Here is a 67,705-nt window from a genome sequence, read left to right as displayed (position 1 = left end):
AGAACTAATTCTGTGGTCGCATTATGAAAAAAACAAACTGTCTTTGATCTGAACCGGTGTTTGAATACTTTGAATAGCTGCGCTCCCAATTCCCAACATTAAAATAATTAAATTAAAGCCATCCACGGTCACCGCCCATCGCCAAGGAATAATAATACATGGTGTCAGAAGAAAAAAGAAAAACGAAGAAAAAATATGGAGAACAAGGTATAATCGCAGGAAATATCAAACCGCCCAAGATGGCGCAGGTACAGCTTGTTCCAACACCGAAAAATGGAGAAAGTGGCGACAGAAATTCGAAATTTTCTCAAGAGGCTAACGACTTCGACAAATTGACCGACAAAAAGAAAATTGCAGTATTTTTAAATGCTATAGGCGACGATGGACTAGAAATATTTGACTCATTCCACGTGGACCGCACTAAAGAAACGTTATACTCAATTTTACTTAAATTTGACCAGAAATTTAACAAATGTAAAAACACCACCGTCAAGCGATATATTTTTTTTACAAAATTTCAAAAGGAAGAATCGTTAGATGAATACGTCACATGTCTCAACAATTTAGCTGCATCATGCAAGTTTGAATGCATGCAGTAACCTAACAGGGTCTCATGTTGTGCCTTTATTTTAACTTTGCACAACTGACATAAAGCTTCTATTAAACTCATATGAAATGAGTTATTACTGTTATTAGTTTATCTAAATTTGTGTATGCCTTGCTTAGAAGCTATACATATATTTGAAGCGGATAAAAATTGTTAGGGAATGCAAAATCTAATAAAAATACATATTTACAAAAATACAATAAAGTACTTTATATTATGCTGTGTACTTTTTATTTTGGAACAGACAGACGAAAAATACCTACTTTACATGTGGCGTGAAAAGGTGGCAACCCTAGCCCCTCCGTACCCCTCACTTCAGATGGCGATCCTGGCCACTGGCTAATAGGCCTAACACATGATTGCCGCGAGATAGATGACACGTCTTTTTCTAACTGTATTAATGACATAAGGACGGGTAGGCCAATCATGTGCTAACCGTGCTGCGCGTTGTTGCACGTTTTGCTAAGGACTTTTTTCAATTCGACTCATTTACATGGGAACGGAATAGTAAAATCATGAGGCAATCACGATCCGTCTTCGAAAATATATACCTAATCTAAAATGGGCAAGGATTGCTCGAAATGTGTCTGCGACAATGAAGAAGTAATAGTGAACCAACACGGCGCAAACAACGACTCTGGAGCCGTAATAAGGGTTCACACGAATATAAACAACATATTGTTGTTTGCCCTATTGGCCCTTTGCGCGGCATGAGTGGTATTTTTAATATTACAAGCAATACAACAAATTCCACAGAAAGTTAGTGAGACACGAAATACGAGAGAACGCTTTTGAAGAATTCGTTCAAGGCTGTCTGTCTGGACGCATTGTTCCAGCGGAGGACAAAGTGAGGACCAGGACAGAGAGGTACCGGCTAGATAACATGACGTCTACAATCAACATAAGAACTAATAAGATTTCAGAAAAATCGAGAAATAATCAGTATTGTATGAAAAAGAACGGAAAAAATCTATTTATACTCTGGTGTTATTTAAGCCCCTATATCTAAAAGAATATTTTCAGTTTTAGTTATGGTCTCATCAAATAAAAACACGAAACTTATTTAGTGTTAATAGAAACTGCTGGCCTACATTTTCGGGTGTGACGGAGTTTAGTTTTGCCCTTATAAACGTGGTTTGTTTAGCATTTAATAACTTCGCTGACAAATTATTTAAAAATGGTTTAAATGTTTAGTTGAATGTCACGAAGCAGAATAACATACACACATATTTTTATTTTGCTCATCTTGTGAAATATTTGTGTAAAGATATGTTTTAAAAGACATTTTTGTCAGTGTCATTAAAATGGGAGGCATGAAAACCATGGACGACTTTCGTTAAAAGTTTAAAAAAAACGTACAATACGCTAATAAGTATTTTTTTAAACTTATAGAAAAATGGAAAGTCGGCGTGGATAGAAAAGAATAATTAAAGCGTATTTACCACCTCCGGTTGACTACAATCCTATAAGTAGTAAAAACGAAGGCGATTATGCAGGCCTAATTGAACAATCGGTGGATTATTTTCCCAGGAACCAAGGCAGGGAGCCAAAATGTTTCCTCTGGATTCCGAGACAAGTTTGGAGTCCCGAATGCACTGAGGGCAGTGGATTGCACGCATGTGGCCATATTTCCATCACCGCGGCCACATGGTGTGCAATACATAAATAGAAAAGGAATACACACCCTCAATGTGCAGTTGGTAAGTCATACTTAAGCATAATTAATTATCAAATAAAAGTTGATAGGCTTTCAAAGTATTTAATAAAATATTTAAATTTGTACTTCCCTCCAGGTAACAGCAGACGCGAACTGCAGAATTTTAAATGTTAATGCTAAATTCTCTGGTCGAGTGCATGACACATACATATTTCGTCAATCGGTGGTGAGAGGTGAAATGCGTCGCCTACACGAGCAGCGCATATTATAGCGATTCTTTCTTTAGGATATAACTTATAAATATAATATCATTACCTAGTAACAAACTTTAGTCTTAACTAGAACATCCCGTGTTGCATAATTGCATTTTAATATAAATTTGATACCTATCTCTAATTACAGGAGATTCCGGCTATCCACTGGAGCCCGGGCTTAGTTATAACTCACGCAATAGAGCACATCAGAAAAAATGACTTAGACGTGTTTTTTGTATTTACAAATGCACCGGGACGAAGTGCGTTCAATCGCGTCCAAAGACAAATGGCTCCCCTAAGTAGGGAATTGAGTTGATACTGCTCCACAAATACTACGGTAGCCACTTAAGACACACAGGGCAGATGAACTGATAGCGATCTCGAACTAAAAAACTTCAAAAATGCTGGTGATGTCCTCTCCAATATCTGGAATGACGTGGTTATAGATGGCTCTAGAGGAATCACCTCCAAAAGGAAGGAACAGATTATTAACCGTCTTGGAAAAGTAGACTAAAGTTTTGACAAGACCTACCAATCAACGAGAAAGCTAAATTCAAGATTACGACAGTTAATTCAGTGAGACTTAGTATGAAGCTTTATTTTCGATTGATTCCAAGAAATTAGCGGCAAGTTTGATAATTAAATACTTACTATCTTACTATAAAGAAATAGGTCGGAGTTATGTTGTTAATAACATAAGCCATACCAACTATAAAAGTCTCTTGATTTTGTAACTTTGGACCCAAAACATACCTATTCGACAGTCTATTGGACCTGCCTGGTATGTATATATTTTAGAAAGCGAGAAATTCATTGTTTCCATCGTGCAGTTGTGTATAATCCAAACGTTTAAAATTGCGATTATGGACGCTGTAATGGTTTACTAAAAAGCAGATTCTCTTGCCTGAGAAAAGGAAGGGGTCTACATTAAGTTACGACTCAGAGAAGGCCACAAAGATCATAAATGTCTGCATCGTGCTGCATAACATATGCGTCATGACTAATGATGTCTGCTGTGAAAGAGGAAAACGAAGAGGTATCTTTTGCAATGTAAGTACTCTACCTTAGTAAGTATACTCATTGTATAAGTATCAATTTTTCTAAACGTTTTCAAATGTTACAAAACCTTTTACTATGCATCGAAAGTGTTTTCAGCATGCTGGCACACAAAAACCATACCAAATATTGAAGGAAAGTCACACTTTTCTCAAGCACATTTCAAAATATATGCAGAGACATTGACCAAAGCCAGGTGCGAGACGGAAAAATATTTTAAGATATTATGCCTGACAATGGCATCTAATTCAGAAGGGGTTGAATAAACAAATATCTTCGTTCTTCTGCACAGTCGATATGTGACACCAGATACCACTAACGCGCAGAAGAATAGTATTCTTCTCTGTGAGTCTCCAAAACCGCACTTAAAATCGTTTTTGAATATGGGCACAACTGTATCTTCTTTTGTTTTTAAGCAGAAGACCACGTCCATCTACGGAACTAGCCCACTTTATAAACGAGCTATTGGAATCGTTAGCAGGACGGAATTCACTGACAATATTGGAAATACCATGAACCCATATTATGACCCTGCGTTGTTCTGACCAATACAATACTCAAGAGGTATATACCTTTTCTCCCAATGTGGACGAACATAATGAAAGAAGAAAGAACGAGCAACGCTCCGATTGAATCTTATTTTGAACACATACGTAAAAAAAATCTAAATGGCCAAAAAAAAATTGAAATGTACCCAATTTACATGTTTCAAAATCGAAGTGTGTCGATTATTACACATTTTGTTTTGAAAAAAGTCAATCAATTACCTGTCACCCGCACAGACTCAGTTGAGCCCGTGACACTGGTTTGAGATGATGGACTGTGGCCATGGAACTGGAAGGCAATTTTCCCCAGCGCTCTGAGGTTGGACGATTCAACGGAGGAATGTCCTCTTCTCCGACGAGGGTGTGGACAGGAGGCAAGGAGAAGTTCACGCCAGCCTACACCGAGGAAACAGTCGGCTATGGGGGCGGCACTTATGATTGTGCGGGTCTACCAGCATGAGGCTGGGATCATCGTAATGGAGGAGTCGTAAAGGAGCCCCGACCTCAACCTTATCCAGATCTCTGGGATCAGTTAAAATTACGTGTTCAGTGTCAGGATTCTCCTCCAGCCACCCTCGACGAGCTAGAATTAAGGAGCGTAACGACATTCCTCAAGAAGTGATCTGAAATTGGGATATCAGACTGGGACGATTATGTGTTTCTGGATGAGACCTGGATAAATTCGAATTTTTGCATGCTGGCAATGGCAAACTTCTCTTCCCTTTTTGAAACTGAACGAGTAAGCCACCATTTTTGTCTTCGTCCAATAATTAAATTAATATTAAATTACCGACGTGATCCAGTGTCTAATAGTAATTGACTAAAGTGTTCTTTATTCTGTGCTATTAAATATACAGTAGTAGTACTAAGAGTAATTTCTTGTTTTACAAGTTCTACTGTACACCAATATATAGATAACCCACTGCCAAGCCCTAGACAGGCATCTCTTTTAATAGGGCCATAGGCCTCTCGCTGGGAGTCTCGCCTGGAGGCGAGGCCGACCCCAATTCTTCTGAGGACCTCACCGAAGAAAGACTTTTGCCCGCATCGCTGTCACCATTGGCCCAACATTGGAAGAACAGAATATGGAGATCTCCAGCCCTGGGGCCCCACCTGCAGGCGGGGCCGCCCCCAATACGTCGGAGGGCTCCACCGAGAGAAGCCCACAACCTGCAATGCACCAGTGGCAGAGGAACAGACGATGGAGCGGCCGAAAAACCCAGACAACAGTGCACGTTATGTGGATACTACACCCGCACTAGAAACATCCGGAGACACAAGCGGAACATACACGTTAAAAATATGGGTACCCGGGAGAGTGCCCAAATATTTAAAATATTTACGCACTATGGTTTCTAAAGTACTGCCGCCCCTAACAAGTTCTGCCCCCCCCCCCCCAATTTAGTCAGGAGGGTCGAAAGAGTCAATCTGGAGTGGCTAGGTGAGGAGACATTCGACCAATATATCCTTATAAAGAAAAGGAACTGATACAGCCGTATGAAGTCTTAATCTTATAAAAAATTCTTTGTTGATTATTTTCAATTGACAAATTAACTGGATTGCAAGATTACAATTGGAAGCTTTCCATGAAAATGGTCTTAACCCTTGAAGGCTTGTGTGGTATTAGCAGATATTGACAAGAAGATAGAAGACAAAAACTTGGTTTAACTTCTTCTTAGTGGACTACCGGGTGAGTATGACGCTCTGGTTAGCAACCTCAAGACCGCAAATATCGCAATACACATGCAGCAAACTCCTTGACAGCAAACGGGGGAAGGTGCTATTGGCTGGAGGGTACCGCTACCATAAGCACGGAAGCAACAAAAATGGCTCGAGTTTGTGGCGGTACGACCTGTACAAAAATAAATAAACTTAGCTGCCCAGGAACTATAACTATAAACCCGGTAAGACTTGCGGAGATTTGTAAGCGAGGCGAGCGCGCCACCCTAATATTGACATAAGGCATAATTATGCTTTAAGTATTAAAAAAATAATCTCATTTTATTGTGCTTTATGTCACTTCATTCAAGTGTCCTAGGCGCGGGGCAGATCTCATTGTAGACAGCCAAAAAGAAATATAATTAGTACTAAACATAAAGACGACAAGGGCAGCGGCGAATTAATGCAGCCGAGCAAATGATTAAACAAAACAAAGGCGCAGTTGAATTTAATACCCAAACCAGCTGTTTTAAGAGAGGCGAAAGAACAACAATTACTTAAATTGCACGGCCTCGAATTCGCCAGCAGTTCGATCAATTTGCTGAACGAAGCAACCAATGGTAAGTGCGTGGGATCCATACACAGTACAGCACTTCTTAAATTCCATTGCATATACTGGACTCTTGAACAACACCAATTATAATAATACAACTGCACGTAAACAAGGGAAAGTTCAATGTCTTCAAATTCTGGAGTTTTTACAAAAGAAAAACTAAAATCTTATGGTGTTTCTGAAGATCTTGGAATCAAATTGAATACTCAAACTGCCATTGACTAGCAGCAAAATTGAAATGCTGGTTGAAGTAGTTATGTTTACGAGTGAGTAGTAAAAAAATGTGGCAGAGGAACAGACGATGGAGCCGGCGGTGGAGGAAAACCCCAATTCTGAGACCCCGCACAGAGGCGACGCCGTGCCAAATTCCACGGGAACCTCGTCTTCATCTTCGTCTTCGTCGACTTAGACGCCATCGAGCCCGCGATGCGGCATATGCGGCATGCCGCGGCAGAAAGAACTGCTCTCCCGGTGCCCCACCGGCCAGACGAGTGGCCGAAAAACCCATATAACAGTGCACGTTCTGTGGATACTACACCCACCACTAGAAATATCCGGAGACACCTGCGGAACATCACAGTAAAAATCTAAAAAAGCCCAAATATTTAAAATATTTACGCACTATGGTTTCTACAGAACTGCCGCCCCTAACAAGTTCTTTAGCGGCTATTCATAAATGGGTGATGAAGAACGGCATCCATCCATAAATGGGTGATGAAGAGCGTGGGGTGCTGGTTGACAGCAAACGGGGGAAGGTGCTATTGGCTGGAGGGTACCGCTACCATAAGCACGTAAGCAACAAAAATGGCACGAGTTTGTGGCGGTGCGACCAGTACAAAAATAAATAAACTTAGCTGCCCAGGAACCATAACTATGAACCCGGTAAGTCTTGCGGAGATTTGTAAGCGAGGCAAGCGCGCCACCCTAATATTGACATAAGGCATAATTATGCTTTAAGTATTAAAAAAAACAATCTCATTTTATTGTGCTTTATGTCACTTCATTCAAGTGTCCTAGGCGCGGGGCAGATCTCATTGTAGACAGCCAAAAAGAAAATATAATTAGTACTAATCATATAGACGACAAGGGCAGCGGCGAATTAATGCAGCCGAGCAAATGATTAAACAAAACAAAGGCGCAGTTGAATTTAATACCCAAACCAGCTGTTTTAAGATAGGCGAAAGAACAACAATTACTTAAATTGCACGACCTCGAATTCACCAGCAGTTCGATCAATTTGCTGAACGAAGCAACCAATGGTAAGTGCGTGGGATCCATACACAGTACAGCACTTCTTAACCCCAATTCTGAGACCCCGCACAGAGGCGACGCCGTGCCAAATTCCACGGGAACCTCTACTTCGTCTTCCTCGACTTAGGCGCCATCCAGCCCGCGATGCGGCATATGCGGCATGCCGCGGCAGAAAGAACTGCTCTCCCGGTGCCCCACCGGCCAGACGAGCGGCCGAAAAACCCATATAACAGTGCACGTTCTGTGGATACTACACCCACCACTAGAAATATCCGGAGACACCTGCGGAACATCACGGTAAAAATCTAAAAAAGCCCAAATAATTAAAATATTTACGCACTATGGTTTCTACAGAACTGCCGCCCCTAACAAGTTCTTTAGCGGCTATTTGCTCCCAGGCTTCTTTTTTATCTGAAGCATCTCCATTTTTAAGGTACGGTATCATTTCAATTTATTTATTTATTCACAAAATTCCTTTTCTCAAACATGGTATGAAATATTGATATTATATTGACAATTTTTCGCTGCAATTCTGTTTTAGGAGATAGAATTTTGAAGTTTGTAATTTTGTTTTGTTTTAATTCAATATGAGTTCGAACGAAAATACGACAGACGAAGAGATGATTATTGATTGCACCCCACCTGAATTAAGAGCCGAAGCCGAATTGGCTATACAGACTTGCTGCCGCCAAAATCAAAGGCGAAATATATAGTTACTTACGAAAATTTTATAAATTGGAAAACCAAGAAAAATGCCCACAGTTTCTCAGAACACGTGTTTTTGGCATATTTTAAAGAACTGGCAGAAACTAAAAAGTCCTCAACATTGTGGGCAATGTACTCCAAGCTTAAGGCAACAATGCTGGTGAAGCATAATATAAACATCAAAAGCTATGTAAACTTATCCATGTGGCTAAAACGACAGTCAGATGGATACAAAGCAAAGAAATCAAAGATATTTCGTTCAGAAGATGTTCAATCATTCCTATCTCAGGCACCCGATGAGATATATCTGGCCACAAAGGTAATTATTAAGCCTACTTATCGAAATTACCATAAGAATACAGTATAATAGAAATAAAAGAACAAATTTATTTCATTTGTTAATTTTATTGTGCTTTGTGTATTTCATTTCTGATTTTATTTCATTTGTTAATTTTATTGTGCTTTGTGTATTTCTCTTTGTAAATGACGATCCTTATTGGGAGAAACTATTCATTTTATTATTTTCAATTCATAATGTAATTTTTGACGATCATGATGAGAAGATAAACATAACTTTGGCATGTAACAAATTTATAGTGTAATTTTTATCATGAAATAAAGAAATCTAATCTAATCTAATTGTTTCTCACTGAAGTGGGAACAATGAATAAGAACATTAAGAACTGTCAGCCCGTCTCACAACGAGTGGTTAGATCAGTTACCCAAACGCGTTAGTTCCGCGTAGCACCATTTCCAGTCGCATTGTTCCCCAAACGCGTTAGTTCCGCATCGCGCCGTTTCCAGTCGCATTTTTCCCCACTAGAGTTTGTTGTCGTTCATGTATGTTTCTATTGGCATGTATTGACAGGCGATCCTTTATCTAACAGTTTTTTTTTCTTAATCGTTTATTTTACCAAGAGCATTTACCACTTGTCGACCTTCGTCCCATAGCATTTTTTTCTATTCGATTGATGTTTCAGACGCAAATATTAACAGTCGCTCTTTTAAATAGGTTGATCAACAAAAAATAGTTACGGAAAATTTATATTTGTCATTGTTTACACAGAAATCAAATCCGAGATTAGATATCCATTAAGAAACTTAAGATTTAATATGTTAAATTTAATGTTATTGTTTCCTCGACGATGTCAAAACTAGGTAATCGAATAAATTTGTCTCGATAAATGTTACGAACAAATACACCGTGTTTTTATTGAACTCCGTTAACTTTAAGGGCGGCTCCGGATGAAAACCTAACTGCGTGTCGAATTTGATGGAAAACAAAACAAACACGGTGTATCAAAACATTACATGATCTTTTTGTTTTTAGAGGTTTTAGGTAGGTAATGCTGATTTTAAAAATAATGACCAATTTGAAACCATGATTGCAGAGCTGCAGAGTTAGCTTTGCCTGAATTTACGCACAAATTGACTACCTGTCAACTTTCAATCGAGAATTAATCGTAAAATCAATCGATTAAGATACGCATTAAATGAATTTCAATCGTATGTTAGGTCGATTAATTTAATCGCGATTAAATCCATCGTTGACTAATTTTGACGATTTTTTTTAATCAATTAATTAGTCGAATAAAAAGTTAATCGATTAATGCCCATCTCTGGCTGTACTATTTCTAATTTCAATTATTCTATGTCATATTTTTTCCTGTCAATATTCGTTCGATATTCATTGTAAATATACCATAATACATCGTTTTTATTAAATCTGGAGTTTCTACGACATAAACCCGTTGTTCCCCGGCAACAGCCAGGTTAGGTTTTCATCAGGAGCCGCTCTTAAAGTTAACGGAGTTCAATAAAAACACGGTGTATTTGTTCGTAACATTTATCGAGACAAATTTATTCGTTTACCTAGTTTTGACATCGTCGAGGAAACAATAACATTAAATTTAACATATTAAATTTTAAGTTTCCTTAATGGATATCTAATCTCGGATTTGATTTCTGTGTAAACAATGACAAATATAAATTTTCCGTAACTATTTTTTGTTGATCAACCTATTTAAAAGAGCGACTGTTAATATTTGCGTCTGAAACATCAATCGAATAGAAAAAAATGCTATGGGACGAAGGTCGACAAGTGGTAAATGCTCTTGGTAAAATAAACGATTAGGAAAAAAAAACTGTTAGATAAAGGATCGCCTGTCAATACATGCCAATAGAAACATACATGAACGACAACAAACTCTAGTGGGGAAAAATGCGACTGGAAATGGTGCTACGCGGAACTAACGCGTTTGGGTAACTGATCTAAACAACTAGGCAGGCTAATTTGAGGAGAATGGAAAGGGGCCAACAGATTGTTCGTCATTCTGGGGATATCACCCTTACTGCTGAAGGATGTCAAGTTAGCGACGGTGATATCAACATTCCACAATGACAAACAAGTAATGAGATAAGACCATGGGCGGAGTAGATTTAAAACACTGCTCAGCATGCAGCACAGTAGGTACATTAACACAACATAGTAACACAATGTGAATTGTATACGAGACCTATACTTATATCTATGTTGTACAAATAAATGCTTTTACTCGTACTTTACTTTAAAGACATGAAGCTCAGCGGGTACCCCATGGAGAGAAAAAGAGGGCGCAATTGGTACATAAAGGTTTTTTCAGTACAGATGGTGTTTTTTTACGCACTAGTGTGAGCAGTGGTTCATTATATGTCAGGTAGAAATTTCGGAGGGCCATCTGTACTGTAAAACGTCGTACGATACAGGTGCGAAAAGGAAATTCGTAACTCGTGTCGATTTAAAACACTTCCTTCTTCGGTCTTGTTTTAATTCATAGCCACTATTTCCCACATGGTAAACACGGACATCCTGAACAGCTTTATATTGTTCTCTAAGAATCCGTCGTTGCGCACGGTATCACAATGAAAATTCAGGCACGAGCTAGGAGACGCGCTTGTTAGGGCTGACTGGCCGAACCAAGTAAGCCGCCCTCCACCAAATTCAAGAGTGCGCCTCGACGGCCAACCAGATCATTTTCCAGCGTATAAATTTAAAAAAAAAAAATTTAAATTTAATCTGTTTATTTCTAAGAAACGTGCATGCATTTATAATATACTTAACTGCTAATCTTAAATTGAAAAGATTATTTGAGTTAAGGAGTCTAGTTACATATGAATTGTTCTTTATTTTATTTATACATAATTAAGTTTTTTCGTTTTTAATAAGTGTTTTTTCAGTATATAACGAGCTTGGCTACAGGTTCGACTTTCTAATGAGTCTATCAATTCATTTGGGAATCTATTCAGTATCCGCGGTAATGTGCATTTCCATACTCTTCGCCCGTACTCATTGTTAGTTTTTTCGATCTCGTATGTTGGAATGTTATCTAAGTTACGAAGCCGCAGAGGTCGTGTTTTTTTCCGTAAGTATTTTATGTTCTTGTAGTATTGAGTTATAATAGCTAAATCTATCTTTTCAAAAACAGTTAACACCCCGCAGTAACTGAATAGATTCTCATAGTTACATTTATGTTTATATTTAATTTTTGTAGGTACAATAGTCTTAAGGATACGTAATTGTAGGTTATATATATCGTTTAGGTAGGTTTTGTATGACCTACCATAGCTAGCCAGGCCATAACTTATGACAGAATCCGCCATAGACATGTATAGTAGTCTTAATGTATTAAAAGGGACTTTGTTTTTTAGAATACATAGCTTAGATAATATAGCCCTAAGTTTATTACATACTCGGTGGATGTGTGGGCCCCAATTAAAATTATGGTCTATAACTAGCCCAAGGTAAGTATGTTCTTTTACAATATCTAGGTGATTACATTTACAATTAGTGCTAGGCATGTGTAGACATTTGTGCTCGTGGGCCACGATCTTTGGTGTGAAGTAGTTTTTTTTGTATGGAGAGTGAATGTGCATCATTTTGGTTTTGGCGTAGTTGAGTGTCAGACCTAGGTCGTGAGCCCATTTGCACAATATATCAAAATCATGCTGCATCATGTTTTGTGCAGTTTCCAAGTTCTCATGAGCTGTAATTAAACATGTGTCATCTGCAAACTGGTATACCGAACCATGCCGGAAGATTTTACACATATCATTTACATATAGCAAGTATTCCGTTGGAGATAAAATCGAGCCTTGGGCGGTGCCGCATAAGGTCGGAATTAGGTCACTCTGTTCGCCCGCTATGGTTACGGCGTTGTGTCTATTAGCATGATAGTCTTTGATAAGTTCCAGCATGGGTCCCTGTATCCCATTTTGTTCTAGTTTTTTGTATAGTTTAGTGTGAGCCAAAGTGTCAAAAGCTTTGCTAAAGTCAATCATTACCACAAGTATATGATGTTTCTTTTCCAAGCAGGGTTCGAAAGGATAATTATCAACGATAATTATCACGATAATTATCACGATAATTATCGTGATAATAACAGGTGGATAATTATCAATTGATAATAACAAAAAATTGCGTCTGTGAAATAAACTATATTCTAAGTATCCAAACGTGTATTTCTGCGCTTGTTGCGTCTATCCGAACGCACGTCTAGCCGCGACACGGGGATTCCCCCAATTCACAAAAAATGTCAGTTGGTGTTATGTAAAGTCAAGTGAACTCGAATGTCATTGGTTTATTAAGTTAAATATTGTTTAGTGTGTTGAATTTGAACAATGCCGCGCGAGAAAGATCCAGTGTGGTCATTCTTTAGTTGCACGAAGACAAAAAATACTGGGTTATGGGCTCGGTGCAAAAAATGTGACAAAGAGATGCAAGGAATACTAAATAGAATGAAATCTCACGTAAAAGTATGTCAGCCGCAAGTACACATAGCAGAACCAGATCCACAGCCATCATTGCCATCAACCAGTTCCAGTTCAGTTAGTCTCAGTCACATCTGACTGGGCAAAACACAGGTTTGGCATTTCATGTTTCTTTATGAACAGTTATATTTACAATCATAAATTATAATAATTAATCTCAAATTGTTGATACACGAGAACGAGAACAAAGATCAGTTTATTAAGTCAGTTCAAAGCTCACACGCAGACGCAATAAGAGGCCAGTAGTTTCAAGCAGCAGCAGCGCGACTCCGCGCGGCAATTTCAAATTCTAGTACCTAAATAAATTTGTATTTTGTATCGCTAATAAGAGTGATAAGAGTAATAAGACTTGTACGCGCGACGGGTCGCGTGATTATGTGAAATAACTGTCTCTAAGTAACCTCAACCTCAGTTTTTTTTTAAGAATACCTAAATAAATTAGTTTTTTTTTTGTTTAGGCAAAACAATAGAAGCTAGTGAAGAAACTGGAAGTAGCCGAAAGCAGTTATCTACACAATCGAAAATACTATGTCTTAAAAATTCCGAAGTCATAACAACAACCAAGGAATATAAGCAAAAAATTGATATGCAGGTCGGAAAATACTTTTACGCGACTAACACTCCATTCAATCATGTTGAACACGAAGAGTTTAAAAAATTATGCGCCCTTTTACGTCCTGGGTATAGACCTCCATCAGCATATGAAATAGGCAATCCCATATTAGAAAAAATTATGCTGAGACAATGACTATATGTAAAGAAAAACTTACGAATCAAACAGTTTGCATGTCTCAGGATGGCTGGAGCAATGTTCATACTGAACCTCTGGTTTGCAGCAACATTGTTACTGCTCAAGGCGACTCAATTTTTGTTGATTGTGCGGATACAAAAGAAAATCCACACACAGCTCTTAATTTGAAGGACATCGCACTAAAATCAATCGCTAAAGCTAAGCAGGAATTAGGCGTTACTGTTAGAAGTTTTGTCACAGACAGTGCTGCTAATGAGCGATTAATGCGGAGTCATCTTGAGAAAACTGAAGACGTGGACATAATACAATATGGATGTTCAGCTCACATCTTAAATCTACTGGCTAAAGATTTGGAGATCCCTGCCGTTACCGCATCGATAATGAAAGTAATAAAATACTTTCGCAACCATCACATTCCAGCAGCTCTATACAAACAAGCAGGTGGTAAAAAGTTAGTCCTCCCTCTAGAAGTACGTTGGAACACGATGAACGACGCTATTCGCTCGTATCTGGATAACAGAGGAATTTTAGTTCAAGTTAGCCAAGACCATAAAGACAAAATCGATAGGGAGGTTATAAAAATTGTGAATGACTGTCAGATTACAATGAATGCTGTAGATTTCCTTAAAACATTGTCACCCATTGCAACAGCTCTCGACAGGATGCAACGTAATACTACCACAATAGCTATAGCTGTTGAAATATGGAATAAACTCGAGTTTGACCTGTTGGGTAACAGTGCATACCAAAATGCAAAAACAAAGAAAATCTTTTTGAGTCGTAGAGCAATGGCACTGCAAGGCTTACATTACGCTGCAAATATGGTAGATCATAGGTTCCTTGGTCGAAACCTAAACAATGAACAGAAAAAACAAGCGTATAACTTCATAACTGCTGGAGAAGTTGATGAAAACTTTGCTCCTTTCATAATGGCACTAACAGCAAAAGCTTACCCTTTTCCCAAATTCATGTTTGGCGAAACGTTCAAGAACACCTGCCCTATTTTGTGGTGGACTTCCGTGACTCTAGAAGATGAAGAGAGATGGCCACAAAAGAAAAGTTCGTAAAGTTTTGTGAACAGTTATTAACCGCAATAGCTTCAACTGCACCATTAGAGAGATGTTTTTCATCATTTGGGCTAGTGCAGTCAAAGCTAAGAAACAGACTGGGCAATGAAAAGGCTGCAAAGCTGGTATTCTTGTTTAAATATTATAACCAAGAGGATAAAACCAAGAAGCAAGATCTTAGTTGGATTTTAGAGGAACAAATAAGTTCTACTGAAGCTGTAGCAACGACAATGCCAATGGAAATAGAATCACCATCGGATGAAGATATTCCTTTGGCTTCTTTGGTCAAGTAATTTATGTTCAAATCTGACGAACACAGATTTTCATTAAATCTACTGTTAATTATTAGTGTTGATTTGTGTAGTATGTTATGTAAGAAAAATTAACAATTTTTTGTTTTTAAACAATAAACCACTGATATTTCTTCTGAAACAATTTTACAAATGATCTTTTAATACTGGTGATAATAATCGATAATTATCCGATAATTATCGGATAATTATCGGATAATTATCCGATAATTATCACGGGTCGTTATTATCTTGATAATTTCGAACCCTGTTTCCAAGTGTTCGTTAATTTCATCAGTAAACAATGATAACAATTGGGATGTACTTTTATTTTTTTGGAAACCAAACTGTCTTTCGTGAATTATGCCATTAATTGATAAGAAGGAGTTTAGGGAGCTACCTATATATTTTTCTATGATTTTGTCTATACATGATAAGATTGTTATCGGTCTATAATTGTTAGTGTCAGCGTGACTACCTTTTTTATGAATGGGTCTTACCAACCCTACTTTAAGTTTGTCAGGAAAAACGGAGTGCGTTATACATAAGTTTATAAGGTGTGTTAATACTGGGGTCATATGTTCCGAAATGTATTTTAAGTCTTTTGCCCTTATTTTATCGTATCCCGGACTTTTTTTATCGTCTATCTGGGCTATTATTTTTTGTGTTGTTTTTTCGTTAATTTTCCCCAGGCGAAATGTTAGGTTAGGGGTGTTTATGTACGATTTCTCGTCAAGTAATGGCATGTTACATTTAGTTATCACATTTTCGACATTTTCTTTAAACTCCGTTGCAAATTTATTGACTAAGTGTTTCGCTTTTAACCTGAATGACTTTAGTATTACATCATCAATTGCTTTAACAATTCTCCCTGTAAGTTTATTTATAATTTCCCACATTTTTTTGGGATTTCGGTAATTTTGACTTATTTCTTTCTTTGTAAAATTATTTCGAGCTTGACATATTTTCCTATTGGTTCTATTCCTATATTTTTTGTATATTAACTCATTTTCCTTGTTACTTGGGTCTGCTAAATATATTTTTAAGAGTTTTTTCTTGTTGTTACACATATTTATTAAATTATCGGTTATCCAGGGGTTATCCTGCCTTTTGTTAACACATATTTTAGATTTGTACGTACATTTATTATATATTGATTGGTATTTGTTAATTATGAGATCTACTAATTCGTTCGGGTCGTCGCATTGAAGCGCCGCGCTCCAGTCAATTTGACTTAATTCTAGTTTGACTTGTTCGTTATTCAGCTTGTTTACTATTTTGTAGGTACATTCGCTCGCTTCGCTGATAAGAGCTAGTCCGGTTATGAAGTGGTCGGCCGGTGCATCTCGCACAACAGCTGATCGTAGGGAGCGCGCATACGCCCCGTACTTGCCAACGTCACGAACGAATAAGTGATCTATGCAGGATTTGGATATTCTATTTTTGTTAGATTCTATTCTCGTAAATTGTGATATACAACTTTCAAATCCTAATTCGTTTAGGCTGTTTAGGTATGATTTTACAACACTATTCGTGCACGAAATGTCAATATTCATATCACCTACTACTATACAGTCAGAGTTAATGGGATATTTTGAAATTAATTGCGAAAGTTCACTAATAAAGTTTGACTTACTTAAGTTAGGTGGCCTATAGATTGAACATAGATTCACTTTACCACCTTTAGCGATTTCCACTTCACCGCACATACACTCGAAATTCACTGTATTCACTGGAGTTTTGGTGAATTGAACACTTTTATGCGCGTATATGATAATGCCGCCTCCTTTTCTTCGCGTTCGTAGTTCTGTGTACATAACATAGTCTGGTATGTCGAATAAACTCGCTATTAATTCCGTAATGTTTACTTCTGTGATAATTATTAAGTGTATTGTTCGTGGGGTGTTAGTGACGATGTATTCCAGTTGGGCGTGATTTTTTATTAATGACCGTATGTTGACATGTAGCAAGACTAAACTATTTTGTGCGTCTGGTAAACTAAACATGAAATCTATCCAGGAGTCGTAAAAGTTCTCTATAGCTGTTGTTTTAGGTATATCCATTATGTTTTATTTATATCCTTCTTAGTTTATATTTATATAGGTATATATATAATTTTTTTGGCATGTTGGCATATTCGATCACACGATATAGGTACTTATATCTTGTAGGTACATATCTATGTTTTTTGAAGTTCCTTGGCAATTCGCTCGATATCTTTTTCGGCCTTAACGTAGTAGATTTTTTTGTCACCATGTTTTTTTCTTACCATGATTTGGCCGTTTTTATACCAGACGTATTGGCACAGCTCTTTGTCCCTAAGGTTCGTTTTGGCATTCCACAGTAGGTAGGATGTTGTAGGTGTCAGCGACTCGCGCACGTACACTTTCTTATTGCCTTGTCCTCCGATGTCCTGGGCAGTTATTTCTGTTGTTTTTGCTGTCTCGCACCAGTCATTTCGCTTGCCCTCTTTTAAGGTCACCGAGATAGGCGCGTCCCGTTTGGCGCGCTCGGCTTGGGCGGAGTCGGAGCGTAAGGGTTTTTTTTTCCTGTAGGCCCTAAGGACGTCTCCAGGATCTTGGTGCAGCATCTGTCCTACTGATTTTGCTATTTTGTAGATATCCTCGTTCTCTTGTTCTACGACTCCGCATATTTCAATATCGTTGCACGTCATCGCCTGTTCGCTTTTGTATAGTTTTTGCTCCAGTACTTCGTTTTTTAGAGTAAGGTTCTTACATGTATTGTTTAGTTCTTTGTACTGATTTTCTATTAATTTAAACCTAGTATCGTGGTCCGTTAGCCTGCTTTCATATTCATCGATTTTGTCGGAATAAAAGTCGAGGGTAGATCTAAGTTCCTGTTCTATTATGTCCTTAACGGTTTTTCGTAACTGCCGGATTTCTTCTCTATTAAAACACCACGTGAGTACATTTTTTCGTATTTAGTCTTTTTGGTCTAGTTTCATTTGTTATTGACTGATTTGTGTGTATCTTTCCTATTTAAGAGTGGCATTAGTTAGGTATCATATTATTTGAGTGTTTTTTCAATTGATTTCGTTAATTTGCTAGTATGACAATATTTATACAATAACGTAATATGGGGCTACAAGTTCCCTCCTAAAGGGGCCGGTTGTTCCTCGGAACAACTTACACCATTCATTTTGTACTGGATACATTTTTTTGATGAATCTTTTTTTTTAGGATGGTACGTACCTACAGGCGCAAAACTGAACGCGGTAAAACTCCCAAAACTTTACTGCTCCAAGCTGCCAATGCCGTCATACAAGATGGAAGGAAAATAAAAACGGTCGCCAAAGAACTGGAAATTTGCCACATGACGCTATATCGATTTGTTAAAAAAACCAGAGCTGGTAAAGATCCTACCGTAGGCTATAAAAGTAGAGCAGTGTTTGTCCCGGAACAGGAGAAAGAACTAGTAAGCTACATTTTAAAGTGTTCCTCAATATACTTCGGTTTGTTGCCAGAAGAGGTGCGAAAACTCGCGTATGAGTGTGCAGTTAATTTTTCTTTGGACAACATTCCCCCTTCGTGGCACGAGAATGGAGAAGCTGGGGACGATTGGTTCACTGGGTTCATGAAAAGAAATCCAGAATTGTCAATTCGAACACCTGAAGCGACCAGTGCAGGACGTGCATCTGCATTTAACAAACATAATGTCACAGTATAAGGATATATCAGTAGTTAATCTCCGGCAGCGGCGGCGCGGTCGTTACTACTGCGCAAGGTCACGCAGGGTTGTACATGTACAACGTTACTATAATCGACTTCGTACAATGTAAGTTGTTGTAAATCTAATAGGTACTATTAACTGTAAGTAGGTTTTAGTATAACAATACCACGTCATGACACCACATTAGTCAGTATTGAAGACACAAAAAATCATTATAAATATATTACTCTCATACGCGCAATAGTAGATTGTGTAACAATAATTGCAAAAGCGTTAATTTAAGTGTTCATTTTATATGTTTTCTCTAGAATACACCCAATCCATCACAATAAAAAAAAGATTCGTTTGAACTAGAAACGTAGGTACCTACTGTCCTACTCGTATTAGTAACTGTGTATGGCGCTATGCTAGTACCAACGCTCTTTCTACCTTTTTATCTAATAAAGATTCAAGTACGTATTTGTTTCTTAAATACTGACGAAATCATATTTACATAAAATGTTTGAATAGATGTTTGCACAATATTTAAGTAGGTACCAAACTTTCGAGCTAGATAGATCGCAGCATCTACCTAAATGTCGTTACAGATAAATCCTTATTGATTTTAATGTGTCATTCTAGCTTTAAATCTCACTTTTACGCCATTTACGTAAGCAATAATGTACCTAACACTGCAAATATATAACAACCACTTACTTTTCTGGGTGTCTAGGAATTCTAAAGAATGACATTTCCGCATTTTGAGAACTTTCCATACACCCATAAACACTACAGTAACGAAAATATGTCTTCGGTGCTGACGTCATTTTCTCCCGAACTCAACACGTCAACACAGCGCGCAAACGCGGCCCCGACTGTCCAGCCCAATAATCACCAGTTTCGCATGTTTTCGCCGCATGCGAGGGGAGGGAGGGGGACACACCGCGCGGCGTGAAGTTTGTAAGAAGAGTTATTACTGGTTTTATACTGTGATAATGTACATGAATTTTTCACTAAGCTCGGCGATATTCTACTCAAATATAAGCTACCACCTTCTAGAATATGGAACCTTGACGAGACTGGTGTCACAACTGTTTTAAAGCCCAAGAAGATAGTAGCTCAAAAAGGTACAAAACAGGTCGGTGCTATAGTGTCCGCTGAGCGTGGGACTTTGGTGACTGTCGAGTTAGCAGCAAGTGCCGCAGGAAACACGATCCCGCCAATGTTTGTGTTTCCCCGCTTGAAATTTAAAGACTTGTTTTTAAGAGATGGGCCCTCTGAGTCTATTGGAGCTGGGAATAAGTCAGGGTGGATGACTGCCACTGAGTTCCTTATATATATGGACCACTTTATCAAGTTCACAAAACCCACTCCGGAAGAACCTGTGTTATTATTGCTAGACAACCACTCTTCACACATAGACATCGACGTAGTAGAGAAAGCTAAAGCAAACTCAATAATAATGCTGTCATTCCCACCACACTGCACACATAGGCTACAGCCTCTGGATGTGGGCATCAATGGGCCTTTTAAATCGTATTGTAGTAAAGCTCAAGACAACTGGCTACGAAATAACCCTGGAAAAACAATGTCTATTTATGAAATTCCCGGAATCGTTAAATCAGCGTGGCCTTTAGCAGCAGCCCCTGTAACTATTATGAACGCTTTTAAAAAGACTGGAATATGTCCCTTTGATCCTGACGTATTTACAGAGGAGGACTATGCACCATCTTTCGTGACAGATCGGCCATTGTCACAAGCTGCTTCGTCTCAAGCGATGTCAAATGAGGAACCCCTCCAGCCTTCAAGCAGTTCAGTTGCGTCCAGAATAGATGACCAGCCTGGACCATCCAATATTCAATTATTACCTCAAAGTAATGTGCAGCCCGAACCTGTAACCATGAACACTTCAACATTGGGTCGGAATGGTGAACAACCTCAGCAACCGGCAAAAGATCAGGGTGATGCGTCTCAGGCTGCCGATTTGACCATCAATAGTGGACAAGAACTTCAATTAACACCAGCAAAGACAAATGGTCCAGCTGTGTTTAACCCTGCAATCGTAAAACCTTTACCAAAGGCACCACCAAGACTGCAGACTGCTACAAAGCGCCGTATAAGAAAGTCTGCTGTTTTGACCGACACGCCAGAAAAAAACGCATTAGCAGAAGAACAGGCAAAGAAGAAAGCAAAAAAGAACCAAGACATTACTAAGAAGGGAAAAGAAAACAAAAAAAATAAAGGAAAAGGTAAAGGAAAAGGAAAGGAAAAAGCTAAACGAAGAGTATTACAAGAAAGTGATAGTGATAGTAACGAGGATCTGGAATGGTACTGCATAGTTTGTTGTGATTCATATTCAAATTCTCGTCCAAGAAAACAGTGGATAGAATGTACAATGTGTAAAAACTGGGCCCATGTTAAATGTATAAATGAAGCTGGTATAACTTATGTCTGTCCCAACTGTGAGTCAGATGAAGAATTTAATGATGAACAAGAATAAAAGATGCCAAAGTTAAGTATGACTCCTTAAAACAAGACTAATTGTTTGTCATTCCACCTGAAAATAAATAATCATATACGTCAAGATATAGTGCTTAAATGAAAAAAGTAGGGACGTTACAAGTTTTTGTTTTGTTATTTGATTAGAACTGAAGTTGTGATCTCATTTGTCATTAGACTTATTAAGTAATGAAACGTTTCTTTAGTCTGAAGGTTACCGGTTGCTTTATTTAGTTAAAATAATTGCAGTTATGTATTTTATAAGATTTTTAACTTGATTAATAACTATTATAATTTAAAAGAAACATTTATGTGAAAGTTACCAGTTATGTTTGTTTTTTCAAGTTCTGTCATGGAAGTGCCATATATTTAAGTTATAAAAAAGTGTTTACCTGGATAATTATTGTATCCCTAATTAATATTAAGTATGCAGGTAGTTACATTTATAAGCTAAAGGATCTCAATTTTAGTTAAACAGTACATAATGTTCGTATAATTGTGTAATTTGTGTAACTAGTAGTTTTGTTGTTATTTTCTTAATATTTTATAACGGTGCCTTAACATAAATAAATGTAACGATTAAAATTATTGTTTTACTGGAAAGAAACCTAACTTACTATTATATTTTATTTATATTATGTAAGCGGAACAATTTGCCCCAGACACGGAACAACTCGCCCCAACGTGGGGTTGAATGTTCCTTTCCGAAATTTTGCAAATATATGCTTGTAAAAAAAAACTATTGAGAAAGTGGGCAAAAGAACTATACTATTAGAGAAATCGCTTATTACTCTATGTTAGGTTTAAATATGGAATATAAAACTTATCGTTTTCATCATATAACTTCATGCAGACCTAGTAACCAAGATCAGATATTGTGGGATGCATCTATACGCTGACGACACACAGATGTACCATTCGTTCATGCCACAAGACATGACCTTGGCTATAGAGGAAATAAACGACGATCTTCAAGCAGTAGCAGAATGGTCGTCTAAAAATAATCTGGTACTCAACCCATCAAAGTCGCAGTTCATGGTAATGGGAAATAAATGGCAAATACAAAAGATAATAAACCAAAAACCTGAAGTTTATGTAGGAACGGACGCTGTGCCACATGTGCCGTGTGCAAAGAACCTTGGTCTTGTCATGGATGGGGAACTGAGATTTGAAAGTCACGCTAACACTAAAATACGGAATGCTTTCTATCGCCTTAAAGTTCTGTATAGTTTCAGGAAATACTTGTCAGAGAAAGTAAGGGAGACACTAGTAGAAGCACTGGTATTATCATCCAAAAGTGCAACGAGGCCCTGTGTTTGGGGCAATGCTGGATTGATTATGACACCAGTGAATTACTCGCAGTCGCCAGAAACCTGGTGTCTGTGACCTGGTGTGTGTTGGAAAGTGATTTGGGAAAACCAAAATTTTGTAGTGTATATGCTAAATGCTAATTCTAAAACCTTTTCGAGGAATAGGGTTTTTAATTTAAAACTTTTCTGGCGTCGGTTGCATCGTGCAAATTGAACATGGTGTTTTTTTACGCACTAGTGCGAGCAGTGGTTCATTATTATGTCAGGTCGAAATTTCGGAGGGCCATCTGTACTGTAAAACGTCGTACGATACAGGTGCGAAAAGGAAATTCGTAAATCGTGTGGTTTAAAACATTTCTTCAAAATGTACAAGTTTCTAATGGGTCGGCAACGCGCATTACATAAAAAAGTCGAGTGTACAAGTTTCTAATGGGTTGGCAACGCGCATGTGACACCCTTGGAGTTGCAGGCGTCCATAGATTACGGTGACCGCTTCACATCAGGCGGACCGTATACCTGTTTCCCACCGACGTGGGAAAAGAAGTGCGAAAAAAAGGAAGTTCGAAACGAGTGGCGACAAATTCAAACACGACCGAAGGGAGTGTTTTAAATCGACGCGAGTTACGGATTTGAACCTAGGACCGCGGCTTAGCAGGCAGGGTCACTACGCGCTAGGCCAGGCCGGACTGTCAGCCATGTGATGTAGATGGAAGTTGTTATAAAACAAACAAATATAATAATATAACGAAATAATCGTGTAATCGAATTAAAAACTTAATTTTGTGTCTAAAATATAATAAACATAGGATAGATTTTTATCATGTAGACGCCCAGACGTCAGAACTTGCCATAATGAATCCAATATACATAATATATAATAATTAGTATTCAATGTGCGGTTAGCCCTTTCATTTATAAATTTGCAGACTGTTGTATACATATCCTAATTTATAACCCATGGGGGTTTTTAAAGAAGGCAGTCGCAGGCAGGACTTTGGCGGCCGCTCTGATGTTGTGGATGAGAACAGCGTACGCCTGCTCGACGATTTTGCTGGCATTCTTTTTCCACAAATCTTTCCTGTCGACTGGACAAAATTTAGCTGAAAACGAAATAATAGAAAATGAACACTCGACATTATATGTCATTATTTGCGTATTACTGGATTTACATATTTTCTCAAGTAGTTTCCTCATTTTTACTGGAAATAATAGTAATACTGGCCGTTCAATTTGTCAATTGCAAGGACCCAGTACACATATATTCAAATTGCAAATTTATAAGGCGGTCTAGCACAACTGACACTCTCGCGCACAGCGCAAGTCCGTACTTGTCGTGTTTGATGTATGGACTCGCGCGCAAGTTGTGCTAAACCGCCAGGCAACGATGATGAAGTTTCTCTCTTACAAAATAAATAAACGGAAGAAATAACCAATTAATAAATAGGTGTTGATGTGTCAGATGGTTTTGTTTGTCTTTGTGGCCAAAATTCGTGTTTAAAGGGAAGTTTATGGTGTTTCCTTGTAAAAACTTCAAGAACTGCCTGCTAACGCCCCCAGGAACTTTAGGTCTTGCGGCACCGAGTGGGTGGATGAACTCAATCTTACTAATAGAAGTTCAGAACATCTTCTTGATCTTGGACAATTGGCGAAATCGTGGGGAAGGCTTTCCTTCAAGTATTGGCCCCGGTGAATATTATAAACGCGTTTAAAAGTGTGGATGTTTTTCCCTTTGATAGGAATTTGTTTACTGAAGAAGACTTTATGCCCAATACGGTTACAGTGGTTGAAAAGCGAGTGATAAAAGGCCAATCAAAGCCACTCAAAGTGGTCAATTCTATGGCCACTTACATTAAGGTTTGGGCGCTCCCAAGCGCTCGAAATATTTGTCTATTGTAAGTTATAAAATTATGTGTTTGCGTTTCCGAATGCCTGAAACCAAGCGAAGGACTCTACCTTCGATAACGTTGCTAACATATTTAAAGAATTGATTCCATAGGCCCTTAAACCTTTCTAAGGTTAGACGACTTAGACGTTAGTAGCAAGCACTACATAAACGCCGCATGAAGATTTTACTCGAGACTCCTGGGCAAACTAATCATTGCAGAGTCTGTTACGGACCTTTGACGGTCGCAAAGTCGCTAGTAAGGAGGATAGAGCTGGAAACTGCTATTCCGTCGTGGAATGCCTGTCTCGCCTTGTAAAGGTGATGCGAAGTCGCGTAGCGCGACCACAAATATCAATACGAAGAGACCGAGGCTGAAAAATAAGGTGTGCGTCTGCTAGATGGTGGGAGCGATGATGGGCTGGCCCCGAGCGTTGGTAAATGGATAAGACACCAAAAAGGAAGTGGCATCATACGATAACCCAGAGGTCGAGCTCAACCCTTACCACTTGCCAGACGTATGCCAGTATTTCAATAGAATTGCGGCAGAATGCGTATTGTGGTCCAATATTTTATTTGATTACGCGAAAACTAACCAGGAAATAAAAAAAAACTGACGCAACAAGTGAAAAATAGAACCTCGATGAGGCCGAAAACTGGAGAGGTTTGAAGACTCCCAAGCGCTCAAAGTATTTGCCCATCTTCCTCGAAGCGGATATTGATCTTGCGCCCAGAAACTCATATCGTGACTAAATGGCAGAGAGCGATAAAGGGTTTATACCAACCGCTATATTACTCGGAGATAAAGTACCAAACGATGGGACACAAAAACAGGCCAAAACGTTGACTTAGGTGTTAGAGTTCAAGGCACAATTCCGAATTCCCTTGGCAGTTACTAAGATGCGTCAAGGAAACCTTCAAAGAGGAGCACGACATAACTTTAGAAGATCACGAAGTAAACAAAATACATCGCATTAAGAAAACACCAAAAGGCGAAATACCAAGACCCATACTATTAAGCTTAGTGAGTGAAAGTAAATAGGAGAAATCACGAGAAATAAAAAGAAGTCAAAGATCATATGATTATAACTCAAGAACAGAGGGATAATCAATTATGGATACATTCTTTAAAATAAGATAAGACTCAAATGGACATGGATTTCCCCAAATAGGAAAACAGAGAATGAAGTGCAAGTGTATTATGTGCTCTCAAATCAACCACAAAAAATAAGGAAGATAAAAATTTGGATAGGAACCCTCCTATGAACACTGGTTTACGTTACCATAATAAATGGCCACCCGGCCATTTATTATGGTGACGTAAACCAGTGTACAGTGGAGGTGCGTTTACATGGAAAAGTTCTGCCAAAATAAATCAGACCGTCCCTTCTCTGCAAACCATCTAAACTGCTGACTGCTGTAATTGCATTTCGTACAAATAAGCGCCGCGATTTACCCCCGGGGATACCATGATAATGGCCGTCCCCCATCCTGAAAATTTGGAGGTTATTAAAGAAAATACTTGGCGGCAAGTGGAATCCCGCGAAGCACTATTGAGGCTAAATTGCGTGCAATTGAGTCCATACAAAATCAAGAAAATACATGAATGCGGCAGCAATTTTGTCAGTGGCTGTTAGAAAATAGAGAGCGCCGAATCTTGTGCATGTGCACAGACGAGGCGACTTTTCAAAGAAACGGGGCCTTTAATCATCACAATGAACAATGGAACTACTTCGGTATGTACGTAGCCGGTTCGTATTGTGTGGACTTTTGGCTGCTGTTGGTTCAGTTGACTACCGTTAGGTGGCGCTTATATCAAAATAATGTTATTAACTGTTAATTTTTGTACATCAATGCTGGCTGGTAGGAATTTAATATGACTGGCTGGTTAGTATTTACGATGATTTTGAATTTAAATTTTTTGCAAGGATTCTAGATTCGGAGGAACTTTGTTTTTTGGGGCAGATCGATTGGGGCTCGGAGAGCGTGAGCGTGTATTTCCAAATTCATTTTTTTTCTTGAATTCCAAGCTTTTCTCAGTTGAGCTGAATTCTGTTGCATATTTTGGCACAAATATCTGTATAGTCAAGCCTTTAAGTTTCTCCCGTGCTGTGTTTTACTTGGCGTGCGTGAAGTGGGGCAACTGGGACCAAATTTTAAATTTGCCAATAAGGCTCTTTTTGTGGACGGCTCCTAAATTTAGTTGATTTTCACCCATATCCATTTTTTCATCCACAACCATTAACGCTAAAAACTAAATTGAAAGCCATCTTTGTCATCGTAAATACTAACCAGCCAGTCATATTAAATTTCTACCGAAATTTAATAGATGGCGTATTTACTTGACAAAGATATCAATTTAAGCGTTAATGTTATGAAAAAATGGAATGGGTGAGTAAACCCTTCTTCATTTTTTAATACCTATCCAACAATATATCACACGTTGGGGTTGGAATAAAAAAAAAATATCCGCCCCCACTTTACATGTAGGGGGGGTACCCTAATAAAACATTTTTTTCCATTTTTTATTTTTGCACTTTGTTGGCGTGATTGATATACATATTGGTACCAAATTTCAGCTTTCTAGTGCTTACGGTTACTGAGATTATCCGCGGACGGACGGACGGACGGACGGACGGACGGACGGACGGACGGACGGACGGACGGACGGACGGACGGACGGACGGACGGACGGACGGACGGACGGACGGACGGACGGACGGACGGACAGACAGACATGGCGAAACTATAAGGGTTCCTAGTTGACTACGGAACCCTAAAAAAGGTTCAGGCGGCTAGACAGAACAGGAACGGTTAGAATAGGACGGAACGGAATAAAAAGGTTGGCACGGATATATGTGGAACCGGCGTATGGCAGCAGCTTATAAAACGGGAACGTTACTCCGCGTGAATCCGGTGGTAACGTTCCCAACTGAGCACGCAACTGAGAAACCGCACAAAACAAAGGTAACTTACTTCCAGCACCATTTTAGCAGGAATGTGTGGTCTGGTATTCTGCAGGACAAAATATTGGGTTCTTTTTTCTTAGATCGGCTAAATGGACAAACCTATCTGGACTTCCTTAAGGGCGATTTTGAGACCGAGCTCATCAGGTGTATGCCAAGAATTATACAGAATACCGGCAGTTTCTTTTATGGGCCAAATTTTAACTAGTTCGAGACGTTCAAGACTGGCACATCAAGTCCTGTAGAAAGCGCTTACTCCGACTTGAAGTGCAACATATTGAAAGGGAACTGAAAACCGCTCAAAATTGTCAATTTTATGGCCACACACATCAAGGTAATCGAGGGAGCGTGACGAATTTATAACAAAACATGGTCACACCAGGCAATAAAAGAAAACAAACCGATGCAACAAGTGAAGAACAGGATCTTCACGAGGTCGAAAACTGGACTAGGTTTTCGCGTAAAGGGTGGTAGCAAGACTATTATGTAGGTACGTATTTCTTAATCGTCCAGAATTTATGAAGTGTTCGTAAAAATACATGTAAGAAATGGGTTCACTTCAGTCGACCGCCGGTACTGTTAGCACAAGTCAAAAGGTAGTAGATGGGTGAATGTGTGTCGTGATTGTTTGAGATACTGTGAGACGATGGATGAATGAAAATAAAATACTGTGACTGTTCATCGCATTTTTGACATGTATTGTATAAAGCCTTTTTTTTGACATATATCTTCCGTTTGTTATTATTTCCTTTTTTTCCAATTGTATACTGTGTATTTGCATGAATTAATCATAATTAATACTGTAATTATTGTCACTGAGCATGTTTAAGTTTGCCAGCGCTTTGGTGCAAACTGTAATGCTGTGTAAATTTATTTATTTATTTAAACTTTATTGCACAAATTATCAATAAAAAGTACAAATTAAATTGTATGTTATATTAATAAATAATAATAAAAGGAAACTGCCAGAAATTTACAAATACCTTTGGCAATGCTACGGAGCACCATCAAAATTATTATTCGGAAATAAAACTATTTTATCAAGTATGGGCTGCCAACAAGGAAACCCACTTGGGCCAGCGATGGATGCGATTTTTAGTTTAGATTCATCCCATTATCTCTAGTCTAAACTGTAAATTCAACTGGTACTTGGATGATGCCAACAAGGAAACCCATTAGCGATGGATGCGATTTGCCAGTTTAGATTTACAGTCTATCATTGGATGATGCCTTTTAGAAATCGGTTTCATCAATAAAGAAATGTCTCAAATTTTTATTCCAGATCACGTTCGTTTGGACACGAAAATAAACACCAATTTTAACGCACTTTTATCTTTAATATTTCAGTTCATTCCAAAACATCCGTCACTCTTTCAGGCTTTGAGTCATGTCTAACGCCGTGGCAGCCTTATCGATATGGAAAGTAGACGATGCGATGAGACGCGACCGTCGCCCACGCAAGACACGGCGTACGTGCGGACCCTGACTGCGGACATCCTGGTCGCCCGTCACAGCCAACAGACTTGAGATTCCCCCGCCTAAAAGCAGCCGATGACACACTTCTCGAAGACAGTCCAGACGACTTTTTTTTGGACTGGACTGTTTTGGATATCTATAGTAACGTATTCTAAAACATCAACAACCCACGGTACATTGTACCGCTTCACGTATATTATCATTACTGACCATTGCATGAAGAGATGAACGAAAGTACGGGACTACTGATAAGATCGCAAGAGTTAGTTTCGGGGCCGACTACATAATGTTCCACTCCCATGCCGTCCCGATTAAACGAATAACTGTAAGAAGCTGTGCACAATACACCTGTAAATAAAACAGTAACAGTTAAATCGTATAATACCCAAATCCTGTAAAATGAGGAAACAGTGAGATTGTATTAATATTTACATTTATACACGGTGTAACATAAAGAAACCGAATAATTTTAAAAGCGTAATTCCTCATCATATTAGAAAAGTAAAATGTCATATAAACTTTTCTGGATTCGGCGATACTTTCAGAGTTGTAAGCATTAAATTTTTTTTTTAGTCTACGTCGGTGACAAACAAGCATACGGTCCGCCTGATGGAAAGCGGTCACCGTAACCTATGAACGCCTGCAACCAACTGGAGTGTCACATGCGCGTTGCCAACCCATTAGAAGCTTGTACAATCCCTTTAGTTGTGTTAAGTTCACAGCAAAAAAGAATGTACAAGTTCCAAGGAGGGTTCGGGTTGCCGACGACTCAACGGACAATAGACGGAACAAATTAGTTCCGTGGATCCTTCCGTCACCAGCACACCACACCCTCGTTGAGCTCTGGCAGCCTTACTCACCGGCAGGAACACAACACTATGATTAGGGTCTAGTGCTATTTGGCTGCGGTCTTCTGTAAAGCGGTACATATTATTTCTCAGAACAAAACGTGCCTGATGATGCCGTTATCGGACAATCTAACTATCCTCTTATTGCAAAAAAGTATTTTGTCAGAAAAAAATGTATTTTTTTATTTAAAGTGCCAGTTTTTCAAATAACATTAAATTTTTTTCTTCACGTCATATAACATTTTATCTTTATTTTGCTCTCAGAAATGCGTAGTTAAAATCTTTATATAGTTTTACTTACCTACTTTATGTTATTTATTTACCTATTTTAAACTCCATTTCAATAAAATATTATAACAAAAGTCTTACACATCTGAGGATTGGAGACCTGGTGACCTGACACACAGGTTCAACCTATTGGGCACCAGTCTCCACCGCACAAGTTTTGCAATTATTGTAACCATCCATTAATTATAAGAAAATTATTGTACATGTATACTTTGTGGTGGAGTTAATAAATACTTTTTTCATTTTTTCATTTTTCATCTTTCGGATCCCTCATATTACACAGTGTATAATGGTTTGTAAACTTATTAAATTCTTATAAACATAGCATACACCTAATATGATATTTTCGAAAATAGTTGCTCTGGTAGAAAAGCTCACTCTCCTGCCTTGTAATAAACATGAAACTACCCCTAAACCCTAAATCTAACATGACCGATTTAGAAAAACCATTGTAAATTCAATGTTCCGCAAATATTTTTATATCTCGGATAAAATATTTCCTTATTATCACCGGTCACGCCTATTTAGTGACAAACAACGTCTAATGCATTTTTTAGATATGCAACTGGAATGTTAAATACAATACTTGTTTTTTTCACTCGATGAATGGCAACATGAGCGTGCCAAATTGTGATAAATATACATGTATGACTCATAGCATAACTCATACATTCGTCCAGGCTAACCCTAGACAGACTTGGCACTGTCTGACGGTGATATTAAATTTGACCAAGACTTCATCACAATATTGAATAAGTGGAATACCACACTTACAAAGTGTAGCAACGGCTATAGAAATTTAAAAAAAAGGGCACTTTAGGCATGAATCATAACAAATAATTATGCCCCAATGTCTCCGGAGCGGCTTGCGAATCTGTAACTTTCATTAGTGGCAGCCCGTAGCTTACACAAGAGTAGCCACCATTTTTTCCCTAAATAGCCCGTTTGAAGAACTCTTAAGACTATTCTCCAACTCCATCAATACAACTTAGTAGTCAGAGCGGACCCCAGGCTCTCATGCATGAGCCGTGGCAAAAAGATACGTCAACTTACGTCCATATGCCCTGAAACGCCCTGCCACGCTTTTGCCGACGATGCGGAAGACCTGCACCATATCCCCGTCTATGGACACATCGCCTGATGTCGTCAGCACCACCGAACCAGTTCCAAGGTTCATTCTAGAAACGAAGTTTTCAATGAGTATGTATACTGTATCATTGTCTGAGTACCCACAACACAAGCCTTCTTGAGCTTACCGCGGGACTCAATCATATTTGTGTAAGAATGTTTTATATTATATTTTATTTATTAATTGTAAAAAAGTTCAGAGGTCTACGAAACAATTTACTAATTTATTATTTTTGCAGGTTGTGTGTTTTTTATTTGCATGAGATAATGACGTAGGGAAAGCGAAAAGAAAACTCAAACTGGTGGAGAATACCTCAGATTTACAGACTGAGAGTGAACGACAAGAACAATGCCTCACGAGGAAAATAACAAAAATATATACTTCAAGTTGTGATGAAGATACTGAAAATGAAAATCACACAAGACCACCGTCATTAAAATAAAATGCTTTAAACTACAAGAATTTCAAGCTGCGGCCAATGTACGACAATTAAAATTTTAATAGTCGTATTAAATATAACTTACTGAAGATCTTCCAGCCTCTGATTGGCCATCCCCGACACAGTAACATTTTTGTTCAAGTACACCAAATCGTCAACCTCAAATGGCGCGTCCACTGCTGATATGTGTATAGGGTCATTAGGTAGGATGTTTGCGGCCGGTATTCCTCCACGTGTGTGCTTTAGAAAAGTCTCCGTGGATTTTTTCATGCATTCGATATCCCCGACATAACATGAAATGAGTAGGGACTCTGAAATAAAGTTATCTTCTAAATATCTTTACAGGTCGTATTATTCGCGAGGACTCGCGCCTCGACTCTTAATGTAATTTTTGTAAAGGTTTGACAAAACTGCTTATTCAAGCCGCAACAGTTCATACGCTCTCCGGTGGCCAAAATTGTGCTGAGAGTTGTTATTAAGAACCAATAGTATCACCAACACTGAGTAATTTAACTGAGAACCTTTTATTAAACTATCAACTGTACATCGTAATTTTATTAGTTGTAAGATTGCTGCGCCGTTTCAGCAGGGGCATAACTATTACCTCTACATTACCCATGTAATATATTTTCTACATATGCTTTGTCTTTATCATATACCTGAGCTTGAAGTTGCAGGAAAAACAGCGTTGAAGAGGGCCTGAAATGTCCAATATTTTTTAGAAGAGTTGGAATTATTGAAACAAAATATGCCCCCGTGTGGTGACAGGATTTCACCACCTCCTATCCTCCCGTGAGTGTCGTAGAAATCGACTGTAGGATATGGGTTCAACTGAGGTGTGGGTAATGGGCTAGCGCAACCACTTAATTACTAGATAAGTGTCACTGAGACTTGACCTATTTCTATGTGCTCTGCTCTGCTTAACCCGATGATGTAAATACTTCTTTATAGATTCATGTAAATAAGTATTACAAATATTTATAACCTAATTTCATAGGCATCTCATTGTATGACTAATTAGCTTACAAATGGCGCTATATATGATAACTGCTTAGACATTTCATTTGAAAATAATAAATCTTAAAATTCTGTCGTACATATGGATGATAATTTATTAGTAACGCTATGTAAACAATTTACGAATGAAGACCGTTTTAATCGATTACAACTGTTTCTCTTACCAACGTGAATATGTAGTAAATTTTATAGTTCATTGTTCCAACTTCTAATAATCTCTGTTTAATACTAATATCGATGCAAATCGTAGCGGCCTTTTATACTCACAATGCGTAGATTATAAAGAAAACAATATAGATTAGTTAGATAAAAAAAATAGAAACCATTTGCTATTTGGTTTCGCATCCGAGGGATCAGTATATTTTATTAATTATTTACGCGATAAACACTTTCATTACCAAACGGACATTAAAAATACCCTCAGAGTTTTTTGATTCAAAACCAAAGGATTTTTGGATGGCTGGAGACCAAAGTTTACCGGAGTGTTGGGCAAGAGTTGTAGATGAAGAAGGAGAATAATATTTATTAAAGAGAGTGTTGTTTGGTCGCAAGAGTTTCCTACCAACTCAATACAAGAAGAGCTGCTTGAGCTTAGCACTAATGAGGATCTGAAGGTGAAATTTAAAAAAGGTCAATAATCAAACACCCGAAAATATCCTAGATTGTGGAGAATCGCAAGAAAGCTTTTACAAGTACAGTGTAAACAGTTTCCACGGTTTGACTGAGGAATATTTTTAGCAAACGGTGCACCAAACTAACCCACATTATAATATTTTTGTTACAGAACCAGAGTGAAATCAAAACTAAACTGGAGCAATTCCAGAAAATGCATCTAGCCAGAGGAACCCCTTTCCAACCGCTGGTGATTGCTGTCGGACCAACGAACAAGGACTTGCAACTTTTCTACGTAGCAGTTGAGTCAGTTATCTTCAAGGTAGACCAACTACGTACTAAAATCTGTCGATGTGTGCTTTAAAACAATATCTACAACACTTTTTATACGACCTTAGAGGAACAGATTGAACATCACATAACGGGGTGATTTGCGATTATTCGAAAATTGAAGCCCATTGATAATTTGCTGTCAATCCATCAAGTACATCAAAAGTACAAAATCGGGGATCATGTCTGATCAAATTTTCTGTGCGTTATAAATATTATAAATATAACGAATTTTCATAATTTTAGAATGGCATAGGTACATATTTGTGATCGTCCATAAGAAAAGGATCCTTCAAAATTATCATTTGTTTTGTTTTATGCAAAATAGTAAAATATACAAAAAGAGGTGTATTGTTATACCTCTTTTTGTATATTTTACTTTCACGATGCCATCACTGAACTGTCTTTTAATCGATTTAAACATTATGTAAAGCGTATACTGATCTCTAAAGCCTACTATAGCACACAAGACTACATGAATGATGAAACACCGTGGGATACAAGTATTGCTGAAAACCATTAATTGTATATTGTAGCTTATTAATGATGATATTGATAACTCGATGTATTTTTATACAATTTTTTTGACATTTAGAATTTATTCTAGAAGTTTTTAGACTAGTATTTTTTTTATACAATTTATATTGATATCATTTTATTATATCAACGTAGTTTTAAAACAATATTGTTTATTGCACCAATAAATTGCTCTGATATTTAGAATAAGATGAATATTGTACACTGTTGACAATTTAAAAGTGCTTATTGTAAGCCTATTTGAATAAAGAATATTTTGATTGATTGATTGATTGATATACGTTAATTTAATTCTTTCTTTATTAAAATTGAGTTCAAAGTTTAGTAGAAAAGGGCCCTTATGGGAAATCGCAAACAAAAATGACAAAGCTTAACAGATAAGTAAAAGTATTTTTTTGCAATTTTTGCTTTTTTTTTGTATACTATGGCGGTGGCAAACAAGGATACGGGTAAGCAGCCTATAAATGCGTGCAACTCCATGGGGCTCTTACCTGATATTATAAGCAAGCTTAAGCTACTTATAAACATAGGTATAATCACAAAAGGTGCCTTAGGTACCTTACCTACGGCCATTTTAAATTCTACTTTACGTGAAGCCAGTCAAAAAATGTAGTACCTAAGTACCTACACACTACATTTTTTGGCTGACGTCAAACATCTCTCGGCGGCGTGGAATATGCTATGATCATTATACATACACAACAAAGATACTAATAATTCATAATTTATTCATAACAATACAAACAAATACCTAGTTGAAAAAATAAAATATATACCCCTATAAGGCTTACACACACACTGTATACCACGGCTAGGTCGTTTATACCTTTGGGTTCAATTGGCGTAAAGGACAAAATGCAGGTTTTCAGGAGAAGCAAAAAACAACTTTTTTTTTAGAAAAATGTTTATATCTTTTTTGTTTTTTGACCTATATTTGTGACGTATATAGAAAAATATGTAGATTTTTAGTATCCTTCACCTAGTGTAGCAACCGTAGTGATAAACTAAACGGTTTAGAAGTTAGATGGTTGTAAAGGACACGTCAAAATGCTATGGACGTCCTTTACACCCACGATTTTTTTGAACAATTAGAGTTGATAGGGTCGTAAATGACGGTCTTAGATGATTTTTATACAAATTCGGGGCGTAAATGTAACCGGAATGGTACAAATGGCAACTGTTTTTAGCTTAGTTTACAATTGAGAAACTTGAAAAATGTATCAAAACGTAGTTAATATGGCATAGAATAGCCACATTAGTGTTACAGTGTATATTTATCTAAATATTTAGCAGAGACAAAGAACAAGACTATTTTATATCCAGTTTTGCAATAAAGAAACAACATTTGCTTAAAAACTATCTAGTATTTTGGAAAGTTATTATTTTAGTACTCGCCGCTGTCTCAACTCTCAATAAGTTACGCATTCAGTATTTAATTCTAGCAGGGAAACGCTTTCGTAGTTTAAGTAAATATAAAAACACTGATGGTAATCACGTAAACTTTAATCAGCAACTGTGAACAGTAGACTATATTAATACGACAGTAATTTTAAGTATAAAGTAGAAAGAAGTTCTAAGAATAACTAAGAGTTAAGTACCAATTTATAAACGCAAGTTAAGACGCGTATACAAACTGTGACCAACTAATAAATAATAGTAACTGTAGTCAAGACTACCTACTATGTCGATGCATATTTTTGATAATTTTAAAACAGAAGATTGTTATTTAGTCTTTAACCTGTTAAGTAAGAATAATCTTAATTATGAGTTCAATCCTATAAATATTATAGTCAATGCTTTAAGTACCTGTAGGTACATAGCCAAGTCACCAAACGCTAACGCTCATTCGCTAGCGAAACGCACCTGTTATTGTCGCACTAAATGTTAGTATAGTCTACTGTTAAAGTTTACTGGCGGCGTAGCTGAATGGCAATCGTCGACGCCAGACGCCGACAAAAATGCAGTCTGGTGCAATACGCAAGAGCGATAAAGCTATAGCTATAGCTACGAAAAAAACATATAGCTACGAAATAGATATTATCGTGAGCGTTTGTGCATACGTTGTGGGTACGTACCCTGATTACCATAGTGTTTTTTTTAAATTACCTACATCTCGTCGCAGTATAATAATACTACGAAAGCGTTTCCCCGCTAGAATTAAAGGCTGAATGCGTAACCTACTGACTATTCAACAGCGGCGAATACTAAAAAAATAACTTTGAGCTTGTTGCCAAAGTATTAGTAGATCGTTTTTAAGCAAATATTGTTTCTTTATTACAAAACTGGATATAAAATAGTCTTGTTCTTTTTTGTTTCTAAAATAGCTTAGATAAATAATACACTGCATTAAACTAATGTCTATTCTATGCCATATTAAGTACGTTTTGACACATTTTTCCAGTTTCTAATTGTAAACTTAGCACAACATTTGTACCATTTCGGTTACAATTACGCCCCGGTTTTGTATAAAAATCATCTAAGACCGTCATTTACGACCCTATCAAATCATGGGTGTAAAGGACGTTAATAGCTTTTGACGTGTCCTTTACAACCATCTATCTTCTAAATCGTTTAGTTTATCACTACGGTTGTTACACTAGGTTAAAGATACTCGTAATCTGCATATTTTTCTTATACACGTCACAAATATAGGCCAAAAAAACAAAAAAGTGGGTTTATCTTTCTCTTGGAAACCTGCATTATATGTCCTTTACGACAATTGAACCCAATGATATCGATTACAGTTGCGGATAAAATACTTTTAGTGCTGGTCGTAAAGGACGAACAACAAAAAAACTTGTCCTTTACGCCCAACTTTACCACACTACTATAGAAAGTGATCCTTAAAAAGTAAGGGCTTAAAGGGCAATAATATATATTTAGGTGACTTACGACTATATTTTTATTTGTAGATTTCCTTTACGACACAAATAATAATTTATAATTAATGACTTGATATTTACGCCCCTTCAGAAAAGCTATTTTTGCAAGTCCATAGTAGAAAATCTTGGTCGTAAAGGCAACTTTTTAAGAGATATCGAAATTTTAACTACACAGATCGATAGCGCTTGAAATTCTGAACAAAACTGTATATATAACTCATTTTCGCCAAAATGTCCTTTACGCCAATTGAACCCAGAGGTATCGATATATATATCCGTTTAGATTGTTTTTACATTCCAAATATCAAAAAAACATAATCCTACAGCTACTTATAATAATTGGAATGTGAAATAATTAATAAAAAAGTGTGACTTATAAAATGATAATAAGACTTTTATGATACTCCTGTAGACTGATTAAATATAACTTAGAACTTACTATACCAAATTTGTTATTATTTTAGGGAAGATATAACTGATAATAATTATCTCATTTTAATTAAAATAAAGAGATTTCGTTAACTATGTGATTATATCTCTATCCTAAAATGTAAGTTCAAATATACATATACAATGGCTCAGATCACAACATATTAAAGAAAAAGTCGAAAAAAATATTTTTATTAATTTCGTTCATATGAGCGTGTTGCTCTTTCCAAAGGCAGCCGGGAACGCGGGTACCACCCAAAAACCCGATAGATACCATATTATTATATTGATATTATGGGATCCTTCAAAGGAGTACAAAGATGATAAAATTAAGAAAAGCGATGCATGGGACGAGATTTCCGATAACCAAATGATGCCAAAAAAGGACGTAGAAATACCAGTTTACTAGGGAAAAGAATAAGATACCTTTTTGTTTTTCTGTTATACCTACGATAGATACCTCCATAAGAGAGTTCAACACGACTTCTTCAGACAACATTTTCGTTTCCAGCAACTTTGTGCCCGCTGATCAACTGATGCTCAACAAATCTTTACCATGAATACGGGGCTTTAGGTTGCAATTTTACCAGATATGCGCGAGGGTGCAAGGAATGTGCTTGTTGAAAACCAAGTGTCCTATTTTTCTCCTTTATCTATCGCAATGGAATATCGGAAGGAAAGTAAATTATTAAAATGCCAATGATTAACGGAGACTTAAGCGACATCATTACATAACGTACCTACATTTCAACCGATTAGTTAAACGTTTTATAAAACGCACGTGCTGCTTACACGTGCATTTTACTTTTCATCAAACATGCATTAAAAATACTGACTGCTTGACTTGTACCCCTATCATGAGACATTATAACATTTTCACACCTCATGCTCGACAAAGTCGGATTATATGTCATTAGAACTTCACGGAAAGCATGACATTATATCCCTTGTCAACAACCGTGATATAATGTTGTATGAAAATTCATTATTACACACGGCGCAATAATGTAATTGCCAAATAATTGCACCTTATTGCTATGACGATAAAGTCTAATTTCGTTAAGCCGTAATGCCCGCGGCGGGCATGGCCAACTCGATTTTCAAAAACCGAAGCCGCGACCGACTCGATTTTCATTTGACGCACGATCTTCATTTGTTGAAATCAAGCCCCCCTAATAAAAATTCGTGTAAAATGCATATACTCATCCTTGACTTCCTTATGACTTAGATAATGTATTGAAAAAGGATGGATATATGCTAGTTATTGCTCTTTTTGGTAGGTGGTCCCTGGTTTTGTGTTAGCTAGGGATGTTACTTTGTCGATTCAATTATCGATAAAATATGCACTTACTTACGTTCTCACCTTAAAAATAATATAAACGTTATATATATAAAAGTAACGAAAACATACAATATTGATATAAACATTTCATTTGGATTATTATGTGGCTTTTTGGCTATGAAAGTCATATATTCATACATTCTTGCCTTCTTGGCTAACCGTACCTACTGATTGCAAATAAATGGTTTGTTTATGTACTTACCTACATAAACGGTCACTTCTCTTCTCTTACCAAGTCCTAATATTACATTATCATACCTATATCTCTGATCATAGGTCTGTATGCCTCCCTTTTTCTGTAACGTGAACAAAAAGGACGGCATGTTGTCTATGACTATATTTCTATGATAGTGTAATATCGGCCTAAATAGTTTGTAAAAAATAGAAGATGGGAGATACGAGTATAAAACAAATAAATACATTCTTCTCTTCTCCTTACGCAAAGACCTAAGTAATTTAATTCGTGTAGCATCCCTCTATTAATTTCTAGTCCACCACTCAAGAATCTACTTATACTTACCTCAATAATATTTTCTCTATAAAATAAAACAAAACGGCAGTGTAGGTACCAAAATTTATTATTTCAATAGTTTCACCTATTTTTAGTTTCTTTTTAATAATGTTTGAGAATTTCTGGAAAACTAAGAAATACTATACGTTTAATTCACTAGAAATGTTACATTACCATTTACCCAGTCTGTGATACCTGATCATCATTAATCATTTTTATGTCCTTTTCAATGCAAGAATGTCATTAATGTCGGGACGTCGATAAAAATGACACATCACTAGTACAAAAACATAACCTAAAAACAGTTTGGAAAACTTCAGAACAGAATTTAACATGGTAGTAGTTATTATATAAACTATGAAAAGATCGTATTTTATGCTTTGTTTAGATCCTACAAATAATAGTATCAATAACTGACCGAAATTCACTAATGAAATACAGCAGGTTCTTGGGAGTTTTCTTTTCTCCATGTACGTGAATTACAGTCCTTAATCACACAAGCCATAATCACACAAGGAACTTGAACACATCACAAATAAGAATTTAGCAGGATCATCAACTATCTATCAGGAATAAACACAATTAAATTAAAAATCGGCCAGACGACCGCCGAGATATTTGATCTAATATAATATGATTATGTACAATTGTCAAAGGTAGACACCTCGGGAGACATCTGGGGGCCTGCTCCATTTCAGCTTCTTGGCCTTCTTTTTGGTGGAGTCTTGGGAGTAAAGGAACCGCGAGCATCGCACCTTGAACTTCGTGTTTCCGGTCTTCTTCTTCGGAAATCTAAGAAATATATAAAGTTGAATTTGTAAAATAGCTAAATAACAAGAGAATCATAACAAAGAACAATAATCATTGATGGCGTTTTTAAGGTATGAATATTGATAGGTTATTATTGCAAGGTCGATAAAACACATCACATCACTATGCTAAAAAACATAACCTTTCCGAGTTTGAGAAAACTTCCAAAAAATATGCAAAAATCTATACAGAATTGAATAAGATTTGAATTGTATAAACTACTAATATGTACATTTATATTTCTGCCAGGTCGTATCAATAAATATTATCAAAAACTCAAGAAACTTACCGATGAAATGATATAACCTCTTGCGTGTTTTCTTTTCTTCCTGAATGTGATTTGCAACACTTGATCACACAAGCCATAGTCAGAAATGAAACTTGGAACTATCACAAATATACACTGAGCTATTTTTTCCACGATCTATCAGAAATCCTCACAAAATAAATAAATATCGTCAAGACGACCATTGAAGTCGCGCTAAAAACTCGAACCAATATAATACGACTATGTACAGTTGTCAAAGATGGAGACCGAGTGTGAAATGACAAACGTATATTTAATTTTGCCGTATAATAAATGGACCCCAGGTCCGTTTTGACATCAGCATTTAGGGACAACCTTCGAGAAAACGAAAGAAGTTGTGGAATATTGTCTCATTCGCTCATATTACTCATATAAAAAAGGTAATAGTGTGGTGTGAGTAAGATACATGTCACCGAGCTCTTATTTTAGCATGGCTTCCATGCTTTAGTTATACTTCCGTGGTTGAAATGCTGTCAGAAACGAGTTGTGACAAGTTGCGGCGGTATCATTTTATAGCTCCATTTCAAGAATAATAGCGAAAATGTCTAGTGATGAAAGTGACTTGACTCCAGAGTCTATTAAAAATGATGCCATGGGCATTGTCAATAATCTACTACCAGAAAAGTCGAAGGAAAAATACCTAATATATCATTATCTTTCCATAATTGGACTAATATCTCAAATATAAACTTGTATTTTTAAATTCTAATTATTTTCTTAAATATATAAATATAAACACTATTAATTTGCTGTTTTTTCTTGTCTCGCATAAGGTGAGAAAAGTAGAGTATATACCTCGGGAATAAAACTGTTTTTGTCTTGGGCGCTTGAATCCCTCACTGCACTTAGGACTCAGCGGGAGTAAAACTGGGAGTCCTTCGTTACGTTCAGGATTCAATGTCGCGCCCGTGACATAAAACAGTGTTTTATTCCCTTGGTGTATAATCTACTATTATAGTTGTTTGCTTAACAATGGAACAGACAATCGATGAACAAATCTTCCTTTGCAAGTTTCAAGCACAATTGTCATTTTCATATATTCCCCTCTAGTTTCCTGGCTTTACGCTTTCAAAATCAACAAAACAGAGGGGCACTTCCGGATTAATTTGATTGATCAGGTATGAGACAAAATGGCATACCTACTGGAAGAGAAGCTTAATGCTCAGCACAGTGGTCGATAAATAGTTACTTGTTATATTGTACAAGAGTGCAAAGTTGTATTTTAACACCGAGTGTGGAATTGAAAAACGAGCAAGCAAAAGTATTCTATAGCTGAACCACGAGCGAAGCGAGTGGTTCGAGAATAGAATCCTGAGCTTGCGAGTTTTTCGACACACGAGAAGTAAAATACATTTGCACTCGTGTGTAACACAAAACTTTTCCCCTCACTATACTTCGTTTTTTTTAGCATTAGAGAGACCTTTGCAGAACGAGATATAAGGTTTTTTATCGGGCACATTCTGCGGATCGAACAGCGAATACGAGTTAATAAATATCACGTATTTATTATCATGTTTTATTAATACATACATTACTCAGTGTTGTGAACAGATAAGAAACATAATATTAGTTAATTTATATTCTAAGATGAAAAGATAAGAATTTTAATAAATTGCGTTTGCAATTTTTCATGGAAAGGTTGTACATTAAAAAACCTAAAGAGGCAGAGTTCTCACACAATGGTCTATACGTCACTGTCACTATCTGTCAACTGTCACTCATGTGGGTTTCTCATTAGAGATGCGCAAAACGCTTCACTGAGATGAAAAGATTGATTCATATCTTTCGCTCGCGGTGATATATATCACTCCTTTCGCTCATTCCACTCATTTCGCTCAGTGAATCTGTCAGACTATTTTGAGCAAGATGGCGAATCGTGAGATACGATACCGCCATATTGCCAAACCGCGAATCCTTCCGAATCGCTCCGAAGCTGTCATTCGAAACATTAGCATCGTTTCGCTCTTTTGGTTCAGCCCGCTCCCCGCTCATTCGAATCATGAGTGGGAAAGAGCGCGCAAGTAACTCTGATATAGGTGAGTTACTGAGCGAAATGAGCGAGTTGAATCGCTACTGAGTTGAAGAGTGAACGAGTTCAGTCAAAAGATATAGTTCTTTTAAATCACTCACTCGCGAACGACACATCTCTATTTCTCATTCGAGTGCATATTGTTGTCGGTTGAGTCGGTTGTGTTTTCTATTGCTGTTCGCTTACTTAAAGATTGTTGTTATCGTTTTTGTTGAATTTCGTTATTAGTTGTTGATCTATTTAATTTTGTTTGTTGGTGTACATTTAAAATGGATGAAGCCGAGGCTGGCCCGAGTGGGCTACAGAAGTCGCAGCCGGTTCCGGCTAATGTTTTTTCATCTCCAAAGAAGAAAAGGCAAAAGCAGAATCCTCTGACTGCCAGTGAAAAGCGGATGGTGGTGAACATTTACAAATTAGTGTCAGAAATGTGCCATAGAAAGGAGTATCCCACTAAATCGGACCGTGTGAAAAAGACTGCAGAGACTGCTGGCATATCGTTGGCTACGGTATACAACATTTTAAAAGAAAATAGATCCGACAGTGGGTTAAAATCCCCACCTCCTCGGCAAAGGGAACCCTACAAATTTGGAAATATAGATGCAATTACCTTGTCTGGAATTCGGAGAAAGGTGCATAATTTTTACTTCGAAAACGAAATCCCTACTCTGGACAAGGTATTAGCTGAAGTGTGGCTGAAGTGAACAGAGATGACACACTGCGGTTAAAATCATTAATTAACGAAATAATGGACTTCGAAAATGGCAAGTTTTAGAGACTTAGAAAAAAAAGTCATCCGAGTGGTGTTATTATGAGACCTATTTTTTATGATGCCAGTGATATCTGAAGAGGAATGGGAGGCGTTTGGGCAACTATGCACGATTTTGAGGCCATTTGAAGAAATGACCACCGAAATGAGCGGCGAAAAGTATGTCACAGGAGGGAACGTCATTGTGGCTACCAGGATATTAAAAGATACTTGCGAGGAACTCTACAAAATGGATAATATTTTGCCACAAATAACCGCCTTCATTGGAGAATTAGACAAATATATCGATGAGCGTTTCGACAAAGTCGAAAAAAGTGGAAGCTTTTCGCTGTGTACGTTTCTGGATCCTAGATTCAAAATGGCTGCCTTCAAGGACCAGAGCGAGGCAGCGAAAACAAAAAGAAGGGTTCAAGATAAAGTACAAGAAATGATTGCAAGACAGCGTCAGGAAGTACCAGCCGAGCCTTTCGCTCCGTCCAACAAGAAAACTCTGTCAGCGTGGGACGTCTTTGACAAATTTATGTCGGACAAAATAACGTCTCAGCAAGGCACACCTTTGTCAAAGGCAATTAAAGAAGTCCAGATGTACGCAGAGGATGACATTTTGTTACGCGTGGACAGCGAAGGTAACAAAAACTGTCCTAGAAAATGGTGGGCAGCGCATCGCCATATATACCCGAACTTGGCGCACATATACAGAACTAACTGCAATATTGTAGCGAGCTCCGTTCCTTGCGAACGATTATTTAGCAAGACTGGCCTCATAATTTCTGACAGGCGGTCCAGTCTGAAAAGTGACAAAGTTCGTCAACTAATGTTCCTTAATGTCAATCTAGATTAGAACAGATTTAATATGTAAAATTGTAAAAAGGAAGAATTGTAATACATCCAGGGACCGCAACTTTGGTGCCGATGACAGACGTATGACGTCAAGCTAAATACAGAGTGTTGTTATCTAGATTATATACACTTAATCAAATAACAACTTATTAGCCTCTTTAGTTTACTGATATTCAAACTTGAGTTAAGAGTTTTTCCACGTACTGGCCACGTATAAAAACATAACTGTCTTTGTCATGTTAAAACCGAGATTGTGGGAAATGACAACCAATTTCTGTTTAACTATTTTTCATTGGTAAAATATAACCGAAATATTATTGTTTCGCTATGGAACCGTATTTGCAGAAATTTCCTTTTCTGATTTTACAAAATGAAAAAATGTACTGCTCCTGCTGTGACCAATATTTAAGAGGAAAAGCAAGTAATATAGAGAAACATTTGAAAACAAAAAAGCATATAGAACGAGAAGGAGGAAAAATGACACAGCATGATTTCAATACGGATTTAACAAAATTTATGATAGCTTCGAATATACCCTGGAATCAATTAAAAAATAAGAACTTTTCCAATTTTATTGACCGTCAACAACATTTGCTCCAGATGCGGTTATAGGAATTATGACCAGTGCGACCTCAATTTTCCGAATTGGCGAGAGGTTAAAGAATTATTTTGCTCAATATCTCATTATTAAGAATTGAGGTATTGCAATGTTATTAAAAGAACATCCTATATCGGACTAAACGTCATAATGACGTCACCGGCACCAAAGTTGCGGTCCCTGATAATGTACATAAAAAATATGTATATAAAATTTGTAAATACGAAGCACTGTAAATAACTATGTAAATGTTATGGTAAATTGATTATGTAAATACAATCAACTTTTAAGTACGGCTGTAAAATGTAAAAATACCTACTTTCACTTGCAGTCAGTCCTAAGCCTGAACAAAGTACGAAGGGAAGTTGATTGTGTAATTCTGTTTTAAAAACTACATATACCTAATTACTTCAATACAGTTTCGTTTCGTTCGACTACAAACAAGGCATACAGTTATTTTAGAAACTGTTTTTGAAAACAGTTACGTTATTGAAAAACACGGTTACGTTTCGTTTCGCGGAAAACTCGAAACGACCCAGCTCTATCCCGAACCGAGGTGATGTAAGCGCGTGAATATCGATGAAATTTCCATACTAATTTCTTCGGATTTTCGTGTTTTCGTAATTATCAGTTAATTTCTTTAGTTTCGGGTCTAGTTTGGGGTTGTTTTTGTAGTTTTCTTTCGTCGGGGTTTAGTTTTGTTTTGGGTTCTAATTTGGGATTTTTTTTGTAGTTTTATTTCGTCGGGGTTTATTCTTGTAGTCAGGGACGTCAGGGTGTATAGGTATTTGTTTTAGTTTGGAGTTGTTTGTTCGTTTAGGCGTGTTAAAGTGTTATAGTTTATTGTTGTTATTAATTATTGTTCGTTTAGGCGTGTTAAAGTTTTATAGTTTATTGTTGTTATTAATTATTGTTCGTTTAGGCGTGTTAAAGTTTTATAGTTTATTGTTGTTATTTGTTATTGTTCGTTGCTAAAATGCGTCCGCTTGACGTAATTTTGGCGCGTAATTTCAGTTTTTGGAATTTCGCAGCCACTATTCCGACTGAGGAGTTGGCAATAAAAGCTGCCGAGGAGTGGCTTTTATTGCCAAAAAAGGTAAAGTGTCCAACTTGTAAGAAGCCTATGATAAAGGAGCAAAAGGCTTCTTATAAGTTGGGCTACCGATTTCGGTGCAGGAAAGGAGCATGTAATGAGACCCTGTCCCCCACAAAAAACACACTGTTCGAGCGGAGCCACGTCAGCGTCATGAAAACGCTCCGCTTAATGATGCATTTTTTTAGACGGGACAGGGTAGGCCAGGCAGCACTAGACACGGGGGTAACGAAAATGACGGCCATCCAGGTGTACCACTATATGCGGGAGATCTGCGAGGTAGCCGAAGCCCACGACAGAGTTTTAATTGGGGGAGCCAACGACGTCGTAGAGGTGGACGAGACTCACCTCTACACTCGTTTGGGTCGCGTGTCTTTCAAAGATGGATATAGAGCACGGAAGTCTTCTATATGGTTATATCATCACTACACATGGCGTTGCGTGGGCTGTAAAAATGCCCAGAGACCAAGCCTTAACTTGCAGCCAGAGGCCTCGGCTCCTGCTGTTGACCCCGCGCCTACGCAAAAGTACTATATTTTTGGGGTCCTTGCTAGTGGCGAATTTACACTAGGATCAAACCGCCAGGGGCGGCGTTTTTATAATAAAAAAAATTTCGCGCTCGCTACGCTCGCGCTTTCATTTCTACCTGACATCCATTGTACTTCGTTCTGACATGAACTTATTACAGTTACAAATATATAAAGCCACCGTTGTTTGCAAACATTTGTCTTTTTAACCCCCGACGCAAAAACGACGGGCTGTTATAAGTTTGACGTGTCTGTCTGTCTGTTTGTCTGTCTGTGTGTGTGTTTGTCTGTGGCATCGTAACTCCCGAACGGATGAACCGATTTAGATTTAGTTTTTTTTTGTCTGAAAGCTCAGTTAGTCGGGAGTGTTCTTAGCCATGTTTTATGCAAATCGGTCTACTACGTCGCGGTCGGGGGTTTTTTCAAAATTTTAATTTTGTGGTTAGGTTAGGTTATTCCACGGTATATTAAATAACAGCATTTCTTAAGACAGCTTCGATTTGAATCCATTGGTATTATAATATTATGATAGTTTTTAAAGCCTATCATATTAACAGCATCGTCTTTAAGCAAACTAGTATCCCATAATTACTTCACAGCTCATTGATTCTGTGATATTTAGCATCAAAGTTGAACTAGGACCAAAACTGGTTCTTTGATCAAAACTTTTGCCTTAATTAGTTTAAAATTAAAATCGCTCTTGCAAGTTTAAATTTCATAAAATGTCTAGATTTCATGTAAGTATGTAAGATCCTTCACCAAAACAAAATACAAATAGGGTAATAGGGGCCTTTTCGCAAAACCATTTATGGACGAGTTTCATTTGCCATGCCAACCAACATTTCGCCGAAGTTTCATTTTAACAATTTAACATTTAGCAACTTTTCAATTGGTAGAATATTGTAAAGCAGATTATTAAAATCCATCTAAACTTTTACCAGACATATCATTTGTCAAATGCTTCACTTGCTGAAACAACTCTTGGACAAATAACGTTTCGCAACGAAACATTAGGCAAGTTACAAATAATTTCTAACATCATCCACAAGTTTGCTTTTAAAAAACCGGCCAAGTGCGAGTCGGGCTCGCGCACAAAGGGTTCCGTAGCAGCAAACCAAAATTACAGTTAAATCAACCTATCTCAAAAACTATAAGAGATACTTTGATCAAACCAAAAATCGTTGAAAGAGTTAATTAGCATGCATCACCTCTATTTTTTTTAGAATTTTATACCCCGTAGTTATAAAAATAGAGGGGGGGGACATACTTTTTACGACTTTGAGAGCTGATATCTCAAAAACCGTTCACTTTAAGAAAAATGTTTTTTAGAAAACTTTATATCATTTTAAAAGACCTTTCCATTGATACCCCACACGGGTATGTACATCGAAAAAAAAATTTTCATCCCTCAGTTACATGTATGGGGGGCCCCACCCCCAATTCTTTTTTTTACTATTTAGTGTCATAATTTTGTAGCGGTTCATACAACACATATTCCCATCAAATTTCATCACTGTAGTACTTATAGTTTCCGAGTAAATCGGCTGTGACAGACGGACAGACGGACAGACGGACAGACGGACAGACGGACATGACGAAACTATAAGGGTTCCGTTTTTGCCATTTTGGCTACGGAACCCTAATAAAAAAAAGGCCAAGGCCAAATGTTAAGTTAGTGAACGTGAGCTTGGCAAATAAAACAATTATGATAAGTTGGGAAATGAACATTCGGCAGAATAAAATTCCGCGAAACTTGAGTTGGGAAGTGATATTCGGTCGTTTTACAATTTTCGACGACAAAATAAGAGAACCAATACAACACAAAACTTGTCAAAATCGACGAAAACCGAGTGGAGCCCCTTACAGTGGGCAGAAAAAACGATTTCTACGACTCGGTTATCGATTATCTGTTCCGTACTATATTTTATAGATGGAATTTTCTAAAATTATGTCAGAGATCCACAATTTTTTTTTTTTTTTTTTTTTTTTAATTGCATATCACATTACATAATATTAGGTGGAACTTACAAAAGGTAGGTTTACATGTGACGCCCTGCAAGGGCACAGCAATATATGCTTAAAATTAACATGCACTTCATACTTCTAATTATCTAATCATGTTTATCGTTAAAAAAATCTTTTACTGTATAATAACATTTATCTATTAAAAAACTTTTCAAATATTTATTAAACGTCGGCTGATTTTCAATGTTTTTTAGGGAGTTTGGTAGGTGGTTGTATATTTTTATAGTCATATAATGAGGGCTAGATGAGACTATTTTAAGTTTTGTTAGAGGCAATTGTAGTTTATTTAAATTTCGGTTGTTTCTCTTGATATTTGCTACTGTAGGAGTAAACAACTCAGTGTGTTTCTTAACAAATTTACATGCTTCTAGGATGTACATTGACGGTAAAGTGAGTATTTGGTGTTTTTTGAAGAGTGGTTTGCACGATTCCATTTGATCCGAATTGGTAAGTATTCTAACACATCTTTTCTGGAGGATAAAGATATTTTCCATATCATGACTATTCCCCCATAAAACGAGTCCGTAGGTCATTCTTGAATATGCGTATGCATAGTACGCGGAAAGGGCGGTTTGGAAATCGGTCGCGCGTTTGATGTGTTGTAGGGCGTATAGAAAGGAGGACAGCTTTTTTGATAGTCTCTGGATGTGCGATTTCCAGTCCATGTTACTATCTAGGTCGATACCCAGTACGGTGGCTGATTCTACAGACTCTAATATTGTGCCCTTGTGCTTAAAGATTATTGGTAATGCTGATTTTTGGTAAGGTTTAAATTGAATTATTTTGGTTTTTTCAAGGTTAAGTTGGAGATTGTGAATATCTAACCAGTTTTCAATCTTTTCCATTGCTACAGTCAATTTGTTTTCAGCTTCATTTTTTTTCAGAACACGAGAACAATACTGAAACGTCATCTGCAAATAGAGCGCTTTGATCTTCTATTGCATTCGGTAAGTCGTTTATATATATTAGAAACAGAATGCATCCCAGGACACTTCCTTGGGGGATCGAGCCTGTCTGGGTCACGCTATTTGATCTGAAATGTTGTATTTGGCCTGTTTCAAAATCTGTATGTTCTATTTGGACTAACTGTACGCGATTGCTGAGGTATGATTTGAACCATTTATGGGCTATCCCCCTGATTCCCGTGCTGTATAGTTTGTCCAATAAGATGTCGTATCTAACTCTGTCGTAAGCTTTGCTCATGTCTAACAGGAGTCCTATGGCATATTTTTTATTGTTTATTTCATCCATTATGCCCTGAACATATTTGTAGATGGCTAAAGTGGTAGAGCGGTTTTCTCTAAATCCATCTTGGCTATCGTGCAGTATTTTAAATTTTTCATAATAAGAGTAGAGCCGTTTTATCATTGCTGTTTCAAATATTTTTGCTACTGTAGACAGAAGAGCAATTGGTCTATAGTTATTTAAGTCTTGTTTATCACCTTTTTTATGAATGGGTTTTACTATTGAGGTTTTCAGATCATCAGGAAAAATTCCTTCTGAGAATGATTGGTTTATGAGCCATGTCAATGGGTAAGTTAAAATATCCGCGCATGTTTTGATTAAGGAAGAGGGAATTTCATCTATGCCAAATGATGTTTTGTTTTTTAGATTTTTTATTATTAATTGTATTTCTTTAGGCTCTGTCGGTCTGAGGAAGAATGATTTGTTAATTGTATTCGTTAATGGTGCCCTGTTTTGACCTCTCGATTGGGTGCTTCCCATGGTCAGGAAATAGTTATTGAACGTGTTAGCTATTTGTGATGGATCATTTATTACTATATCGTTTTGGCTTTTAATTTGAATATTATTTTTTCGTTGTTGTCTGTTTTTATTTGTCTCGCAGTTGATAATTTTCCACATCGTTTGGGATTTGTTATTCGAACTTTGTAGTTTATTTTTATTGTCTATTCTTTTTGATTTGCTTATAACTTTTTTTAATAATTTACAGTATTGCTTATAATGGCAGCGTAGAACCTCACTTTTGGTCTGAGCTACAAGAAGTTTTAGCAATCTTTTATTTTTACATGAAATTCTTATACCGGGGGTTAAAAATGTTTTTTTGGGCTTTAGTTTTATTTTGACATTTTTTTTAGGGATACATTTATCAAGAGCTTGTTGCAGTGTATTCTGAAAGTTGTTGTAGTTTTGGTTCACGTTATTGTTATATGAAAATAGTGTATGCCATTCTGTATTTAGGATCTCGTTTCGGAATTTGGAGATATTTTCGTCATTAAAAAGCCTTTTACAGATGTTTAGGGTGCGTAAGTTAGGAGCGAATATAGGTATACTTAGCGAAATAGTTTTGTGGTCTGAAAAGCCATATTCGTGAATTTTTAATATAGAATCTTTAGTGTTAAAGTTGGTAAATATTAAATCAATACATTTGGTGCTAGTTGATGTAACACGAGTTGGATCTATGACTTTTTGATGAAAGTTAAAGGATAACATTAAACTTGATAACCTATTTTTTTCTCTATTGTTTGAGAGAAAGTCGACATTAAAGTCACCTCCAATAACAATATTTTTGTTCTTGTCTTTGATGCTAATCAATTTTAAAAGGTTTTCTAAACTTATATAAAATTGTTCAATTTCTCTCTTACTATTTGGCCAATATAAATTTATGACTAAAAGGTTTGCCTGCGGAAGATCAATCGCACTTATTTCTATTATTTTTTCCAAAGAGATTGAGGTAATATCTGTACGGTCGAGACATTGTATTCCATTTTTTGTCAATATGAGCACTCCTCCACCTTCGTGTTGTGTTCGGCAAAAGGACGAGCTGACACTGTATCCCTTTATATCCAGTAGATCTTCCTTAGTTTTATTGAGCCAGGTTTCCGAGATGCTTATTATTTGTATTTGAGGTTTTTCTTCTGTGAAAGCCTGAAGGAGGTGGGTCTTGTTCCATAAGCTTTGCATATTTTGGAATATAATTTGCAATTTAGTTCCGAAAGGTAGAGTTTGATGTATTATCTTTAGCTATTGTGTTTTGCACGTGTATTTCACTATTCGAGCTAGAGTTCTCTTGGGTTTGTTCCGGTGCTTGTGGTCCATTTGTTTGTCGGTGCTCTGTGGTCTGCAGCGAGTTACAGCAGTATTCGGATCCATTTACAAAAACCTTTCCATTTTTTACTATCGGACGCAGACCGCGTGCTCGTGCGTCCTGTAAAGTCTCTCTTATTACTCGTCTCTGTCTCAATGTGTTTGTGTCCATAAATTCCGAGATTGCAAACCCTGTGTTTTTGAAGATGTATTTATTGTTTAGAATATAATTCCTCATCCGCTTGCTTATAAGTTCTATATGTATTGGTCTTCGATTTCCTCGTTTTCCTATTCTTCCTATATCTTCGATATACCCATTAATATCTGTGCCCACAATTTCATAAAACAATCTAGCAACACGTTCTATTAGAACATAGCTGTTTTCATCAGTGTACTCTTCCAAACCATAGAGAACAATACTTTTATTATTATTAATAGTGTTCTCTCCATTTGTCATTTGATTATTGTTGTCTAGTTTATTCGCTAATGCTTCTACTTCTGCACGTAGCTTTGAGTTCTCATCCTCTAAGTGTTTAATATTTTCGTTTGTGAGGTTTATGGTTTCTTGTAGTCGTTTTTGTTCATTAGTTAATATTGTTGATTCTCGAGATATGTTTTCTTGAAGTGTGTTTATTTTTGAGTTCACTTCATTTAGTAGCGCTTGTTTTATATTTCTGGTGATAGATTCGGTCAGACTATCTTTCAAAGTTTCAAATTCTGACTTTATTAAATGTTTGAATCTATCGAAAGATATGTTTTCCGTGGTTATATTCATATTCGTGTTCTCTTCGATTGGGGTTTCCACCTGGTGATTTGGGGATGGTGTATCCGTTATGTTGGTGTCACCCATGATATTCGAAACATTACTGTCGTCTAACGACATGTCTGCTTCATTAGTCGGCGGTTGTCTCAAATTTCAGCCCAGCTGGCTCCTTTGTCTACGGTTGTTGCTGATATTCAAGAGATCAAACTTGATATAGCAGAACTTAAGAAATCGAACTCTAAAACCACGAAGAAGCTATCACAGTTTGAAGATCGCCTCAAAAAAGTTGAGGCCTCACATGATGATGATGCTCTCAAGACCCGCGTAACTAGCCTTGAAGCTGAGCTTAATGAGAAAGACCAATGGCTTCGTTACAACAACATTGAAATAAAAGGAGTACCCCTGAAAAACAATGAGAATCTGTTTGAGATCCTTCAAAGGATTGGCACAAAAGTGTCTTATTCAGTACCGAAAACTAGCGTGAACTATATAACCAGAATTCCGTCACGTGGTGAAAATGCGTCCAGACAAAAGTCCATTATAGTATCATTTACGAATAGGTACACGAAAGAGGACTTCATCGCCGCGTCTCGCTTGTGCAGAACTATTACCCTCGAAGATATTGGCTTTCAGGGCGCTGGCAGAGTTTTTGTCAATGACCACCTAACGGTCAAGAATAAGATCCTCCTAAATAAAACGAAGGCCGTGGCGAAGGAAAAAAATTTTCAATATGTGTGGGTGAAGCACGGAAAGATCCATATTCGGAAATCCGACTCCTCGCCAGTGCTTCAAGTGAGAACCGAAGAAGACCTTTCGAAGCTTCATTGAAATCGTGCATCCCCTTACCCGTCAGTTACGGGCATAACCGGCCCACCGTCCGACTATGTAATTTTGCTGCCTACAGTTTGAGTGCCGCTGGCCAAACTCACCTCAGTATGGCCGATCGCCCGGGCGGGAATGTCGCGCTCTCAAGATACCTAGGTACTATTTGTCTTATCTGCTACTAATGACTTGTTATTTACGATTGTGTGTGTATTAATTTTAAACGTTTGTGTTATTATTTGCTTACAGCTTCAGATCGATGAGAAAACCTTCCTATTTTTATATTACTTATACTTATTGCGGAGTGTCTACCTATTGACATTAACTAAACTTAGAACATTCAACTATTTACCTATTCTGCTATTGACTTGTCGTTATAGGCGCGTCGTACCTAAGTGTTTATCACCAAAACGTGAGGGGCCTTAGAACTAAAACGGACGTTTTTTATCGAAACCTGCGAATGGGTAATTATGATGTTATCACTTTAACTGAGTCATGGCTATGTGACGGTATTCGAGATGATGAACTTTTCGACGAACGTTATTGTGTGTGGCGTCGAGACCGGAATTACAATTTAACAAATCAATCTCGTGGGGGTGGAGTGGTTATTGCCATTAAACGTAGTATTTTAGCCGCGAATGTGCCGGATTGGCAATCTTCGGCGGAGGATATCGTCGTCCCAAAAGCAAACTCACGAATCTGCTATTTTGGCAAAATTCGTTTTTGATGTAAATCTTAACCAATCAGGAGGATGCGTCTACTCACAAAATTTCGTGTTTCTATCATTTATGGTTCCTGAGTTGCATTTGTGCAATTCTGTTTTTTTATGTAATTGGTCCCATAGTAAACTTACGACTTGTAGTTGAGGTAATTTTCCATGAGCGGTTACATAGATCATACCAAATTATGTGTCATAGTAAACCTACGAATCTGGAAAATTCGCGAATTCACTATATCAAATGTATACATAAATGCAGTAATAAGCCAATAGAAAACTAACGAATCTAGTCTGTTCGTAATTTTGCTGTGGCACCGTTGGTTTACTTAGAAATATGACTAGTCTATAGCAAATTTGCGAAAGTGGCATATTCGTCATTTACCCGTGGTGAAAAATATTGCAAAGGAAAGGATAACTCCTACAGCAAACCCACGAATCTGAATATTCGCAATTTTACTATGGTTGAGTTTATTAAAGAACGATGTGTTGGCTAACAGCAAATTTGCGAATCTGACAAATTCGTCATTTTGTTATGGTTACTGGGGACGCTATTGCTATGTCTTGTATGGGAACCCTGCATTTTATGATTAAGCACTGAGACTTGGCACAGTTGTTCATTGGGTGGCCCTGAGTAGATATAGATCGGGAGGCATCGAGAGCCCCCCTTAATTTAGGAGGGAGGAGGGGGGGAAGGCTGGCACCTCCGCGCTTCCTTTGAAACCATATTTCTCTAAAACTGTACAAAATAGGATCATTTTCGGATAAATGAAGGACAAGGAATTCATTTTTGGAACAAAAAAATGTATTTTAGAACAAAAATACAAAATAAAATGGGAAAACCTGAAAACGAGATATTTTTTTTATACATATTATTGCACATTTTATGAAAACTGTAATGGTTTTTTCTAAATAAAAAATATTATTTAATAGCTACATTTATCTTGTTTAAGAAAATGTATAATTTGTTATAGAAATATACTATACGACGAGTGATAAAAAATAATTTACATCGCCCGATAGGGTGATTTGAATGCTCATTTCAATAAGTTTTGTCAATGATTTCAGGTATAATCACTATTTTAAACACACGAAAGCCGTAATCATTGTAGTTTATGGCTATTTTAGTGATTAATGTACTTAAAATAAAAAAAAATTCAAAAATTTAAAAAAATATTAAAAATGTGATAATTTTTTTTAACATTATCCTATTTTGTTCTTTCTACACAATATATATCTAAAAGCAATAAATATCAATAAAAAGCCACATTTATACAGTTTATAAAAATATATAGTTTGTTATATAAATATGTTACGAAACGCGAGATAAAAAATAATGAAAGTTACGTGGCAGGGCGATATTGATGTACGGTACGGGTCAGCTTGTATGATTCGATGAGGTGAGGTAAAGGTACTCAAAGCTCTCAAAAAGTGTAGTTATTTAGAGTACTTCAAATTAAACAACATACTCCTATATAGTCTGAATTTAACTATTTATATTACATGAAATGATCGGTCAGATATATACATCTGATCCTAATACATACATCTTGTGAAATAGTAGTTATCTATATGATTTGCATAGTTTATGGATAATTCTTACTTGACATATTTATTAATCCAGATCTGCGTCCTGTACTTTGGTTAACGAGTGCCGAAAATAGTTATTAACCAAAAAAGACCGCCAAATTAACAGCATTTCACCGACAAAAGCTGCCTTGCACCATTTTTGTAAGGGTTATAGGTATATCAAGGTGTCCATGTATGGGGTCAACTAAACCCAATTCAAAATTTGCCATTATTTGCTACTTGTGGCTGGACGAAAGTCTGTAACAATTGGGATTTGGGAGCCTACTCGCCCGCAACGTTGCCTGTTGCTGCAGAAACATGCCTCGAAATTGTCGGATGCAGGTGTAATAAAAAACAGTGCCGCGTAAGGTGCAACCGTAAAAAAAGACTTTTTTGAATAACTCAAAATAGCTACACTTTTTGAGAGCCTTGAGTACTAGCCCCGATACACATGTTTTCGTCTAGTCAGACCATTTTTTGAGGTTCTCCTTTGTACAAAAGCAATGTCTTAGTTCAAAAATCATTAATGTTTAATGCTAATACGAATCTAGTTTATTTTTTGTGGCACTATTGCGCAATAACTAACTATCATTGATACTGAAAGGAAGAATATGACGATTTTTATTTTATCTTTTATGGATGGATAAAACCGATTTAAGGGGGCCCAAGGAAGTAAGTAAATTCTGCTAGTAAACTAAAAAATCTTCAAGCCTATGCATGCAGAACTGCTTTAGGAGAGGAGAACGTGATTAAGACATTTTTTTTTGCAATATAAGTCACATGCAATTTTATTTTACAATCAAAATAAACTATATTATAGGACTTTTACAATTTTCTGTACTGGGTCGTGATATACCTACATGTGTAAACGTTATTAGAATAAGTATATTTCTGTATTACTAGACGAACTCCACTGCACAGCGGGTAGTACCTTTACCTCACCTCATCGAATAATGCAAGCTGACCCGTACATTAAAATTTTCATTTTCATTATTTTTATCTCGCGTTTCGTAATATATTTATATAACAAACTATATATTTTTATAAACTGTATAAATGTGGCTTTTTATTGATATTTATTGCTTTTAGATATATATTGTGTAGAAAGAACAAAATAGGATAATGTTAAAAAAATTATCACATTTTTAATATTTTTTTAAATTTTCGTATTTTTTTTATTTTAAGTACATTAATCACTAAAATAATCATAAACTACAATGATTACGGCTTTCGTGTGTTTAAAATAGTGATTATACCTGAAATCATTGACAAAACTTATTGAAATGAGCATTCAAATCACCCTATCGGGCGATGTAAATTATTTTTTATCACTCGTCCTATAATATATTTCTATAACAAATTATACATTTTCTAAAACTAGATAAATATAGCTATTAAATAATATTTTTAATTTAGAAAAAACCATTACAGTTTTCATAAAATGTGCAATAATATGTATAAAAAAAAATCTTGTTTTCAGATTTTCCTATTTTATTTTGTATTTTTGTTCTAAAATACATTTTTTTTGTTCCAAAAATGAATTCCTCGTCCTTCATTTATCCGAAAATGATATATCGCATGCCCTATTTTGTATAGTTTTAGAGAAATATGGTTTCAAAGGAAGCGCGGCGGCGCCAGCCTTCCCCCTCTTCCCTCCTAAATTAAGGGGGGCTCTCAATGCCTCCCGATCTTTATCTACTCAGGGCCACCCAAGGAACAACCTGTGCCAAGTCTCAGTGCTTAATCATAAAATGCAGGGTGTTGTGCAATAGCGTCCCCAGTAGGTGGGGATTATTATCTTGCTGTATAAAAGACCATTATAACAAATATGCGATTTTGCCTTATTCGCGAGTTTTGTTATTAAAAAATATTTGTTTGTAATGCTATTTGAAGTAAATAGTGCAATTTTCCAGTTTATGTTAAAACGAAATCTGCAATGAATTAATATTACGTACCTACCTACTTACTAAGAGGACATTTAACTATTTCAAAATTTTCCTTTATCGGATTTTAGTTGCGGCTCGCAAATTAAAAATGTACACTATGTATTTTTTAATATATTTTTAAGCTGAATGGTTGTAATACCTTGGTTTGCTCAAGTAAAAACAAATAATTCAACAATTGCAGCAAGTACCCACCCACTGAGTTACTTATTGATGAAGCCTGATTGACCTACCGTTTCTTTTGTGTGTGCAAGTTACGTGTTTGCAATGAAGCGAAATAAAAAGATATTACTGAAAGTTTTTGCCGTTTGTTAACGCCTCGTCTTTGTTCGGGCATCTTCGGGAGCCGTCGCCGGCGCAACGCATGGTGCGGGGCGCGGTGAAGTGGGGGCGGTACTTCAATTCGCTCAGCAATCTTGCGACGGACGGCCGCGCCCGTCCGCTTAAATTCAGTGATATTCAACACCTATGTATCACACTTAATCATCATTATACGTGCATGTACTGGACTACGAGTGTCATTTAACTCACCTCATCCACGACCCCAAGATATTCTGTCCACCCCTACATGCGTGGATATGTGGCGACCGTGAAATATCTTCGAATCTAAATCAAACGGTCATGAGGCGACTGTTGGAGTTCGTGCGACTGTAATGGCGGCGGTCAAGAAATAACGGACATCGAGAACAAAGAGATGGGAATTACTGCTGTGGCGCTTTGGATTCTACAACACTACAAGTTGGAATAAACATCGAAAGTCAATGCCGATATAAAGTAAGCCCGTTCCTTTTGTTCCCTAATCTTATAAAACTTCTATTTGCTATAATTAGTGTTAGCCTACTCGCAAACGTCAGGTTATGTATCTAGCTTTATGCGTACTAGCCAATTTGCACTATACTTTTAGCACTTAATTATTTTGCTTGGTTTCCGTACAGATCAATGCATTTAAAATTGCAAAAGAAGTTGTTTACTTTCGGTAATTAGCTCGATAATGCTTGCCGGTTTTTTTTGCACCGTTATTTCAATCTTATCGCTTGCCATAAATGATTTCTATATAAATCAATAAGTTGCACGTCTTACCTAAGTTTTATTCAGTAACAATAAGCTAGTAATTATAATTTTAAAGTTCGACAATTTAAATAAATCTTTGTAAGCGTACATTGTACCGTTAAAAATACATACCTACCGTTACTTTCTTTGTTCTATGCCACGCTTGCTACTTCTATGCAATACTTTCGTTTTGCCTTCTTATTTCTGCATAAAAATTAATACGTTTATTTGCTTCGACGCATTAAAAATAATTTTAGTTGTTTAGACCAGTTAAACTTGCATTTAAAAAGCAATTGCAATATAGGTTCAAAGTTCATTGAGGTGAATTCCTATGGTTCAAAGTCCGTTGTGGTAAATTCCAGTGTATTCGTCGCTGCGCGCTGTGACCGGGGGCCTGTTGCTAAGCGGTTTCTGGGCTGTTCGCGAGTACGAGTGCCGCGGAGCCGGGTTCGCCTGACGCGGTCGGTGCTGCTGGCGGGTTCGGCGGCAGCGGGTGCTGGACTGACGGCTGGATCGTGTTACTGGTTTGATTGCACCATTTTATTTACTTAGCTCATTGTTTTGTTTTAAAAAAATGACTGAGGAATTAATTAAAAAATTAAATAGAAGGCGCGGTGGGCTTAAAAGTCAATTGACGGTTTTTAAAGACTTTGTAAAAACTATACAAGGGTCCGAGCTCTCGTCTTTAGTAGTAAAAGAGCTGAGTTTGCGATTAGATGGACTTCGTAAAATAATGGTTGATTATGATGCCGTACAAGTTCAACTTGAAGATATTTGCTCTAATTTAGATGAACAAATAGCAGAACGGACCCAAACCGAAAGTCTTTTTTATTCACAAATTGCGTTAGCGCAGGATATAATTGATACGTTTTCGGCCAAAAATGGTGGCGGTAATGACTCAACTAAATTTAGTTCTTGTGATGAAAAACATGCGTCAGTTCGCCTACCAGTAATAAATTTGCCGACGTTCGATGGAACTTACACACGTTGGTTGGAGTTTAAGGATTTATTTGAGTCATTAATCAATAATAACGAATCAATTGCGCCGATAAATAAATTCCACTATTTACGGAATTCATTGCAAGGAAGTGCTAGTTTAGTAATAAGGTCAATTGATTTTTCTGCCAGCGGATACGAGCTTGCGTGGAACACATTGTGTGAAAGATATAATAATAAAAATATTTTAATAAATAATCATTTGAGCGCGATCATAAATATTAATCCTATACAAAAGGAATCGTTTAAGTCTTTAAGGTATTTAATTGATACTGTATCCAAAAATTTAAATTCTTTGGATACGTTAGGTATTTCAACTCAGGGTTGGGACCCATTAGTAATATTTTTGGTCTCGGCGAAGTTAGATCCCAAAACAAATGGAAAGTGGGAGGAGTATAAAGGCAGTTTTTCACGCCTACCCTCAAGTGAATTAAATAAAAATTCTTCCGAAGTACCTACTTTAGAACATTTTAAGGAGTTTTTGCGTAATCGGGCTAATGTTTTAGAAACGATGTTTTGCAGTCGGTCAAATGAAATTAAACCTGTTTTTAAGGAAAACAAGAATACTAAGTCTTTTGTTGCAGCTGGCGAGGGACCACGAATTAATTCGTGTTTAGTATGTGGGCAGAGCCACCATGTTTACCAGTGCTCCAAGTTTAAATCTATGAGTCTGGAGGACAGGCTCGTGGAGGTGTCAAAACATAAACTTTGTAACAATTGTCTTCGAGCGGGACATGATGGTTCTCAATGCACTTTAAAGGGTTCCTGTCGTAATTGTAAGAAAAAACACAATTCACTTTTACACTGCGAAAGTGTCAGTAATAATAGTAATAAGGTTGCAACTACCGACACTGCAAAACGTATAAACTCTTCCGTTAACATGTCAACTGCAGATGATGACGAGTCGGGTCAAGTTATGTTGTGCACGGCTCAGGTCGAAGTATATTGTCCTAAGAGTAATACTACTCATCTCGCTCGCGCGCTCTTAGACAATGCTAGTCAGTCGTCTTTCATCTCTGAGAGTTTTAAGAAAAGGTTAAATCTACCCACAAATAAAATTGAACCATTTGATATCACTGGGATCAATAAACAAAAAACGGAGATATCCGAACGTATCCAACTAAAGGTTAGGTCTCGCGTTAATTCGTATGAATTAGATGCTAATTGTTGGGTGATCCCCACAATTGCGGATGATCTTCCCTATGTAGCAATTGATGTTGAAAAATTGGATTTGCCCCATGTTGAGTTAGCCGATCCGTTGTTCTATAAACCGGATGAGGTCGATATTTTGTTGTCAGGGGACAAATTTTTCAAGGTTCTTAAACCTGATCAAGTAGAGTTAGGAGAAGGAAAACCCATCCTACAAGATAGTAAGTTCGGATGGTTAGTAGCTGGTCGCACGGACGAAAGCTACAACCGATGCAATGTTTATTGTCATTTAGCCACTACAAGGCGCAAGACGTCACTACAAGATGTCGATGATTCTCTGAAGCGTTTTTGGGAGGTGGAAAATTTGCCTTCCGATTGTAAGTCTTTATCTATTGATGAAGAGTTTTGTGAAACTCATTATGTTGAAAATACAGTTCGTTTACCTGATGGTCGATTCTCTGTACAGATGCCATTCAAGGAAAAACCCGAGGATGCTCTCGGAAACTCATATCCTATAGCTATGAGACGTTTTTTAAACTTAGAAAAGAAGTTAGATAAAAATCCCATCGTCAAAAATCAATATCGCGATTTTTTGCAGGAATATGCCGATTTGGGACATATGACTGAAGTGAGACGGCCAAGTTTCGGGTGCTATTTGCCCCACCACTGTGTTATTCGTGAGCAAAAAGAAACTACCAAGCTTCGTGTCGTTTACGACGCTTCAGCTCTGACAAGCTCTGGCAAGAGTCTGAATTGCATTCAGGCTATAGGTCCGGTTGTGCAAAGTGACCTATTTTCAATTCTTTTGCGTTTCCGTACTAATAGGTTCGTTCTGACAGCTGACATAGAGAAGATGTACAGGCAGGTCTCCCTCAGCGAACAACAGCGCCACCTGCAGCTCATTTTGTGGAGAGACCAGGCTGATCAGCCTGTCAAGATTTTTCAGCTCAACACTGTTACGTATGGGATGGCTTCGGCACCTTTTGTCACCACAAGGTGTCTCAAGCAACTAGCTCTTGAATGTCAGGATGAAGTCACGTCTAATGTTATCAAAAATGATTTTTACATTGATGATCTCAACACAGGATCGTCAACGGTAGAAGAGTTGAAATATATTTACGAAAATGTTGTCAAGGTCCTAAATTCTGCATGCTTTCCCCTGCGCAAGTTTCGCACAAATTGTCCACAAATTTTAGAAGATCAGTCAGGGTCTACAAATTGCCTTGACTTTAATAATGATGCTTCCGTTTTAGGCCTAAAATGGTCCCCTCAGGCGGATACGTTGCATTTTCCTATAGACTTTGCACCGCCAAATAAAATAACAAAACGAACAATCATATCTACAACTTGCAAATTGTTCGACCCATTGGGTCTTCTTTGTTGTTGTATTATAAAACCTAAGATTCTTCTTCAGAATTTATGGGCTGCTAAATTGGACTGGGATACTCCAGTGCCTTTGGAATTTGAAAAAAGGTGGTTGAAGTTTGTCAACAATTTGGATCATTTGTCAAATATAAATGTTAGTAGACATGTTCTTTCCGATTTACCTAATACTGAGCGCACAGAAATTCATTGTTTTGCTGATGCGTCCCAAGAGGCTTATGGAGCTTGTGTTTATTTGCGGTCGGTTGATAGCAATAATCATGTCACAGTTCGATTGCTTTGCGCAAAGGCCCGAGTGGCCCCAAGTGGAAAAATTTTAAGCATTCCAAGGCTCGAGCTGTGTGCCAGTTTGTTGGGCGCTCAATTGTGCACGAAAGTAGCTCAGTCTATAAAAACTAAAATTGATAAATATGTTATGTGGACCGATAGTATGGTCGTTCTCGGTTGGCTTAAATCGCAGTCTAAAACTCTGCAAACTTTCGTACGCAATCGAGTAAATAAAATTAATGAGTTGACTCAAGGTCACGAGTGGAGACACGTACCTACGGATTCAAATCCGGCAGACCTAGCATCGCGGGGTGTTGATCCGCAGCATCTGCCGTCTTTGTCTTTCTGGTGGGAAGGTCCTTCGTTTCTGAAGAAGGATTCTGTGGAGTGGCCTTCTATGCCTCAAGCTCCTTCAGACTTGCCTGAAGTCAAGGCGTTATTAACAACTGTCAGAGACGAAACCTCAAGTTTTGGTGATCCCGTCGTATCATTCGATCGACATTCGAGTTATGTACGTTTAAAAAGGATTTATGCGTACGTTTTCCGTTTTATAAATAACTGTAAGACATCAAAAACTAAACTTAAGGGACCTTTATCAGTTCAGGAGCTTAAAGACTCACTGGCATTTTTAGTTAAAAAATGTCAAGCGCAGTCGTTTCAGAAAGACATCCAAAATTTGAGCCAGGGTAAACCACTTCATAACCGAAGTAGAATTTTATCTCTTAACCCTTTCGTAGATCCCAGTGGTATTTTACGTGTAGGAGGGAGAATAAGCAATTCAAACTATCATTTTAATAAAAAACATCCAATTGTGTTAGATGCTAAGCATCATTTTACAAAACTTCTTATGAGGTACGAGCACTTGCGTCTATATCACTCAGGTGCTCAGTTGATTTTGTCTTCACTGCGGGAAGAGTTCTGGCCAGTAGGTGGTAGGAATTTAGCTCGGAGTATATCTCAAAAGTGCGTTGATTGTGTTAGGCAACGAGGTAAAACAATTCAGCCTATAATGGGTGACCTACCGAGTGTAAGAGTAGAATCAAGTTCCGCTTTCCATTCTACTGGGATTGACTTTGCCGGTCCCTTCATGATAGCTAATAAGAAAGGACGCGGTAGCCGTAATACTAAAGTCTACCTTTGCGTTTTTGTCTGTCTCGCTTCCAAGGCGATTCACCTCGAGGTAGTAAGCGACTTATCCACTGAGGCTTTCATACTGTGTCTACGCAGGTTCGTTTCGCGTCGGGGCAAGCCCGAGTTTATTTACTGCGACAACGGTAAAAATTTTGTAGGCGCGCACAATGAGCTGGGTAGAGTTTTACGGTCCAGCTGTCATCCAGTTTCGGATTACGCGGCTAACGAATCCATTAATTTTAAATTCATTCCCGCGTACGCGCCAAATTTCGGTGGCATATGGGAGGCCGGCGTCCGCGCAGCTAAGTTTCATTTAAAACGTATTGCGGGCAACGCGAACCTGACGTTTGAAGAGTTGACTACTCTTTTTGTGCAAATAGAGGCTATCCTCAACTCCAGACCAATCACTCCTCTCTCGTCAGACCCCAACGACATGAATCCCCTTACCCCAGGGCATTTTTTAATCTCTCGGCCATTGACTTCTTCTGTGCCTTCTCTACCCGTCACGGGAAATCCAGCTACCAGATACAAGCGCATCGAGCTACTCCGGCAGCAATTTTGGGAGAGATGGCGTCGTGAATTCATGGCTGAACTTCAACAGCGCGTGAAATGGAAAACCAATCAGCGAGGAATCCAGCTTGGTGATCTCGTGCTTTTAAAAGAAGACAACCTGATGCCGCTACAATGGCGCATGGGGCGTGTCATTCATCTCTACAAGGGCCCTGATGGTGTTTGTCGGGTCGCTGATATACAAACAGAAAAAGGTCTAATCAAAAGGGCCGTAAACAAGATGTGTCTTCTGCCAACTGATCCTGAACCCAATGACGAGGGAAATAATTCAAAGGATGATCAGACCGATCCCTAAAAATCAGTCTTCAGCAGCTGATCTCTTGAAAGCAGCATGCTTTCAACGCCGCGGAGGATGTTAACGCCTCGTCTTTGTTCGGGCATCTTCGGGAGCCGTCGCCGGCGCAACGCATGGTGCGGGGCGCGGTGAAGTGGGGGCGGTACTTCAATTCGCTCAGCAATCTTGCGACGGACGGCCGCGCCCGTCCGCTTAAATTCAGTGATATTCAACACCTATGTATCACACTTAATCATCATTATACGTGCATGTACTGGACTACGAGTGTCATTTAACTCACCTCATCCACGACCCCAAGATATTCTGTCCACCCCTACATGCGTGGACACCGTTGAAGATGGAAATAATAGTACAAAAAGTAAGTATTTAAATAGACATATTCTATAGCTGAAATACGTTAGATATATATTAATATTTTATAAATATCTATCAAACTACTGTAGTTAGTTATACGTATCTAAATACTAATATTTTTTTACTTATTCAGTACCTACCTATTACTTTTCCTAATAAGATTTTTCAATGGACTGAAAATAACAAGAACATCAAAAAAAAATAGCGTAATTAGTCCAGACAGGGACGCGTGATATGCTTACCAACGTAATACGTATGGATCTATCAAATATTCCAGTGCATTGTAGTACCATTTCATATGTTTAGTTTAACCATGTACTTACCCGGTTATTGAAATATACTCTTACTTAAAAAATTATTAATTAAATAAAATATTAAATTAATGTTTGGATGAAATTTACATATACTACGTTAAATATGTAGGTAGATATATATTTGTCATTATAGATCACTAATACGAAAACACAACTTACAAAAATGATATACTTAATACATATATAATATATATCAATATACACCGTGTTTTATTAAATGGGAAAGAAGGGAGAATGTTATTGCCTCTGAAACTGAAATTCAAAAATTAAATAATACTGTAGCAGCAAGCAAGCCGCATAGCTCGCAGTTGCAAGTGGATGCTTCAAATCCACGTAAACGTCGAGCTTCCGAAAATGATTTATCACGGCCTGATAAGCATCTAAAAAGAATAAGAAGAAGTGCATCTTTATCAAATCTTATACTTCCTCAAGAATCATGTAAACCCATGTCCCAAAAAAAAGAAAAATTTCAGATCCTTCCAAATGGAAACGAAATGTGGAAAAGATAAAACGTTGCAAGGGTGAGTCCTATAAAACACTCAGTGGTAAAATTTCAGATCCTTCCAAATGGAAACGAAATGTGGAAAAGATAAAACGTTGCAAGGGTGAGTCCTATAAAACACTCAGTGGTAAGGACATTGCAGCAAGACCTATGAAGGAACCTAAGTGCGTAACAAATCTGAAACATAAATGCAATGAATACGTGCCAGAAGCTATTAGAACAAATATTTATGAGTCTTTCCGACATTTAAAATCTTTAACTGAGCAACGACAGTTTATAGTTCAGCATGTTAAAAGAACACCGAAAAAACGATCAACAATAGATGGTCCCTCACGTAAACAATCCACTAACCATTATTCGTTTAGCATTGACAAACATACGAAAGTAAAAGTATGCAGAAAGTTTTTTCTTGATACTTTAAATATAACAGAAGGTATGGTTAGAGGAGCCCTAAGAAAGGTTTCTTCTCAAGGTATTCTTGAAAATGAAAAAAGAGGTACACACAGTCCATCTAACAAACTTTCCACCGACAGATTAAATTATATAAAAACACATATATTTTCGTTTCCAACAATGGAATCACATTTTTGTAGAGCTAGCACAGAGTACAAATATTTGGATGCCGCACTTAATGTGCAGGAAATGCATACGCTTTATAAGAAACAATGTTTAGCAAATGGCACAATTCCAGCATGTAAGGAGACATATCGTAAAATTTTTAAATCATATAAGTTGAAATTTCATGTGCCAAAAAAAGACCTTTGCAAAAAGTGTGTGTCATACCGAAATGGAGAGACTGAAGAGAATGATTATCTTGAGCACATAAAACGACGCGACGACGCATTTCTGCGTCGAGACGCTGATAAACAAGCAGCTATTAATGATGGTAAAATATTGGCATTTAACTTTGATTTAGAAGCAGTTCTCCAAACACCTAAAGGGGCAGCTGGCCCCTTTTTTTATTTTCGAAAGTTAGCCGTCTACAATTTAACTTTTTATAAGTTTGGGGATCAAGATGTGGACTGATGCTTTACTTGGGACGAAACTGAAGGCAAGCGGGGAAGTGTCGAAGTTGCATCTTGTGTGTATAAATATATTTTGGACAAAGATGGTATCAAACACGTCAGAATGATGTCTGACAATTGCGGTGGGCAGCAGAAAAATTACAACTTCTGCTGCATGCTTCTGCACATCATTTCGACACATAAAACGATTGAAATAATAGATCACGTCTTCTATGAATCCGGACACAGTCACATGGAGTGTGATTCAGTGCACTCTAAAATCGAACAGAAGTCCAAAAATGTACCAGTCTATACACCAGATGGATGGACTCAAATAATGAGAACTGCTCGAACGAATCCCCGTCCATTTAATGTAAGAGGATTGGTTTATGACGAGTTTTTGGACTTTAATCCCAATGAGGTGAAATTTGTGAAGGAGAGTAATTCCAAAGAAAGAAAGAAGAAAAGAAATAACAAAACCAATAAAAATGGTGCACAAAATGTTATAGGACAGACTTCTAATTTCCATGATGCAGTATGGGTTCAATATCGTAAACAGAGCCCTAAATCAATTTTTATTAAAACTAGTTTTAATGACGCGAGCTTCACAGAGTTAAAATTGAAAGGTAAAAGGGGAAAGCCTGCTACATTTTTACCGATCCCTGCGTATGATAAAGGAATGCCTATTTCAAAAGCAAAAAAGGCAGATCTCATGAAACTTTGCCGTGATAATCAAATACCTAAATACTATCACGCATATTATGCAAATCTTCCAGATTCTGAAGACGTTATTAGACCGTTTACCGGAACCTGACCAGGATGAGGAAGACTAGTTACTTTTTTCAGAACTTAACAGTAGACAGTTGTGTTATGTTTAACAGTGTTATGTTTTGTACCTTAAGTATTTTTTGGTGCTATTAAATAATTCTCCTATAATTTTAATGATTTTTATTGGGTTAAATGTAATAATGATACCAAATAATTATAAGCATTATTAGCAAAAAAGTATTTCAAATTTCAACTTTAAATGTATAATTATAATTACAATTGTAACATATAATTAATATGACATTATTATGAAATATTACTGGGATGGTAAGTAAATACTGCACATTCGCAACTTTACAACTAAATACAGATTAATAACAACCTACTATTGTTTTCATATCCACCATAGGAAACATACAAATGTGGTATTTTCGTAAGTTTGCATTGGCTCATAATGTTTGGAGTATACATATCTTTTACGAAAGTGCCCATTTCGTTAGTTTACTATGGTGAAATTTCCGATCTTTTTTTTCTATGTATGGAGTCAAAAAAATGCGAAAGTGCATTTACTTCTGATTCCAACAAAATATTTAATATCTGAAAAATAGACAATATTATACATAGATTTTAGAACCCCTATGCA

The 67,705-nt window shown here is 37.3% G+C and overlaps 2 protein-coding genes across 2 annotated transcripts; one reads left to right on the top strand and one right to left on the bottom strand.

Annotated features, from left to right (window-relative positions):
- Positions 1 to 23,476: 23,476 nt before the first annotated feature.
- LOC125235915 (juvenile hormone-binding protein-like) lies at positions 23,477 to 33,056 on the bottom strand. Its single transcript, XM_048142552.1, has 6 exons — positions 32,949 to 33,056; positions 32,427 to 32,466; positions 31,853 to 32,078; positions 31,253 to 31,377; positions 29,274 to 29,411; positions 23,477 to 23,839 (listed from the first exon to the last, which is right to left on the bottom strand). The coding sequence occupies exons 1-6, from the start codon at positions 32,979 to 32,981 to the stop codon at positions 23,688 to 23,690; spliced, it is 714 nt and encodes a 237-aa protein (XP_047998509.1). The 5' UTR covers positions 32,982 to 33,056; the 3' UTR covers positions 23,477 to 23,687.
- Positions 33,057 to 43,397: 10,341 nt separating this feature from the next.
- Positions 43,398 to 44,216, top strand: LOC125235981 (zinc finger BED domain-containing protein 4-like). The gene has a single exon (XM_048142651.1). It carries the CDS (start codon positions 43,398 to 43,400, stop codon positions 44,178 to 44,180), a length of 783 nt encoding a protein of 260 aa, XP_047998608.1. The 3' UTR covers positions 44,181 to 44,216.
- The last annotated feature ends 23,489 nt before the right edge of the window (positions 44,217 to 67,705 follow it).

Source organism: Leguminivora glycinivorella, chromosome 18, assembly GCF_023078275.1.
Source record: "Leguminivora glycinivorella isolate SPB_JAAS2020 chromosome 18, LegGlyc_1.1, whole genome shotgun sequence".
Taxonomy (NCBI): domain Eukaryota; kingdom Metazoa; phylum Arthropoda; class Insecta; order Lepidoptera; family Tortricidae; genus Leguminivora; species Leguminivora glycinivorella.
This window is presented reverse-complemented; position numbering and strand designations above follow the sequence as displayed.

What these genes read in the sequence shown, in the direction of transcription:
- LOC125235981 (XM_048142651.1), top strand. Translation starts at nt 43,398, where the DNA reads ATGATGCCAGTGATATCTGAAGAGGAATGGGAGGCGTTTGGGCAACTA.
- LOC125235915 (XM_048142552.1), bottom strand. Translation starts at nt 32,981, where the DNA reads ATGAACTATAAAATTTACTACATATTCACGTTG. An exon ending in TCCTGCAACTTCAAGCTCAG is followed by an intron (nt 32,079 to 32,426) that starts GTATATGATAAA and finishes ACTTTATTTCAG; the next exon opens with AGTCCCTACTCATTTCATGT. An exon ending in GTTCATCTCTTCATGCAATG is followed by an intron (nt 23,840 to 29,273) that starts GTCAGTAATGAT and finishes TTTCGTTTTCAG; the next exon opens with CTAAATTTTGTCCAGTCGAC.